This window comes from Pelobates fuscus, chromosome 12, assembly GCF_036172605.1.
Source record: "Pelobates fuscus isolate aPelFus1 chromosome 12, aPelFus1.pri, whole genome shotgun sequence".
In the NCBI taxonomy this organism is placed as follows: domain Eukaryota; kingdom Metazoa; phylum Chordata; class Amphibia; order Anura; family Pelobatidae; genus Pelobates; species Pelobates fuscus.
In genome coordinates, this window is record NC_086328.1 from 88,711,125 (window position 1) to 88,783,213 (window position 72,089).

The 72,089-nt window shown below is 41.9% G+C and overlaps 1 protein-coding gene across 2 annotated transcripts; it reads left to right on the forward strand.

Annotated features, from left to right (window-relative positions):
* The first annotated feature begins 9,731 nt into the window (after window positions 1–9,731).
* On the forward strand, window positions 9,732–41,518 carry SPDYC (speedy/RINGO cell cycle regulator family member C). 2 transcript variants are annotated; one of them, XM_063437449.1, is made up of 7 exons: window positions 9,732–9,807; window positions 12,017–12,265; window positions 13,561–13,619; window positions 15,611–15,696; window positions 38,421–38,592; window positions 40,015–40,306; window positions 41,157–41,518. In XM_063437449.1, the coding sequence occupies exons 1-7, from the start codon at window positions 9,789–9,791 to the stop codon at window positions 41,300–41,302; spliced, it is 1,023 nt and encodes a 340-aa protein (XP_063293519.1). In that variant the 5' UTR covers window positions 9,732–9,788; the 3' UTR covers window positions 41,303–41,518. The 2 variants fall into 2 exon arrangements, with proteins under 2 accessions (XP_063293519.1, XP_063293520.1); XM_063437450.1 differs by having other exon boundaries at window positions 41,170–41,518.
* The last annotated feature ends 30,571 nt before the right edge of the window (window positions 41,519–72,089 follow it).

Consider the following 72,089-nt stretch of genomic DNA (forward strand, 5'->3'; position numbering starts at 1 on the left):
GAGCCTTCTCCTCCTCTCTACGGACGCGGAGAAGGCCTTCGACAGGGTGGCGTGGGACTACCTGTTCTCGGTACTGGAGCATGTTGGCATGGGGACCCACATGCGCCAGTGGATAGAGGCCCTCTACTCGTCCCCCACGGCCAGGATGTGCATAAATGGGGTCTATACAGACGCATTCCTGGTCAGGAATGGCACCAGGCAGGGCTGCCCTCTGTCGCCGCTTTTGTTCATCCTGGCCTTGGAGCCCTTCCTACAAGCGGTAAGGGACAACCCAGATATCTCGGGGGTGGCGGTGGAGGCAGACCACCACAAAATCGCAGCATATGCGGACGATATGCTATTTTTTATAACAAACCCAGAAATCTCCCTCCCAAACCTCATGGCAGAGTTTAAGACATACGGCCACATCGCCAACCTCAAGATCAATTACGCTAAATCCTCTATTCTTAACATTTGCTTCCCCCAGAAGAGGGCAGACCAAATCCGACGAAATTTCCCCTTCCAATGGCAGGACACCGCTATTAAATACCTCCACATGCGGAGCCCGGGGCGGCCTGCAGCCCCGCTAGCGAGGGGGGTGGAAGTGCGCCAGTTTTGTGAGCTATAGAGCTAATGAGTTTGGAAGGAGTCGTAGGATACCCCTTAGGTTATCCCCATCAGCACAACCTACACCGCTGGGCAGAACCGAACCATACTAAGGTAGGGGGCCAACACCCCACAACACTGCCATCCAGGACCATAGACACAGGGTCACTGGAGGGTTGCACGTCCTGAAGGGACCCTATACAACAGATGGCCACATGCCTCACTACTGCCTAGAGGCTACAGGGTGGGCAGGGGGAATAGACAAACAAAACACAACAGTGGGGCATGCAAAACCACCCAACGTAGAAATGGTGCATATTGAATATAACAGAGTACGAAACACCACCGGGTAACACCGGACCTGCGAGTCCATAATACACATGCTATTTACTCAAGAAAGCGACCTGCGAGTCGCCCAGACACGTACGTCATGACATGCCTTACAATGTATAAGCTTCTGTGAATGACCAGAGGGACCTGCGAGTCCACGTTTCTCTCTTACATGTTGCAAGTCCAACAAAAACGAAAGGTTTAATAAAAATATATTTACAAAAAAAAAAAAAAGAATTCAACCTACCCTCCAACTACACATTCGCATACCTTCAGATCAAGGCGCTAGTCCATGACATCGTGATCAACAATATCAAACAAACCCTACAATCCTCACTCACGAAGTTTGAAATACAATGCCTTTCGACAAAACCACAGAAGAAAATGGTGTCCTTATGTTACAACACTCTAGCCAACCCCGAGGAGGAGACAAAGTGGAAATTCATGACACAATGGCAAGACGACCTGCAAACCACTTTCTCCCCGACAGAATGGGACAAGATCTTCACTGCCCATGAGGGGATGTCCACCTGTGCAGCACACTTCGAAACATCCAGAAAACTCTTATATAGGTGGTACATGGTCCCAACTCACCTACACTCCATGTATGCAACCACATCGGATCTATGCTGGCACTGTCTCACAAATAGAGGAACTATGCTTCATATATGGTGGACGTGTGCGGAGGTGAACTCCCTGTGGAAAAAGACCATAACATTGATCACGAAGGTCACAAACTTCCAACTGGCGCATGACCCAGCTACAATACTACTCAGACTGCTACCAGACAACACACCTAAACCGATCCGGAAGATGATTTACCTGATATTGAGTACAGTATCCACACTGATAGCCAGGTGTTGGAAAACCCCCAAACTGCCCGTGCTCAGGGAAATTGAATCTGCAATAACCACGACTATTGAATACGAACTCACAATGTGGTACCGGATGAAGATCGGCAAACTAAGCCCCCACACTAACACGATGTGGCAGACATACCTTCAACTTGCTAGCGGGACACATACACAGACCTCAGACACACAAGTAGATGAACAAAATCAGGAGGCCCACGGCCCAGATACCTGCCAGTCTGAGGAGCACAACACTCCCGAACCTCCTCCCCACCTAGCAGGACACAGCAATACAATTACAAACCACCCAGGCACGAACACAGAAACAGACGAGAGACAAGGCACGGGACGGACACCTGCCCACGCTGACCTCTCCTCCCCCCCCACCGACCCCGCAGCCACGAGACCTAGCTGAAATCCCCTGACACACCAAAACCAGACGCGGACAGCGAAAATTGCATGACCCGACAACCATTCCTTATGATATCAGGGAGAAAGACTACCGATCCACTCTTAGAGCAAAATCCACCCCTCTAGAGACAAGAGTCAATACAGCCCTCACCCTGTGAAGCATCCCCAACCTTTTGCCCCAACGTAACGGCCAAAGGGCAACACTGGACCATCTGATGGCAAAGGGCCCCCACTCTAGTTAAGCCTCAGACAGGGAGAACCAGATTGGGTTACCAGTAGGCACCAAGTAATAAATTAAAAGTCGGAATTAAAACTGCATGCATGTAAAAGCAACCTTCAATTATGTATACAACAACCATCTGCATGTCATGTAACACAATGTATACACTGAAATTTTACCGCAAGCAATGTGCCTCAACATCCCCAAACACACAGTTGAAAGGTTAAAAGAGAAACACAGATATGACTGGAGAGAAGACCACCTGGTATACTTGGGTAAAAAAATTACACACAAAGACAAAGAACTCTTTAGCGCCAACTATACGAGACTATTGAAGGAAATCGACACCCTCCTGCAATCCTGGAAAAACATGTTCCTGTCGTGGGTGGGAAGAATAGCGGCATTGAAGATAACAATCCTACCCAAAATTCTCTACCTATTCCGATCCCTTCAAATCAAGCTACCCCAGAGCTACATAATGAAACAGACGAGACACTACAAAACATACACTACATACACACACACACACACTCTCTGTATCCATTATACACATGTATACAAAGCATTCACTATACACACTGTATACATTACACACACTGCATCTCCTGGATGTGCACAAGGTTGAAGGGGGGGGAGGCAGCATTTCATCCTTCGCCCCAGGCAGCACAATGTCTTGGGCCGGCCCTGAATCCAATGCCTTCTCATTGGAAAGCATTGGGAGGCTAATATGCATGTCTCAGAAACATCACCATATATGTTTTTATACTACCTTTCATTCTGATCTATACGTGATGTGCAGGAGCCTTGTGAATTACTCCGGCTATGCTCACTTGAACGTGAAATACAATCTGCTGATGGTTTACAATTGCTAAGGGTATCCGCATAAATGCAATATGAAGGAGACATGATGCCGGTGTGTGTGCTCACTTGCATGTCAAGATGGGAACTCTGGCATAGATGTAGAAACATGATTTCTCGAGTTTCTATGCCCAAGAAGAACTTCTTAATGTCCAACTTGAGATATGCAGGTGATGAATAACATTAATTTTGTATTTGTAGTGTGGGGAGTTTTATTGTGTTTAGCCTCATCACAATCTTTTTGGTCCCTGGTTACATGACATCTTCCTAGCTAGATGTCAGCTGTCACTCCAGAACATGCCCAACGCTAATGAGACCAACAAGGTCATAATTGCAGTCTGTGAATAGTTTCTGGTCACTGATACTTTTGTATCGCAGCCAATTCGTAGTGTAAAACAGTGTCCAATGCTAGGGGTACCTGAACAAATGCACTACGAAGTCTGAAACGGTCTGTCTCTGCTCACTTACATGTCAAGATGAGAACTCGGGGATAGTTGTGGAAACTTCCCCCCCCCCCCCCCCAAGTTTAAATGCCCATGAAGGACTTCTCCACTTAAAACAATCATGTAATTCTTAACAGTAATTGTTGACAGTCAACAAGAAGTTTGAAGACTGTATTCATGTAAATACGACATTGCAGAATTTAAGCAGAACATACATACACTCATATTGCACTCTCTTTTTACAAAACGTATAGCACATAATTTGCAGAAGGAGTCAAACCGGCAGACAGCGGAAGACAAATAGCCAAAAGAAAAACACACAGAAAAGAGTTATTCTCTCAACCACCTGCAGGTGGCTATCTTCTATTTCTAAAGTCACAAAAGAAAACATACAGATTCCGCCATTAACTTCATCATACACCCAGAGTCCATACTTTCTATTAGGGATGGAAAGAGCTTTGAACATTAGTTATAAGTTTGTCCATAAGGCAGGTGGATTTAAGATCACAAAGTAGAAAAGAAAGGGTGGGGATTCAAAGTGATGCCAGGTTTCCATGAGCACTCTGAAAGTTTACAGGTCAATGATGTAATTTTCATGGGTAGTGAAAATATATAAAAAGAATGTCATGGTTCATTTGTGTATGGTGCACCGCAGCCAGCAGGTTCTTTATGTGATGCGCTTGTATAACATACGCTGAATTATTTATATTTATTTATGTGTTCATTTCACAATCTGTTTATTTATCTGATCACATACTGACTGCATATTGAAACACTTATGCAAAATGTTCTTATTGATCTAAGCTCTTAAATGACCACTCAGCTCAATGAAGTGGTCTGGGTGCCAGGTTTTTACCCCTGCAGCTGCAGAGAAACTGCTATGTTTACACTGCAGATTTAATCCAGCCTCTGGTGGCTGTCTCCCTGACAACCACTAAAGGCGCGTCCGTGATTTACACTGAGTAAATCGCATTTATTTGAAAAAGATCCCCATAGGAAAGCATTAAGTAATGCTTTCCTATGGGAGGGTTTGAATGCGCGTGCCTTTGGCCGCGCATGCGCTTTCGGCTCCACTTGAGAGCTGACATTGATGGAGGAGAGGTGACCACTGCCGAGGGAGCCCGGCGCTGGATTAAGGTAAGCAAGAAATGGTTAATTAACCATTTAATCGCCGCGGAATGGGGCTCTAGTTACCGTTTAGGTAACTAGGGCTCTATAGCGTTAGGAATACATATTTGTATTCCTAACGCTATAGTGTTCATTTAACACATTTTTGGTTATTCATATTAAGTTCTTTACTTTGGTCCAGAAAGGAGTTACCACCGGATATCTCCAGAACATGAATTAAAATAAGCCTCTCTCCATGCAGACCCTCCAACAGAAGTTGGAAGGTGATTTGACTATGTGACATAACCTAACTGGGGTAACATATCACCTCAGTAACAGTTCATAGCATTGCTCCTGTAGAACTACATGTGCTGAAACAAAGGTTGCCTCTCATATATCTCCCTTCCATCCCCTCTCTAGTGTTCCTCAATCCTCATATTAGACAGAAATATATGACAAAGGTAATTCCCCAGAGGAAGAATGGCTCTGGTACAGAATAGAGAGCAAAACTCTAATGCTGTGTGTGTGCAACATTAAAGGAACCCTTCAAGTACTTACACTGGGAGGTTGCCAGAGACTAATAAAGTGAGCTGTAGTAGGCATGGTGTCCCCCCAGTGCACGTAGTCAAACCATTTTCTAACAGTTTGGCTTCTTATCAGGGGTCCACAGGATACCAGTCCCTGCTTCTCTCCTGTTTGAAAGTTGGTCTTAGCCGAGGCAGACAGCTTTCAGGATGCATGGAGACAGGGAGCGTGCCCGGTGGACTTACACTGGGGGTTGCCAGGGCACTCCTGAAACACTAAATTCTACAGCGTTCTGTAGTGGTTATAGTGCTTGGAGTATTTTTTCAAAACTATAAAAATGAATTCAGTGCATTTCATATATAACTATATCTATTTTGAAGAATTCTTTGTCTACATTATTATTATTATTATTATTATTTATGAGTTGCATAGAAATGATCATATTCAAAACTATGAGAAAATTTAATTTCCATATGTTTTTCTGTTTTTTGTTTTTTTATACTTATTCTTATTTAATGTATGTATCCAGGGTATCAACGCTTCCTACAAACCATGTGCATGGGGAAAAAATGTGGTTCATTTTTAGTTTAGTTTTCGGTAATTCAGAAAAAATTGCAGGGAAATTTGTTTGTTAACCCAAAAAGCGTCCAAAAATGTTGCCGTCTGTTATTGCCTATAGGATACTGTTTAGTTGAAAGCTTCCCTGATGTGGGATTGCCCTACTAATGATGGTCCTGTTTAGTAGCTGCCCTAATCGGGTACCATGGTGTGGGATTTTTCTTTTCAAATAGTTTTTGATTCTGTTGTGCAGGACTTGAAAAGTCGTTAAAAAACACTATTGGCATGGCAGCATAACAGGATAAAAATAAATATATATATATATACTTATGGGTATCCTAAGTAGGGGCATCCCACATCAGGGTACCAAATTAGAGGAGCTATCCACTAAATAGCTGAAAGAGCAAAAATAAGAAATAACCTTTTTTTATGTTCTCTTTCAGTTGCTGAGAAGATAAGTAACTCATTTGATACCCTTTATTAATCGCAAGCCTACATAACTATACCAAATTAGCTAGCTATCTACTAAAAAGCTAAAAAAAAAATCAAAATTACGTTAAAAAAAGTCCTTTCCTTAATCTTGCTGTTTCAGTTGCAGAATAGAAAAGTACTGAATTTGCTGTCCCTATAAAAATTAATGGATGATGCTGATTTCGGAATCTTTCGAACGACGAAATTCTGACCAAATTTGATTCAGCCCAAAACGAATACAAGTTTACTTTCTGCAAAAAATAAATAAATAAGGGTGTCTAAAATAAATAGAAGGTAGTCTATGGCGAAGAATTGATTGACAAGTGGGAGGAAAACCAACATTTTAATAGTTTTTTTCTCCATATATATATATTTGTTAGTAAATCTGCTAACATAAAGTATAGATACAGGTACCCTTTCATGAGAAAGCATTAGAACTGTTGTCGAACAAATGGATATACAAAATGCAAATAATGCTTAGATAATTAAAAATGTATTAATAACAGTGGAATTTTACTGAGGGCACAATAAAAAAATCATACTCAAGTTGTATTAAAGGAACACTATAGTCACCTAAATTACTTTAGCTAAATAAAGCAGTTTTAGTGAATAGATCATTCCCCTGCAATTTCACTGCTCAATTCACTGTCATTTAGGAGTTAAATCACTTTGTTTCTATTTATGCAGCCCTAGCCACACCTCCCCTGGCTATGCTTGACAGAGCCTGCATGGAAAAAAAAATGGTTTCACTTTCAAACAGATGTAATTTACCTTAAATAATTGTATCTTAATATCTAAATTGAACTTTAATCACATACAGGAGGCTCTTGCAGGGTCTAGCAAGCTATTAACATAGCAGGGGGATAATAAAATCTTAATTAAACAGAACTTGCAATAAAGAAAGCCTAAATAGGGCTCTTTTTACAGGAAGTGTTTATGGAAGGCTGGGCAAGTCACATGCAGGGAGGTGTGACTAGGGTTCATAAACAAAGGGATTTAACTGCTAAATGGCAGAGGATTGAGCAGTGAGGCTGCAGGGGCATGTTCTATACACCAAAACTGCTTCATTAAGCTAAAGTTGTTCAGGTGCCTATAATGTCCCTTTAAGTAAAATGTCAATCAAACACTGAAGTATAAATTTATTTTGTGTAACTTTTAAAGGAATGTTCCAAGCAGCACAATGCATTACAATTATTACATTTAGTTTCACTTCTTGTATAATTACATTGTGTCCTTCCAGTATTCATTCATGTTAGCAAGAAATCTACATGAAGCAAGAAAGTATTCTTCCTGTTCCCGAGAAAGGGGAACATGTTAAATGTCCATGAAAACATGATAGATCAAAATTGCTACTGAGGTATTTCAGAATTGCTTTGATAAACATTAGCCACACACCTTTTAATCGTGGGCACTTAGAAACTAAAAATCCTGTTTAGGGCTGTGTTTGGAAACATATATCCTGAAGCATTCCGTCTACAGTCTACCGGATGCATAATCAATGAGCTTTATTCTACTACTCTAATAAAATAGTTGATTTGGAGGAATTCTCAACTCAAGTTTAGTAGCTTCGCTATTTGTACTTTACCATTTTGGAATGCCTGCCTCTGATTCAATTAGCAATTTGGCCTATATGTATAGACTAAAACTAATTAATTTAATCTATACTGGAGCATGGCTATTTAAGTCAGTGGCAAATAAAAAAATATTTATTTTTAAAGCTGTCAGGGTTATTCTCTAAACAGGTAATTGTGAATTCACCAGGGAATTACATATTTCAGGCAAACTTGTTGATATAAAAAAATTGTTGAGTTGGCAAATTTGTCCATATTTGATCATTTCATCCTCCAACTTGCAATTCCCACCCAGAACCAAGGCTCATTCAGCTATTTAAGCAGGTTTTTGTTGTTAATATGATTATTGATTAAAGGGTTACTCCAAGGACCATAACCACTTAAGTGAATTGACTGAATAAAGCATCAAAGCCCAGCGGGGACCCAGAATAGGGGGCGAACTGTTGGTAAAGAGAGCTAGACTAGGGTACGCCTGGTATCATAAGCACTTCAGCGAGCTGTAGTGGTTATGATGTTTGGAATAACCATTTAGAATTTACAAGTTAATTGCATATTGTAGACGTATATACGAATAGCTGAGTTGGATCCATAACCAAGCTGATTTCCCCCAAAATTCACTGCTTAGCAAATAACCCCGAAAAAACAAATTGTTGTGAACCGAACACAGGAAAGGTTATTCGTATACTTTCAGGGTTAATCACCAAAGGAAGAATTGACATGAATTCAAAGTAAATTTTGAAATTGTATTCCTTTTTTTTCACATTCCCCTTTGTTATAATTAGTGAAGCCAGTGAGGTTGACACACCTCCCAACATTTCAAATAGACAATGAGGTGAAAATATAAATTTTAGGTGGCTTACTAATAACAAATTATACATATACAATGTAATTTAGAACAATGTAGCATTTACACTGAATAATTTCTCAACACATTTATTGTGTTCTAAATACAAATTACTGTAATAGTGCTGTGGAGCTCTGCTAATCATTCAGACATACCAACAATAAGATAGAAACAAGGAACAGAGGGATTTAGATTCAAAATAGGGACTGCCCTCCTAAATAGGGACACATGTGAGGTATGGGTTTATTCACTAAAGTGTGACACAACAAGAATTCTAAGTGAATTAAAAATGACTTTCATATGTGTTCACCATTTATATGAAAGTCATTTTTAATTCACTTTGAATTCTTGTTGTGTCACACTTTAGTGAATAAACCCATACCTCCCATGTGTCCCTATTTAGGAGGGCAGTCCCTATTTTGGATCCAGACATATGTTTATCACTTGTTTAAATTTGTAAAATTTATAATAAAAATTAATGTAAAAAAAAAAAAGAAATGTACTTTCAGATTTTAGGCCAAAATGTAAACCATGGCTGAACTTGAGATTTTTTTCCTAATTCATCAAACTCCATTTTAGTGAATAGCTCCTTCCCCTGTGAGCCATTGTTGTTGCTTAGTGAATCAGCCCCAGTAAATCACATTGTAATTGCCACACATCCTTCCCAGTCTCCACCCCCAAGCTCCCACTGGCTGCCGTATTGACATGTCTATAAAACCACCGTTAGGGGGCGCTGCTCTGTCAGACATATCATCGTTATCCTTTCCATTCGCTGGCCGCCAGGTCACGTGGGGTCCGTATCCGCCTACTCTGGCTGCTTCCTCTGCTCAGGTCGGTGTGCAGCTTGCGCGGGAAGGCTGGCCCACCATGGAGACTGAGCACTAGCTTGGAGCTGTGTGCTGGCAGCCGCCCTCTGATCAGTCCATGTGGTAGGCCTGTGAGATAACAGCTGCGACCCACTGCCGTCGGCTTACTTTGGAAAGCGCATAGGGCTTTGAAACTACTTATCCCGTCATGCTCAGCTGTTCAACAGGTTAGCTGAGCATCATGGGATATGCATCCAAAGTCCGCAGGGGACGACGTTTTTTTTTTTATGTTTTTTTTATTTGTTGACCTGCACGTGCCGTGACGTCACTAGTTAGCGCTGCCGTGGGGAGGATTGCATGAAACGTCTAGCGCGAGTCTTGCTCTCGTGGACACCACGTGTCATGGGCTGACTCGCTCACGCTCTGCGGAGGAGTGTAGAACGCTTGAAGGCGTTCTCCGCCGCCATCTTGCACTTTTTTTTTTTTTTTTTTTTTTTTTTTTTTTTTTTCCCCCCTGTTCCAGCCCGGGTCGCTCACCTCACACGAGGCTGTTGTGTAGGCAGGCTGATTGTTACTTAATATTCATAATGGCGTGTTTCCCCCCTACCTTAATCGGTAGAGGTGCCAGGGCTGCTGCAGGCTTTGAACGCTTTAGTTTCCATGCTGTATAATCTTTATAGTGCATTCACTGACCGAAATGTCTTCCTGCTCTGCATGTACTCTCCCCTTCCTTAAAGGAACACTCCAAGCACTATAACCACTACCGCACGTATTTACACACACTGCATCTACTAATCAAACACTCACTGCACCCACTACACACATATAAATATTCTTGAAACATAAAATCTAACTGGCATGTATATTTTGTGCATTTACCACTTAATTAAAAATAATTTGCAAAAAAAATACGGTAAATGTACAGAAAACTGGTAAGCTGTCGGCCTGAAAGTTCAGATTATCTGTATCGGCTCTTAAAATGTTTTTAAAAATCGGTCGATCCCTACATGTGAGCGTCATATGCTCAAACAGTATTACTGCTGTGGAATTGTGCCACTGGCCCTGTTGTCACATCTAGCAAAACGTGTGCTGTAGTTATGGAGCATGAACTTTTCCCTTTACCCCCTTAAGGACACATGACATGTGTGACATGTCATGATTCACTTTTATTCCAGAAGTTTGGTCCTTAAGGGGTTAAAGGGACACTATAGTCACCCAGACCCCTTCAGCTCAATGAAGTGGTCTGGGTGCCAGGTCCCTCAGGTTTTAACCCTTTACATGTAAACATGGCAGTTTTCAGATAAACTATGTTTATATTGGGGGGTTAAGCCAACCTCTGGTGGCTGTCTTCCTGACATCCGCTAGAAGCGCATCTGCAACGCTGGATGCCAATTGCGCAGAGCGTCCATAGGAAAGCATTAAGAAATGGCCTGCAGGGCCAGGCTGTAGACACTTTAATTACACTTTTTTATTTAGATGTCGCCAGCAAGTTCCGTATCGCTGTACAATAGGAAACCTGTAGTTCTGGTGACTATACTATTTAATCTCAACTAGTCTGGGTGCCGTGCCGCCACACCCGCAATCCCCCCCTTATTTAAGACCGTGTTTTCATTGCAGGGTTTAAATGCCTTTAGTGGTGGTCAGTTACTGTAGCAACTTTTGGAGGGAATGGCAGAGTAAGATATCTCTATCAATGGTCTTAGAAATCATATTGGTGATGCCCGTGCACACCAGCCTACCTATGCTTCCTACCGGACAGCGTTGAAATGGCTTAGATCTCTCAGCCAAGTAAGTGGGGGGCTAGCAGCCAGAGACTGGTGCAGCAAGAACAAAAAGGTAAGTAAAATTACTTGCCTACTGCATGTGGGGCTGGGAAACTAGTTAGAAATACTTACCGTATATACTCGAGTATAAGCAGAGTTTTTCAGCATTTTTTGTGCTGAAAAACCCAACTCTGCTTATACTCGAGTCAATAGTCTGTATTATGGCAATTTGCATTGGGTAAGGGGGTATTATACAATTGTTTGAATACTCTAATTGACTAGACAAATGCCAATGTTGAAATGGAAGGGTTACATACACCTCTAGTGTAGCGGTCTTCCCAACAGGCAATTAGTCCTGGAATCAAATGCAGAGTGCATGCCTATTTCCAATCCAGTGCTTCTTTGTGAGAAGCATTTTATTGTATGAGGTCATGGAAGGAGTCCTCAGGCAGCAAGATAAGTAATTGGCTTATTTTTTTTCTATTTTTTTTACTAGCAAAGGGGGTCGACTGAAGGGAATCTACAGTCATGAAGAAAACAAATTAGGCACTATAGCCTCCCTTTAAGTTGCTGTTGAAAGGAAATATCTATAAAGTTAAACATTTGCCTGATCCAGTCAGTAGAGCCAACTTTATCGCATTTTGTACAAATTTGTTTGGGTTTTTTTTTTCAGATCAACCTGGGAGCCTGTGTCCCCTATCCTGCGTCATGAGACACGTGCAGACTTCTTCCAGGGCTGTATCAACTTCTGCCAGTGGATTGAAGCCAAGCATTTCCAAGGGTCACATGCACACCCGGGTTGTTGGAGCGCGCAAAGTGCGAATCCCTGAGAGAGAGGTCCCTGCAGCTAGATCAAAAATGGCATGTACCCCCCACTTCAACCTGCAACCCCAGGAACGCCAGGCATTTTACAGACTGCTGGGTAAATTTTTAGCTATAGGAGAAGCACATACTTAAAGAAATACTACAGTGTCTGGAAATATGTATTCCTGTCATAGTGCTGGACTACTGATCTAGTTGTCTGCTCCATTCCAGAATGGAATCAGTGACAGCCTATTTTTCTGAAACTGCAGCGTTTACATTACTAAGCCTGCAAGTACAGACTATAGGCACCAGAACCACCATCAAAACATGGACAAATTTGAGATGCCTCATCTGTAAGGCTAACTTTAGCGATTTCTGAAGAGGCGCCAGATAGCATGTTCCCAGGGGAGCCAGATAAGTCACCATTACAAAAGTTTGACTCCTAAACATTGGTGACTTGACGTGGACATAGTGCTTGGAATCTATGCAGCATTTCAATATGAAAAGGCTGTAATACAGATATTGCCCAGTGCTGTAAATACCTCTAGCAGTGTCACCAGCCAGGAACTGCCATGTCAAACGCTGGCTAATGATGCTGCTGGAGGTGGTGTGCACCTACAGCAGGTTCATTAAATCTCTGCAGCGTTTTCATATTTAAACTCTGCTCCTAAACTGAGCGCCATGACTATTTGCAATCCCTGTGGTCGTGGTGATTTGAGTAATCCTCTAAACAAAGTGTATATATTTTACTGAAGTTGGGATACATCCTCCACCACAGTCTGGCTGAAATATGAAGCCTTTGCTTGAAGGTTTGAAATTTTTTGTAGTCTTAAAATAAACATAGCTGAGCATCCTCTGGCAATGTTGAAATAGCAATATACTGGGTATCATGGGAAGTGTCTAAACCTCTGTTGCTCAAAATGTATTTGTGCCCTGTGAGGTGTAACTATTTAAACACTGTAACCACTATACCACAGTAGTGATCATGGTGCGAAGAGAACACTGCTGCTCCCTCCCAATGTAAGTTAATTTACTAATGATTTTACAATATACCGAGGCTAGTCACCAGACCAGTCGCCACAATCAGTGAGGGCTGGAACCTCCTTAACAAACTTGCCATTGGATCTCCTGAGCTAAGCCTGGAGTCGGCTAACTGTTCTCGGCCAATGAGCCAAGCCCTGCACTGTAAGGCCATCTCAACATTGCTTCCAGGTCTCAATGTAAGTTGCTGGCACCTGACAGATCCCCCCCCCCCCTATCTGTAGCTTGACTTCTCAGAATGGTATAGAGCACTTCTGGCATCATACATTACATACAGCTAGCTATAGTGGTTACAGTGCTTGGCATGCTCCCTTATATTTATTTTTAGGTTCTTATGTTTTCAAGAATATTTTTATTTTATTTTCTGTGCAGAGAGTGATCTCATACAAGAGTTCCTTTCCATGGATGGCTGTCTGCGGATATCTGACAAGGTTAGCATGTAATGCAATCAGTTTTGCCTTAACAAGTCAGTTAATCTCGTGAAGAAATATGCATGACTTTAGTTGCTTAGTGTTAAATGCCAGGCACTTATGCACACAATGTTCAAAATATTGGCCATATGTGTAGTGTTTTTTTTTTTTGGGGGGGGGGGGGGGGGGGTCTTAGTCCTTGTGTTAGCAATATTTTATGTTAAAATGTGGACTTTCATACAATACGAAGATTATTTTTGGTTTAAATGAAGAACCATTCAATTTACCTTAGGGGCTTGGTGTTCTAGTAAGATCACCCTTAATATTTGCACTTACAATCCTTAATCCCTTGTGCTCGGTTTAAAACCTTTTTTATGGACTTACTTGAGAACAATTCTTCCATTCTGCCATGTCAGTACTCGAACACACTGCAAGTCATCCTCCTTCACTTGTTGGATCAGAACGGTCAGTATCCCCCCCCTCAGCAAGTTAACGATTTAAAGTGATCTTTCAACCACTAACCAATACTGTAGTGGTTATGGTGACCGTTTTTTTTAATGGGGTGACCACCTTTCTTGGTCCTGCATGCTGCGTCTTTCAGTTTCTTCTTGCAGGAGAAGGAAGAACTGGTCATCATGCTTAGTGCCTTTTTTTTAAAGAGGAATAGTCACTTCCCCGGATTTTTAATGTATACATATCCCCAACATCACCTAGAAATGCGTATTTATGAGGCATGAAAAAAACTTCAAACTCTGAAATAAGCAGCTTCTATCCTGTGGCGGAGTACTTGCATCTTGTCTACTACATCTACTCTATGCAATGCATGTCCTTGATGTGCTGGAATGAACAAGATTGTTCCAAGTCTTTAAAGATCAAAATTAAGTTATGGTGTGAGGAGGTCCTAGCGTACCTTAAAGGACCACTATAAGCACCCAGACCACTTCAGCTTAACGAGGTGGTCTGGGTGCCAGGTCCATCTAGGATTAACCCTTTTTTCTATAAACATAGCAGTTTCAGAGAAACTATGTTTATAAATGGGTTAATCCAGCCTCTAGTGGCTGTCTCATTTACAGCCGCTAGAGGGCTTCCGCGCTTCTCACTGTGAAAATCAGTGAGAAGACGCCAGCGTCCATAGGAAAGCATTGTGAATGCTTTCCTATGGACTGGCTGAATGCGTGCGCGGCTCCTGCCACGCATGCGCGTTCAGCCAGGGAGGAGGAGAGCTCCACACCCGGCGCTGGAGAAAGAGGAAAGTTTAACCCCTTCCTCACCCTAGAGCCTGGCGGGAGGGGGGCCCTGAGGGTTGGGGCACTACAGTGCCAGGAAAACTAGTGTTTTCCTGGCACTATAGTGGTCCTTTAAGGGTTGTTAACCAATGGTTTAAACCTAGAATGCTGAAACCAGCCCTCTGATCACTGTCACCATCCTTCCAGTTGAGTTCAAGACCTGAATCAGGAAGCCTTTGAAAGGTGTGCTGCTTAGTGTCAGCTGATGTTCTCAGCCTATCAGCTTTCTGTTTCAAGCCTCTGACTGCAGCAGGTAGATGGTTGGTTCAAACAAGGCTGTGTTTCAGTACTTTCTGGTTAAACAATTTGGTAATGGCTTAAAGTAAGCCAGGTACCTGATTGCACTATAACTTCAATGATAAAAGCATATCATAGTGTAACATTCAGTAAACTGTTTCTATGGGGGGAGTCTCCTAAAGCCACTGATTCACTAAAATGTACGCATTAGTGTGCAGTTGTGGTATTTTTAAATGAGAAATTCCACATCTCATTAAATATCTAATCATTCCTTATGTATGTGGTAGCTATGTCATTGTGTAGGCTACATTTTGTGTGCATTTTTGGTATTAGGCAAACTATTTGTTTCACATGCACTACATTTAACAGTTGGTATCTTAATAAATTACTGTCAGTGGTGTAATCAGTTGTAAGGCAGCTTATGCTATGAACAAAATGTTTCAGTATGTTGCACTATACCTGTTTAACTGCTTATTTTTTATTATGCAGTATCTGATTGCCATGGTGCTAGTGTATTTTAAGAGAGCAGGCCTGTACACCAGTGAATATACCACAATGAACTTCTTTGTTGCCCTGTGAGTAAATTGTTTTTCCTACTCGCGTAACTTTAACCTAGCACTTGTACGTCTGCTTTTTTTTTTTTTTTTTTGAACATCAGATAATGGTATTTGATACATATCGTTTTGTTATGGTGAGATGCTTAATATCAGATACCCTATCATCATTTGTTAAACCATTTTATATTTTCATTCTTTTTATTATAAATTATATAATTATACGTGGTGACGTAGCAGCAATTCACCTCAAATAAACTTACAATCATTCATCACATTCATCCATTCTTGAGCGATATCGGGGGGAGGGGGGACCGCCTTCTAGACCGCCCCTGAGTCATCCAAAGCCGTCTCCCAGGGATTCCATATTCTATGATAATCCTGTTTTTTTCCCCATGTTAACATACACAGCTTTTTCCATTGTTTTTTGGAAATTTATCTGTACTTGTATCTCCTTCCATAATGGAATTATACTTGTTTTCCATCTCCTAGCTAAACATATTTTTGATGCCATTAAAATGTGTATGTCAATCTATGAGAATAGATATTGCTATCTGGTAGCTCCAAATGAAATAGAAATGAGTGAAAAGTTAGTCTGATATTCGTTGCATAGATTCTACCTAATACTAAGTCCAGTTTATTTTTCACTAATTGAAGCTTTGGGCAATCCCACCAGATGTGTGTACCCGTGGTCGTATTACATCGCCAGCATATATCACTTGAGCCTGTTTGAAATTTAAAGAGTTTTGCTGGTACCATGTACCACCGGTGTAAAATCTTAATATAATTCTCATAAATAATAATGTTGTGTATTGTTTTTTTGGTTAAAATAAATGCCTTTGCCCAGTCTACTTCACTAAACTCTTTATTTATTTCTTGTTCCCATTTACTGATTTTATTCAGTTTATTCCTGGGTGTATATTCATATAGTATTTTATTTATTTTTGATATTGACTTGTCTTTCCCTTTTATTGATACAATTTTATCAAAGATCTTCTTCAATTTGTTTATTTTTCAAGATGTTTCTTATTTTCTGGTAAGTTAGAAACTCGGATTTTAAGAGGAAATTTACTTCATGAATTTCTTGAAAAGTCTTTGTTATTATCCATAAAAAAATCTCCTATAACTTTCGTACGTCTGCTTTTTATACAAGTAAAAATTTATAAAATGTTGAAAAAGGTTCATCATAAAATACAATAACATTTGTGATAATAAATTGTATAGTCTAGAGTCTAAACACAACTCCCAGTGTTTCCCTAATGCATTAACTTCAGGGTCAGTACATCTCCAGTGTCTATAACTCTAATGTTGGTTCTTTTTTTTTTTCCCTCAAACTTCATTTTTCCCTCAGTGTTTAAATTTATTGGTATTGCAAAATTACGCATTTAACTTGGGCCATTTTGTGTCCTGGCACATGATTTCGGTTAGGAATAAAACACTGGCCATATTAAAAAAAAAAAATAAAAAAAAAATCATGCATGTATTCATATCTAACTGTACATTCCCCTGCCCTCATCCCCTCCACCCCCACCCCCCCACTGGGGGTATCTAATAACTTGCTTGTCTGTAGCACTTGGAATTCCTCCCCTTATAAAACTAAATTTGTGACTGTCCAATCAGACTACCCGGTGACAAGTCTTTGCAAGTCAGGTGCTCACTAGGCTTCTCCTTCTCTTGCAGGATTAGATTAAGCATCAGCTCTTCCTCCACCTGTTTGCCATAAAAAAAATCCCTCTATTTCCCCAGAAAGTACACAAGCAAAACTAATGCAAAAAATATTTTATTAACTATGGGAGGGAAATAGAAGTGTATTGCCTCTAATCTTTCTAAGGAAAAGAATACATATGTCAGATGGAAACCCAAGGAATTGATAAGCTAGGTAACTTTTTTTTTTTTTAAATTTGGATTGTCTGAGCCATTGAGGCAAATTTCTTCACTTTTCTCTTTCTTGAGGCCATAAGATCTACTTCTGGTTTGGCAAATCGATGGACTTCCTGAAATTTCTGAGGGGAGTCACCAGTCTTCCTGATTCAAATGATTCCTGTTTAGTGCATCTGCCAGGATGACAACCTTCCCATTAACATGAACTGTCATCAGAGATTGAATATGGAACTCTGACCCTAGCAATATCTTTGTACAGAGATTCTCCAGAGAAGATGATCCAGTTCCTTCTTGTTGTTGATATAGGCCACTGTATTTACATTGTGGGAATATCTCCACTTTTCATGGAGAATGAAGTGTTTTGAAACTTCAGAGAGCCATCCATGCTGCTTTTGGTTCCCTAAAGGTTGTGGAGAAGAGTTGTTCACTGGCCTTTTGCAGACCGGTTTCCCCATGTTTTCTTTAACCACCAGCTAAGCATAGAAACATAGAAACATAGAATGTGACGGCAGATAAGAACCATTCGGCCCATCTAGTCTGCCCAGTTTTCTAAATACTTTCATTATTAGTCCCTGGCCTTATCTTATAGTTAGGATAGCCTTATGCCTATCCCACGCATGCTTAAACTCCTTTACTGTGTTAACCTCTACCACTTCAGCTGGAAGGCTATTCCATGCATCCACTACCCTCTCAGTAAAGTAATACTTCCTGATATTATTTTTAAACCTTGGTCCCTCTAATTTAAGACTGTCCTCTTGTTGTGGTAGTTTTTCTTCTTTTAAATATAGTCTCCTCCTTTACTGTGTTGATTCCCTTTAGTAACAAAGATGTTTTCTATTAACCTGAAAGGAGTCTTGATCTAGAATCCAGACATGGTTTTTCGCCAGCTTTGCAACAACGCTGGATTACCAACAATCTTCAACTGCCCAGGTATGGGACAATGTTAACACCTTTTCTTAGAGCTACAGCAATAACTACTAGACCTCTTTCGAAAACTCGGAGCAGAGCAAACTCCAAAAGTGGAGACTTCTGAACTTTTAATGAACAAGTTTGCCTTTACCATTATACAAAATCTTCAATTTTCTGCTTTCCTTTGCCATGGTAATATGGTAGGCACTCTTGAGATCCAAAGGCACTTCTAAATGGAGAAGTCTTGACACAATGGGACATTGAAATGTCAAACAAAGGAAACCCACTTTGAGGACAGTCTAATTGTATTTTTTTTTTACACATATGGTTGCCGTACGTTTGGGTTGTGCTTCCTAATTGGGACATGCATCTGAAAGATCGGAATTAAGAAAAGGGCTTCCCAGAAAACCCACCTCCGTTCTTCGTTGTCCGAGCACGGGACAGATCAGGCATCTGTTGGAGGTGAGGTACACAGGTTGATGCCTGGGGGGTGCGGCACGATAGCTGTCCGGGTGGCAGGCTGAGTGGCCAGGCTCCTTCCGTGGAGGTAGAGCTTAAACACCAGGATCTTTGTATGATGAGTAAGTATTGTGTTGGAAAGAAAGCATGGCCTCCAGACGAAGTGAGTACGTGGCAGGCCTTGAGCCTGCGCACAGTGGTGGAACCCACGTCTGGGTGATGTTGCGTTCCAGTTATGCTATTGCACATGCGCAAACCAAAACTTTCTGGAAACTGCCAAATACAGATCGCTGTGCAGTTCCCTCTGGCAGCAGGATGCTTGTCTGAAGGGTTCCCAGTGTCACTTTCGTGTTGAAATAACAGGGAAACAGGTATAGCATATTGTGGTGACTCGCAGGTCGACTCGCAGGTCACGTCGTAACACAGGTAGTAATTGCGTGTTGGACTCGCAGGTCCCGTGGAGTATAAACAGTAGGTAGTATTTTCACATGGTACATTTAAATGACTGAGGACACGCAGGTCCCATTACGCCTAAGGTTATTGCCCGTGGTATGCAAGTCCCTGATATATTATGGCGTCTATCTATTAGTATTCAAATAAAGCCACGTCATTATGTGGGCGTTTGCGCCCCAGGCTTCTGTGGTCTCGCAAGCCCCTTATCTGGCATAATGTTAGTATTTGTATTTCAGTGCGTAGAACAGTGAGACCTGCCGGCCCCTTGGAGCCTATAGCTTATAACAATTGAAAACCATATGTCAATAGCCCATTCAGATGAGTTCGCAAGTCCGTGGTCTCGTCGGACTCCTAAGTCCCTCATGCTTCTCCTGGTAGAGAATGTTTGTGTCATTACTTTTGTTGTGAGAGTGTGTCAAGGAAGGTCCCGCGGCAGCCGAGGCCCTGAGATCCTCTTAGTGGGGCAGTTAGGTCGTACCGCCCTCGTATCGTGTAGTAGTTCGAATCACCGATTTCTCTGTATCTTGGGGTCTCGTTTGGGCCGGTGGGTGGGTTTGTGGTTACTTCGTCTCATCCCCTCTGTTCCCGTGGGGGGTTGTCCATGTGCCTCTCTTGTTCCTATCCCCCAGCTGTTCGCCTGTCAGATCGTATGGTCTGTATTATGAACCTTGGAATGCCTCTTCCATAAACATGCTTTTCTTGTGGTATCTGTGCTACTCTCCTCCTTCTTGATTGTACTAGGGTAAATAATTGTAACAAAGGTTCTGCAAAATTTAAGCAATGACTATGCATCATTCCTAGCCTGATGTCAAGATTAGCAAGCCCTATCTTGGGATTCCTAGGGAGAATCAAATGGTTTGTCAGCTGCTGTGCCTGAGACAGTCCAAAGAGGCAGGTAGAAGAGAAGGCTATCGGCTACATCTAATGTAGCTTCTGGCGGATGTTTGTATACTTCTTATTGAGACATATCTGGTTCATCATATTGTGTGGAGTTGGTTCCCTGCTGATGTACTAAGAAGGTTCATTGGAATCCGTCATGGGGCAGGATAAAATGCTGCGCTTCTATGAGTGTTCTCTGTTCCTCAGACCCCATGTCTTGTATGCAGAAAATGGAAGAACTCTGTAACGAGCGTTTAATATGTTTACTCTCAAATGTGGTAAAAGTTCAATCCCCAAGATACACTGGGAAACCAGAAATTTCTGCATGTCTCTTCCCTAATACCATAGGTGGAATAGCTGCTTTAAAGACCCTGTGGTCAAGAAGGCAGAGTCCTCTTACAGACCATCATCCAGGCTGTTGGTTTACAGTATATGGCTTTGCTGGCAGGTGCAGTGGTGCGCAGAACTTATAACTTAGTTTACTATTGTTAATGGAAGTCTCTAGATAGCAGCTTTTAAGTTTAATGCTGTATTTGTGATTGCAACATACTTTTGTGATGGACATGACTAATACATTTTGAAATTGACAACCTAAATCAGGGGTTCACCTTGTGGCTTAGGCTTAGACTGCGGATCGGGGTCCCTTTCGGTCCTCTGGTTAGTCCCATTAAGAAAACTGGTATCTTATAACCTATGTCAAAAACAAAAAAACTGTCTCTACTAGTTTATTACCTGGTGGTAGAACTAGGTCCGACATGGGTAGATGTTTCTGATGTCAAGAAGGTTGGAGGCCGAATCCTGCATTTCTATACGAAGTGTAGATGGCTCAGTGGGCTAATGCTTGGTTCAATTCCCCAACAGGGTTGACTCAGCCCTTCATCCCTTTTGATGTACATGAATTGAATGATTAAATGGAGTCACTTATCATTCCCAGGATGCATTTGGGAACCAGTAAATATCTGAATGTCTATTCCCTGGATTTTAAGAGAATCTACTTGCAATATCTGGTTTCTTTATCTAGTACAGAGGGCACTGCTTGCTCTTTACGAGTCTGCCAAATCCAGAATTCCTTTTTTAATTTATAATTCTTCCGAACATCTGGTACTCTATTTACTGAAACGGTGTCCCTATTATGGTTCTAGTGAACCACGAAGCTCATTAAGATCCAGAATCTCCTGGATATCAAAGCAGGATCGCTCCTCTTAGACCTGTTTTGCATTTAAAATATTTGGTTCATAATCAAAACTGATGCTTCAGTAACTGATACTGCAGAAAGGAGATATATACCCACGTATCCTTATTGCGGTCCACATGACATTTTCAGAAGATGCGCCATAAGTTGATTGAAACTTCATTGCAGTTCACACTCCCTTTTGGATGGTCTTCTGCCCAGGAATAGTTTATAGGTTCTTGCTCCCATAACTCTAATCGGTACGGTTGCTCTTTAAGCATGTTCAGATAGCTAGCAGAACACTACAGGAATGGGGTTGGATACGGAGACTATAAAAGTAATTTCTTCTTCCACACAGGTTTTCTGGTGTTCAAGTTCACCCTAATATGTTATATCTGCATCTGACCACACTAAAAAGGAAAGGTCCAATTTCAAATTAAGTGAAATTTACTTCAACTGGACATAATCTCTGGGTCAAAAGTGTGAAGGTCTTGTATTTGTATCTCCTAGACTTTATTTTATTTTCTCATGGAAGATTTAACTGGTGGATGTAAAGTTTTCTGACCTTTTAGCCTATAGAATGGGTAGTTCTCCCTACATAAGGCATCGATCAGACTGGAGCGCTCCTTTAAATTCGCTAATGTGCCAGCATTCTTGGTCCAAAGAAAATTAGTCCACTAATTTCAGAGCTCGTAAGGCAGTTCTTCACTCCCCTCGCCGACTTCATGGTTAATGGAGACTTATTAGGATGCAGTCAGACCACAACAGTTTCTCTCACGTCGACTGGGTGGTGCCAGTGGCAGTCTGTTTCAACTGTGTACTTGGCTCAGGATCTGAGGTCCTCGCTCCATACAACTTATGAGGTATCTACAATGTCATCACCTACAACCCCAGCATGAGGGAGTGGGATCGAGAGAATGTCTATAGATCTTCTGATTACTATTCCAAAGAGATTTGGAGGGCCCAGATAGACCTTATGGCAAGGAGGGAGAACATGATTCCCAGATTTGCCTCCCTATACAGGACTTGCGTTTTTTGTTTTTTCTTGCAAGACTTCAAAAGACATGAACATAGCAGTGGTTCTGTTAATCTAAACAGAAAAAAGTAAGGGAAAAGGGAAGCTGAAAGAACACTCTTTACGGGGTTAACCCATAGACCAAAGTGAATAAACAAGAAATGAGTGTCCTAACAATAAAACTTAACTTTTAATGATTCTATTAAAATTATTTTTGGTAGCTCAATAAGGATAAAATATCCAATATATAGGTGGATATTCAAAATGAGTAATAATAAAAATATATATACCAATGTGCTGTTACTGACTGTTAGGTATCAGTAGATCTCATATACATTGTTTTAGAATCTTTTCACATAGGTCGAGAAAGTACATCGAAAGTACACTTATTCTTAGAACTCTGAACTTCCTTGTACAAAGAATTAACCATTAAACAGAAAAAAATATAATTATCTTAAACTAGTGAATTAAATAGCCATAGATTCACCTTGAAAATGAAATATACAGATATTAGATGTCAGATGCTCCAAGTCCCTGCGTGTCAGGGGCACTGACATCTAATATCTGTATATTTCATTTGAACGCAGCTCGAGCCCTGAGTATACATTTCTCTTTATTGCTATTACAATTTTGGAGGATTAGGGCTTTTTTTTCTAGATTATGACTGCCCATTTTTGCCATTGTCAATATGCACCTCTAATAGAAACCCCCTTTTCTCGGTTCCCACAGCAATAAGTCTGTTTTTTGTTTTTTATCCACAGAGGAAATATAATAGAACCTCTAGGTGGATAATTCATAGTGCACTTGGAAACATTTTTTTTTTTTTTTATACATCGAAAATAGATACAATTACGAACGGATGCTAACTTTTCAGTGCACTTTGATACTATTCATTACATTTCTATTTGGATATAAGAAATAAGATATAATTATCATTTAGAAGATAAATTAAGTTTTTTTTTTGTTTAGATTTATTAATGTGTGAGTGCAAGAGTGGAGACTATCCAAAATGAACCATTTAGTAGTTAACACCTTATAATTTGATAACTGCAAGAATAGTCTCTCTGCTTTGATCTACTAAATGTGTAAGAGTGCAAAAATTGTGACTATACCAAAATGAACTCTCTCATAATTTGGTAACGATGGATAGCAAATTATATTTTGCTCCAATAACCTGGGAAGTAGGTTTCTGAAAACTTCTGAACAGAACCTTTCCCCCCCTTTTTTTCTTACTAATCCTTTTTGTTGTTTTTCATATTTTTAGATCGAATTTATGATTATTTAACTCACTAATTTAAGAAAATTCTATTTTATCTAGTGCTTAATTTATTGCACAAGGTGAATCTATGGCTATTTAATTCACTAGTTTAAGAGAATTATATTTTTTTCTGTTTAATGGTTAATTCTTTGTACAAGGAAGTTCAGAGTTCTAAGAATAAATTCTATGTACTTTCTCGACCTATTTGACAAGATTCTAAAACAATGTATGAGATCTACTGATACTTAACAGTCAGTAACAGCACATTAGTATATATATATATATATATTTTTATTACTCATTATTTTGAATATCCACCTATATATATTGGATATTTTATCTTTATTGAGCTACCAAAAATAACTTTAATAGAATCATTAAAAGTTAAGTTTTATTGTTAGGACACTCATTTCTTGTTGGTTCTGTTAATCTTTCCATACTGGCAACACTATCTGTTTTTTGGCCTTGATGGAGATTTCCAGGTTTTGGGATCTCCCTATTTCAAACACTCTTAGACAGGTTGGTCATATTTACGGTAGGGCAACTGCATGGTGGATCCTTCATCTTCGAAGTCTTCATAAGGCAGAATCCAATTGTTTCTAATCTACTAGTTCCGCCTCTAACATAAGAAGTTGGGTAGAGTTTCTACATTACTGTAAGGAACATCATTGTATTCTAGTTTATTTGTCCGTTTGGTTCAGATTTACACTTCCTTAATGAGATTTCAACATTAAGACCAAATTGTATTTCCGAAGTCTTTCTGAGAAATGATCTTTTTATATGCTTGTTGGAAGTTTCTTTAACACAATAGGCTTCTTGGGCCACCCAAGAAGTTTTCCTCCTGGGATCGATCTTCAATCTTTCAGGTCCCCTTGGACTTTGGAGGTGGTTCCTTTGTCAGACTATAAAGCTGCAACCGCATTCTTGGTGGCCATTACCTCTGCCAAGAGCTTTGGGCTTTATCTTCAGTAGAATTTATTATATTCAGTCAGGGTAAAGTAATTTCATCATACACATTCAATTCAAGAGTTATCATTTAGAGCAGTTTATCAGCTCCTCTTTCTAACATCCTACAACTATGCCACCTCTCCGCTGAAACAAAGATGGCTATACTAGAGGTTAAACAGGGCATTACAGGTCTAGCTATCAAGATCAGCCGAATACAGTAAACCAGATCACCCTTTTGTCATTTTCTAAGGAAAATTTAATGAGAATGAAGCCTTTCATAATTCTATTTCTCGTTTGTCTGGCCTATATCAAAATGGCTTGCGCTTCAGTAGTTTTGCTTCTCTCAGCAAAAGTAATGGCCACATCATGGGCAGAGAACTCTTGCTTCACCCAAAAAAATCAACAAGGCTGCTTCTTGGTCATCTTTTTAGCACTTTTGTCAGGCATTTCAGGCTAGAGGTACGCTCTTCCTCTAAAACTGCATTGGGGCATAATGTACTACAAGCTGAGACATAAGGCCCATCAGATTGGGATCTTGCTATATTCCATATGTACTGCCACCATATGTATTTTTTTTTTCTTACTCCCTGTAAAAAATTCTTAAGATGGTGGCAGTACAAATTTTGCTTGCAGTATAGGGCGTTGGTGTTTTGTTCTTGCTACAACTGAGGTGGGTTTGCCGGGGGAAGCACTTTATAGGGTAAAGGGGGAGGGACTTTTCTTCCTATCTTGCAGATGCTTGTCCCAATTAGAAAGCCCAACCCATATGTACTGCCACCATATTAAGAAAAAAACTACGGTGGGTAAAAAAATCTGTTTTTACAACTTCACATCCTTACTAAACAGGCCCACATCTCTCATCCAACTCTAAATGCTTGAATGCAAAACAGACAAGCAGCAAAAATGTGGACATTCCCTAGTTCTGTTTATGCACTCTTTCTAGTGATCTTAATTCTCACGATTCTAACAAGTGCGGGACTCTCTGGCCAAACTAAAACAGCTGTAGGGAATACTTGCCTCTATATGCAAAATGAGAACCTCTGGAATGAGCCATCTTGTCGAGCAGTCAAAGATAATGTCAACTATTTGAAAATTCTCAAGGTACTCACGCCTTTCCAATATATTGCCACATCATGATGCTTGGGTGCAGTCCATATATTCTGGCTCTTGCTCTGCTTGGCAAAATTACATATAACCTGAACACTTGTTATGGTACTGTGGGGAAATTATATCCATATCGGGCACATATAGACAAACGTGTATTCCTAACACTATACTGCTGGAGTACCTGTTTAGTACTTTGGAACATAATGGAGTAAAAAGGTTTCTAACTTTCTCCATTGCTTTGGCTGGCTACAGCTCCATGGCTGAGATAATGAATCTTGAAAATGTCTCCCAATCCTTTCCCAATATGAATGCATGTGGAAGGCTTTTGCAAAATGATGCATCAATCAACAAACACCAAAATTGTTTCATTAAAGCGGCACTGTCATGCCGAACTTACCTTTCTTTAATCAATTCCTCTTCTCTCCCTGTCGGATCTGTTCATTTCTTCCTGTCTGCTCTAGTTTTCTTTAAAACATGACAAAGTAGAGTATGTCTTATGAACGTTTCCTATGCCTGACCATCTCTGATCAGCGGAGGAGCAAAGTGTGCTTCACTTCCAGTGGTCAGAAATTTTCTCACAATTCTAAGCTTTCCTTTGTTTTTCGCGATGCTTCCTGTCAGTATTCCCGAACATCCTGTCACTCAGAACGCTGGCAAAACCACCCTACTATGGGGTGGGGGCCAGGAAAGGACAATAGGGCCCCCCGTTATCCTTTAGGACTGCCACTCAGGGTTTTAACTGTGAGCAGCCACAGGTTGCTCACTCTTTAGTAGACATGACCCTACTCGCAGTATCGCAAGTAGGGGCATTCTGGAGATTGCAATCTCCCTTAGACTAGTATGGGAGTCATGTTGACCCCATAGAGTGAGGGAGGACATGGGGGGCTTAGAAGCGGCAGGGAGCAGTGCTCCACACCACTTCCTATCTTTACATTTTACAAAAAGGAGCTGCGCGCCGGTAGCTCCCTCCTTGTAATAAACTGAACAAACACTGGTGTTTGTTCGTCTGACACTTCTATTCATTAATTCGTCTTTCTGACATATGGATGAAATTCCCGTTTGCAGGCCCAAGTGTTTACTGGGCATGCGTGGGTATTTCAGTGCTATCTAGTGTGGGCAGATGACGTCTCACAGGGACTTCATCTACCCAAACAAAGATGGCGGCGCCTAGGTCCAGACAGAAAAGATAAAAATCAATTGGATGTAGTGGAGTCGGGAGGGGGGGGTTTAAAAAAAAAAAAAAAATGGTAGTTTTTGGTTGCTATAGTATCCCTTTACACTTATGTATTCTTTTTTTTTTTTTCCCTTCATTACCGTAGAGGTGACGTTTAAAAATATCCGCATAACCGACATCTCTCCAGGTGCAATAAGGGTAGGCGGAGATATCGTATTCTCCGGATGCCTTTTTCCTGACGGGACCCTTATAGGATAGAGGGTAATTGACCGAGTCTTATACACCACTTCAAACTAGAGTTAGTTGACCGTGTCGACCTGTATAGGGAAGCTCGGGGTGGTTTAGCTATTGTTATTAGGCGACCTCTTTTATCACCACTGTTGGTCACTGCTAACCGGACACGTTACCTTGTGTTCCTGGTCCTCTAATCGAATAGAAATCGGAAGACAATAGCCAAAACGTATAGCATATTACCAAATCCCTGAAGGGGATCAGGCGCTACTGAAACTAGGGACAAGCGTGTCTGGGAGACGGTTGTCAATTATGATTGTTTTCCTCAGATCGACCTCTTCCACTGAGACTTCTAAGCAGGACACACGATAGTACCGCTCTAGTTATGATACCTTCGGGCAAAAGTGAGGAATATTGTTGCTGTATAAACAATATAAAACCCTCGATGGGGGGGCAAGTTGTATAGAATTTCTAAGGTGGCTTGTACTATGTTACATTTACAAAACTGTTCGTGTGTATTTCGACTTCTGCGCAAGCCTTCAAGTTATGATTCTTGCCTTAACCATCGTGTGCAAAAATAAAGAATTAAAAAAAAAAAAAAAAATCCGCAAAAGGATTGTTCAAAAGAACCAGCTACCCTTGCCAAATACTTATTTTGTAAATTCCAACAGTCAGCCTCTACATCCTGTAAAAGAGACTTTAAAAGAATGCAACCAGAAAACGTTTTTCTGAAGGAATTAGAATACCTATTAAACAATGGTGCTCTCCCTGTCTGGGTATATTTGTACAGCTGAAAAGCTTCCTCCTATAGAATCCATTGTTTTTGGATATTTATATCTTACCTGGCTAAACCACTCAATATATCAAACATTCTGATATGCTTAAAGTATAGATTTTATTTTTTCTAAATGCTGAAAGCCTGCTGCATAAACGCTGCTCCTCTTCACCTAATATTGTTGAAGATGCCAAAAGGCTTGCAGCGAGTTAATAAAAGTGCATAAAATTGAGGCTCTTCTCTGTGGAAATACTCTGTAAAAGTGACAATCCATTCTTTCCCAACTTTATACACGTGTAGTTAAAGAAACACTATAGGGTCAGGACTCAGGAACACAAACCCTGTATTCCTGATCCTACTGTTACAACCACAATTTAGGTGGCTTGCCCCTTAAAAGGGGTTAAAACTCTCCTTATTTCCAGCACCGTTCTGGCCCAGCCTGATATGCCTCCTTGGTGACATCAGAATTTATGATTTTTAGGCAATTAAATGCTTTTCCATAAAGCATTAGATTGGCTGCAAGGAAACACCATTTTGGCCAGTCAGCACCTCCTCGTAGAGTGTCAGGATCGGGACAGGGATCCAACACGCAGAGTACAAAGTGTAGTAGGTACGTATACCGGACTTCAGAATGGCCGGACTTAACGTAAGGAGTAAGTAGAGAATGGTCAGAGGCAAGCCGAGGTCGAGGGAACGAGAAGACAGGTAAGCGAGAGACAAGCCGGGTCAAAGGATAACAGAGATAAGCAGAGTAATACAAACAAGCCGGGTCAGAACCAAAGAGACAATAGACATACAAGAGCACTGAGTGACTAGACTGGCTAGAACCACGACAGGGCAATGAGCAAATGCGGCAAGCTCTATTAAATACCCCGGTTCTAGGAGGTAATCACACCCCCGACGAGTCCTGGTTCGTGTTCAGGGTTTGAGTGACAGGTCGAGCCGGCTTGGCGTCATGACGTCGGCTACTGAGCGTCACGTCATAAAAGGGCGTGGATCCCTCGCGGCCGGTGTGTAACCGACCGGAGGGACCGCGAGGAACGGAGGAAACAGCCCTTCTGAACGGGAAAACGTCTAAGTCTCTCCTCTTATCAGAGGTAGAGACTACAGGTACCCTGACAGTACCCCCTCAGAAACGCCCACTGGGCGGAAGCGTCCAGGACGAGATGGAAAGCGGGAGTGAAAAGCCCTGCGGAGGCGAGGAGCATGAACATCCTCCTGAGGTACCCAAGTCCTCTCCTCAGGACCATATCCCTTCCAGTCGACAAGATACTGTAACCTCCCTCGAGAAATTCGAGAATCGATGATGGAGTTGATCTCGTACTCCTCCTGGCCCTCAACCTGAACAGGACGGGGAGAGGAAACAGTGGATGAAAATCTGTTGCAAATTAACGGTTTCAGCAAGGAAACATGAAGAGTTAGGGATGCGTAAGGCAGATGGAAGTACTAGACGATACGCAACCGGGTTAATACGAGCCAGGACCCTGTAAGGGCCAATGTAACGAGGCGCGAACTTCATAGAAGGAACCTTTAAACGAATGTTTTTTGTACTCAACCATACGCTATCACCAGGAACAAAAACAGGAGCCGCCCTTCTGCGTTTATCAGCGTGTTTCTTGAACATGGAATTATGTAGGAGAATTTGTCGATCCCACAACTTCCTCAGATTGGCAACATGAACATCAACCGACGGTACCCCTTGGGAAGGAGAGACGGAGGGAAGAATGGAAGGATGAAAGCCATAATTCATGAAAAAGGGGCTAGAACGAGTGGAATCACAAACAAGATTATTGTGTGCGAACTCTGCCCAAGGAATCAAACCGACCCAATCATCCTGATGTTCGGAGACAAACAACGCAAATATTGTTCAATTTTTTGATTGGTACGTTCAGCAGCTCCGTTAGACTGAGAGTGATAAGCAGAAGAAAAACTCAATTTGATGCCCAATTGAGAACAGAAAGATCTCCAGAAACGTGAAACAAACTGGGAACCTCTATCAGAAATAATTTCGGACGGTATCCCATGTAAACGAAAAATTTCTTTAGCGAATATTTCCGCCAATTCAGGAGAAGTCGGAAGTTTAGGTAAAGGCACAAAATGAGCCATCTTAGTAAACCTATCGACTACAGTGAGAATAACAGTCTGTTTTTTAGAAATAGGCAAATCAACAATAAAGTCCATGGCCAAACAGGACCATGGTTTTTCTGGAATGCCCAAGGGCTGTAATAGACCACATGGAAGAATATGAGGTTGCTTAGTCTTAGTACAGATCTCACACACTGCAATGAAATCCTTAATATCCTTTCGTAAAGAAGGCCACCAGAAATCTTTAGAGATTAAGGAATATGTCTTGCGAATACCAGGATGCCCCGCCACCTTACTCTCGTGGAAACACTGTAAGAGCTCCCTTTGGAGTTCAGGGGGAACGAAGTGTCTTGCCACAGGAGTCTGCCTAGGTGCCAGATGTTGCAACTTCATGATACGGTCAAGCAGTGGAGAATGAATTTTAAGACTTGTGTTGGCGATAATATTGCACTTGGGGACTATAGAGGACAACACTGGCTCAGACACAGTAGAAGGTTCATATTGGCGAGACAAAGCATCGGCTTTAGAATTCTTAGAACCAGGTCTGTAAGTGAGTACGTAATTGAAATGGGTGAGAAATAAAGACCAACGAGCTTGCCTGGAGGACAATCGCTTGGCCTCCCCAATATAGGACAAGTTCTTGTGGTCCGTCAAAATAGTAACAGGATGTAAGGTCCCTTCCAATAAATGTCTCCATTCCTTTAAAGCCATGATAACTGCTAGTAGTTCCCTGTCACCAATGTCATATCTGCTCTCCGGGCCAGATAGCTTTTTGGAAAAAAAAACACATGGATGTAATGGTTTATCCACACCTAACCTTTGGGACAGGATAGCGCCTACACCTGTCTCTGAGGCGTCTACTTCGAGTAGGAAAGGCAAAGTAGTATCAGGGTGAACTAAAATTGGTGCGGAAGCAAAAAGTTCTTTGAGGGTTTTGAAAGCAAGAAGTGCTTCAGTAGACCAATTCTTAGTGTCAGCCCCCTGTCTGGTCATATTGGTGATAGGAGCAATAATTGACGAGTAACCCTTAATGAAGCGCCTATAATAATTGGAGAATCCAATAAACCTCTGAATGGCCTTGAGACCCTTAGGTAAGGGCCAGTCTAAAATGGACTGGAGTTTATCCGGATCCATCTTAAACCCTTCCCCAGAAATCACATAACCAAGAAAGTTTGTCTGGGACTGATCAAAACTACATTTCTCCAGTTTGCAGTACAAGCCATGTTGAAGAAGTTTGCGCAAAACCCTTCTGACTTGTCTGTGGTGAGTCTCAATGTCCCTAGAATGTATAAGCATATCATCCAGGTATACAATAACGCAGTCCTGTTGAAACTCCCTAAGAACTTCATTGATCAAGTCCTGAAATACTGCCGGCGCATTGCAGAGACCAAAAGGCATTACGGTATACTCGTAGTGCCCATATCGAGTGTTGAACGCCGTCATCCACTCGTGACCCTGCTGAATCCTCACCAAGTTATATGCCCCTCTGAGATCTAACTTGGTGAAAATCTTGGAACCCTTTAAACGATCAAAGAGCTCGGTAATCAAAGGAATCGGGTAGGCATTTCTAATGGTTATCTTGTTCAAACCTCGGTAGTCAATGCAAGGTCTCAGTGTACCATCCTTCTTTTTAACAAAAAAAAAACAGCCCCGGCAGGGGAGGAAGATCTCCTAATAAATCCTTTGTCTAGATTTTCACGAATATACTCCTCTAGGACTAAGTTCTCTTTAGTAGACAAAGGGTATACATTGCCCCTGGGAGGCATGGTACCAGGGAGTAGATTAATCTTACAATCAAAGGACCTGTGTGGGGGTAAAGTATCGGCCTTCTTTTTGTCAAATACCGCCTTTAAGTCCAGATACAGTGGAGGTATTTGTATTTCTGTAGGGTCGGTACACTGAGTGGATGCATTAACTATGCAAAGCGGTGAGACTTTCTGTAAACACTTCTCCTGACAATTCTGACCCCATGAGATTATCTCCCCTAATTCCCAATCAATAATAGGGTTATGTCTCTTTAACCAAGAATACCCCAGGACTATGGGAACAGAAGGAGATGAAATGAGTAACAGAGATATGTCTTCCTCGTGTAAAATACCAACAGTTAAGTTAACGGGTATGGTTTCACGAAAAATCACAGGCTCAAGTAAAGGTCTACCATCTATGGCCTCAACGGCCAAGGGCGTCTCCCTTAACTGAGATGGAATAGTGTGTTTAGTGACAAAAACTTGGTCGATAAAGCTCTCAGCAGCTCCGGAATCAATCAATGCCACAGTCTCTACTACTCCCCTCTCCCAAGTTAAGGAAACGGGTAGCACAAGCCTATGATCTTTATAATTATGAGTAGAGGACAAAATAGAAACACCCAAGGCCTGTCCTCTAGAGAAACTTAGGTGCGAGCGTTTCCCGATCGATTAGGACAATTTAGGCGTAAGTGACCTCTGACTCCACAGTACATACACAGCCCCTCCCTTCTCCTGTACTGTCTCTCCTCTTCTGAGAAATGAGTATTGCCTATCTGCATAGGTTCTGGAAAAGGTAAGGTTTTGATCTCAGGACTTAGAAATGAGGGAGCTAGTTTGAAGGAAGGTCTACAGGTTCTATCTCGAGTGTTCTGTCTCTCTCTTAAACGCTCATCAATACGAGATATGAACAAAATTAAATCCTCCAAATTCTCAGGAAGCTCTCTAGTAGCAACCTCATCAAGTATTACATCTGATAATCCGTTTAAAAATACGTCTATATAAGCCTGTTCATTCCACTTAACTTCTGCCGCCAAGGACCTGAACTCTAGTGCATACTCCACAAGAGTTTGGTTATCTTGTCTAAGGCGCAACAGTAATCTGGCTGCACTGACCTTTCTACCAGGAGGGTCAAAAGTTCTTCTAAAAGCAGCTACAAAGGCATTATAATTATATACTAACGGATTATCGTTCTCCCACAACGGATTGGCCCATCTCAGAGCTTTCTCAACGAGTAAGGTGATAATAAATCCGACCTTCGCCCTATCTGTAGGATAGGAACGGGGTTGTAATTCGAAGTGGATACTGATTTGGTTTAAAAAACCTTGACACTTCTCAGGAGAACCACCATAACGTACAGGTGGGGTAATACGAGAGGAGGCACCTACAGTGGCTACCTCTAAACCTGAACTTACAGGGGGGATAGAATTATTACGCATCTCTTCTGGTGGGTTATTAGGACGAGATAATAACGCCTGTAGTGCTAAGGCCATCTGATCCATTCTATGTTCCATGGCGTCAAACCTAGGATCGGAAGGACCAAGCTGACTACTTGTACCTGCAGGATCCATTGGCCCTGTCGTAATGTCAGGATCGGGACAGGGATCCAACACGCAGAGTACAAAGTGTAGTAGGTACGTATACCGGTCCTTAGAATGGCCGGACTTAACGTAAGGAGTAAGTAGAGAATGGTCAGAGGCAAGCCGAGGTCGAGGGAACGAGAAGACAGGTAAGCGAGAGACAAGCCGGGTCAAAGGATAACCGAGATAAGCAGAGTAATACAAACAAGCCGGGTCAGAACCAAAGAGACAATAGACATACAAGAGCACTGAGTGACTAGACTGGCTAGAACCACGACAGGGCAATGAGCAAATGCGGCAAGCTCTATTAAATACCCCGGTTCTAGGAGGTAATCACACCCCCGACGAGTCCTGGTTCGTGTTCAGGGTTTGAGTGACAGGTCGAGCCGGCTTGGCGTCATGACGTCGGCTACTGAGCGTCACGTCATAAAAGGGCGTGGATCCCTCGCGGCCGGCGTGTAACCGACCGGAGGGACCGCGAGGAACGGAGGAAACAGCCCTTCTGAACGGGAAAACGTCTAAGTCTCTCCTCTTATCAGAGGTAGAGACTACAGGTACCCTGACATAGAGAGACACTGAATCGGTCCATCTCTGAGGGAAAATTCTGCATCTCCATGCAGAGTTGCCGACTGTGCACTTTTTAACAGTACTCATTAAAGCCTTTTCTGGCACTGCCACTCCCACTACCCAAAACCTGAGCTGGACACCTTAACCAGCTCAAAAGTGAACTCCTTTCTAATTCTAGCTAACTGAGCAGAATTGTACTCATACTTGCCACCAGTAGTACCAGCTGTGATTTGCACCTTACTTTCCTCAAGGACTGGCATCCCTTCAAGGTGAAAACTTCTCACCCAAGCATATATTTATATATATATATATATATATATATATATATATATATATATATATATATATATATATATATATATATATATATATATATATATATATATATTTTTTTTTTTCCTTCTAGCCAGGCCCTCTAGTTTACCCTGTCCCTGGATTGCAATAGGGGAGGAAGGCAGGCTTTTAAGTCCTTTCCAGGCTCTGCCCCTTTAAATCCAGAGTAAGTGGACTGCAGCACAAGGTGAATCCCCTGCACTAAAACAAAGTACCTCCTCAAACAGGACTGTAACGGACCGTTTCAGCAGACAAGGGGTTAAAAATCCATTTAGGCGATAATCCCCTTTCTGAGGCACAGCTACTGCAGAACACCAAACTCCCAAACTGGTTACAAAATAGCACTCCACCTCCCGAACTGGAACCTCACAAATAGCTGCTAGCAGATGAACAAGAAAAGCAGATAATCAGCTTACACTCCTGGCAATCAGTCTCTAACAGCATACAGTGAATCCCCCCCCAAGAACGAGACAGAGCTCCGTGTTGAGGGTCAAGCAGTGGTCTCAGGTGCTGGCACACCCAGCCTGGTTTTTATCAGTTGTTGCAAATACAGAACCGCCCACAGGGAGGTATAAAACAACCAATCATATCAGTTACATCACACAGATTCCCTCCCCTTATCCTGAGTGGAAACTCAATTACACATACAGTTAAAACATACTTTTAACTCAACTTTCGTAACTCTAAAACCATACATCACATTCACATAAAAATTATATATTCACGAACAACATATCAAAATGGCATGAATCAGACCAGGGGTTCAGACGTTAGTAAAATATCTTTTGGGGCCTGGCTGGCACATGGCTATCTGGCTCAAACCGGTTTTACAGAGCCCTCTATCCTGGAGACAATGGGAAAATAATCAAATTATATCCAGGGATAGAGGCAGACTCCATTGAGCACATGGTTGCAAAAAGACATAAAATTACACAATGTTACAATTACTACATGCAACATATCCCCAGATAGCTTAGGTCTGAGCGCACATTATTGAATGGTGCTCAGACCACACACATACAGTTCAATTGCCATGGAGCTAAAGTCTTTCCCATAGTCTTTCATTATATGAATGGGCTCCATGGCATAGCTATCTGGGGTATCACCGCTCACACAGGGCAAGTACCGAATGACCCCACTGTATTTAAAGGGCCAGAATGAGTGACATACACTCTAGTATGGACGAATACTGTTTTTAAAGGGCCAAATCTCCCAGGGCCATAGTCCAAAGGCAGCAGGCGAGCAACCAGGCTTCTCCAATGCAATGTGGCGAGATTGCTCTTGTCACAAGGACTTTGCCAGCCTCCGCATGAGAACTTCTGATGCCCTCTTTAGTCCACACAGTGGTGAGTGGGTCTGTCTGACCATCCTAGCTATTGTGATATGCTGGCTGGATTTGGTTTGTGCTACTGTTATATTCCCACACATCCTGTGCTCTTGCAGCTAGTTACCTGCACCAAATTCCAAGCCAGCAACACTGGTGTCACTACTTATGCCCACATCCCTATAGCCAACCTGAACAGTAAATTTTATCAGTTTTGGGTGTTGCGTTTGCCAATTACCTGTCTAAATACAAATGCACAAGTCTAAACTATTTCAGGCTTGGTAATTATTTACAACTTGGCTTAAGAGTGGCCATAAAATCAATGGCTTTAGGGGGCGGAGCTTAGCTGCAAACCAGAACGGCCACACTTTTCCCGAGCTCTGCAATAAGTTGCCCTAAAAGGCTGTTTTAGGGGGACTGTCTGGCACACAACGGCTACAAACCTTCCCCAACGCACCTTAACCGATATGGGTCGGAAAAATAAGAAACCCAGGGCGGACAAAGACATACCTAGCCAGGACATCGGTGAGATGCTCCGCAGTACACAAGGCCGCATGGGACAAGATGGTGTCCCTCGAGGAGGGATCTACATACTCTTCCGACGATTTTTTTCGCTGAGCCAGAGGAGGGTGCTGCCCTCAGATTACACACGGGTTCCAGGCCACGTAAGCTGGAAGACAGGGAGCCGGTCACCACCGCTCAGCTCAAAGCAATGCTAGCGGAGCTCCGCACCAATATAGCAGGAGATATGGCCCACTTTAAAAAAAAAAACATGGAGGGCACAACAACGAAAATTGCCCAGCTGGAGGTGGCACACAGCACCCACGACTCTAGGCTATCCACGGTGGAGAAGAGGGTCGCATAACTAGAGCAGCTCCACCTCAACACCACAAGCAGGCTTGATGCCATGGAGGATATGCGGAGACGGTATAACAAAGTTTAGGGGTGTACCTGAGGCACTGGGGATATCGGACTTACCTCATTTCCTGCAGCGATTTCTAGCAGCGTATATGCCACACAAACGGGCAAAGGCAATAAACCTCGACTGTGTGTTCCGCATACGAAAACCTGTGGGCACACCGCCATCCGCAACACCGGATCTCATTGTCAGATTCCAATCAATGCAGGACAAGGCCCTACTCCTCTCAGCAGTAAGAGGGAAGACTCTGATATCGTTTGAAGGAGCCACACTGCAGATATTTACGGATCTCACCAGGAACACGCTGGCCTGGTGCCGCTCTCTGCGCGTACGTCTGCAGCGCATGCGAGCGAACGACATCCCTTATCGTTGGGGGGGGGGCTCCCAAGAACACCTCGGTTCCAGGTACAGGGGAACTCTAAGACCAACTGAGCAAGCTGGGACTCCTCAACCCGAGCGCAACTAATATTTCAGGACTAGCTCGCATAGACCCGGCTAAGATCCTGGAATTCACACCCCGTTCGGCTCAAGTCCCATCAGCATCCAGAGACTTAACTTGACTCCCAAGGCCGTGACCGATTGGCAGGAAGACACCCTAGCCGCGACAGCCTCCCATCATACCGGGACTTATATAGTAACACCACCGAACTGTACCTATTATCTACTGATGTTTTCCTTTGATTGTTCGGTTCTTTGCTTCCTTATTTCTCAAATGTGTTTAATTTTTACTTTTTGTTAGCTTTTATTTTTATTTCCGTTCTTTCCTCTTTTCTGACCTGGTAAATCACAGTTGTGCCAAACTCCGTTGTACAACAGTCACATACCAGGGGTAACTCTTACACCACCACGTTACAGCATGCAGATAGCTTGGAGACCTGACCAGAAAGTTCCCTCATGCTTTGCTCATCGCCATAGGCGACCTACCCCTCCAACCCCTTCCAGTTAGACCCTACCGGGCTCACGGTCCACTTCTCTTTATACTACTACACATGGGAGGCGTTGCTCCCGTAAGTGGTGGACACTCGCCAAGACTTCATAACTGTCACTAGCCCACTATAAGGGGTAACACTATATATGATCTCTTAGAAGTTCACCTTCCTTTATATATTAACCCTCATCCCACACTTCCACGCATGTCACAAACTTACCTCTCAGTCTTTACCATTGTCAATTAAGCTTAATATTGCCAACGATACTATGTTTATCCCTTTTTATCTCTCCTTTGTGACCTGTGGCTTATACTTTCTTGAACAAGTAATGTGTGGCATGAGAAAAATAAAGAATTAAAAAAAATCAATGGCTTTAAACAGGGGCAAACAGATTTGAGGAAGGGCTGATGGTCTGGTGTTTAAGCCTGCCAGAGCTCTAATTTAAAATCCAGTTGGTTCAACTAGAAGTAGTAGCCCTTGTGGCTAGCAGTTTGCTGTTAGATATTTCTAAATTAAGAAAATGATGCAAACTTTATTTGGCTTTCCTGTTAAAGTCAAAATGTATTCCTTGCCATGTGCCTGCTTTTCAAAATGTTGATTACATAAACAATCCTTTAAGGAGTTAGGTTTCTGAAACTTCTTTTCAGATGTTAAGCAGCTTTTGTCACCTTTCTTGAAACCGGAAGCAACTTGTAAGCATTTTTGTTAACAATCTTTACATAAACCTAGTCTAACTCCTCTCTGTGTGGTGCACAATTCTTGACTTCATCTTCAGTATGTTGAAAGGATTCCTGAATGGATGGCAGTAAGCCTCTAAGATGTAAAGTATGTTCCCTTGTTTATAACACTCATGTTGGCTATTGAAACTGCCAATAAATTGAATAAACAAGCTTCAGAATACCAAAGACTTGTGTTTTTTGTTTTTGTTTTTTAATGTAGATTTGTTTCCTATAAACATCCATATGTAAAGTCTGTTGTGTGCCAACTGCACTTTTTATATACACAGGTACCTGGCAAATGACATGGAGGAAGATGAAGAAGACTACAAGTACGAGATTTTTCCCTGGGCTTTGGGTAGCTCATGGCGTGAGCTGTTCCCAAAGTTTCTGAGACTGCGGGACAACTTCTGGGCTAGAATGAACTATCGAGCAGTTGTGAGTCGGAGGTGCTGTATTGAGGTGTGTAGCATTAACTGATCACTCTTACAAGGCCTAGCTCTAGGGTAGACTACCTTTTTAATACCTACCACCCACTTATGTATCTTTCCTTTTTTTAAAAAACATTTTCTTATCACCTATGGTACTTTTTATTTCTACTGTATGCATGTTTATACATAATTTTAAATGTAATGAACTTCCGCATCTCAATTGATGCAGCGCCTACTAGCGCAGGAACTGCTAAACTTGAAGGAAAAAAGTTAAATGTGAAAGTTTATAGAAACTGCCTTTAGCTGATCCTTTTAGCAAACAAAGCATTCACACATGCGTGTTGGGTGTTTTCTTTATGGCTGCAGGGAGGACTGCGCATGTGGTTGAGTGGAGAACCAAGGGTCGCAGATAAAACCCACTTTAATCACCCACTAGTGGTCAGTAGGGACCAGGTTGATTACCACTGGGTCTAGCTTAATAGTAGGCTGCAAAAAGTAACTGAAAATTCTTGGTGTATAATTCAAAAATACACTAAGCACAAACAACTTTAGCTTAATGGAGCAGTTTTGGTGTATAGATCATATCTGCAGTCTCATTGCTCAGTTCTGTAATTCAAGAGTTGAGTCATTTTGATTCAGCTGTAGTCTCGCCTCCCTACACGTGACTTGTCTCTTTACAGTAAGTGCTTAGCAAGGCTGAACATCTAATGTTTGAAACTAAACAGAATGTGCAACAAAGGTAGTGTAAATGGCCTATCTCATGCTCTGTTAATGGCTTGCGAGACTGGTTTGCCTATGGTGATGGCTATATAGAATTTTTTTTTTTTTTTTTTGGAGGGGCACATATATTCGAAAACCCTAAGAACTTGCCATTACTTGATACTAGTTCCAGTGCTTGCCTTAGTGTTCAGGATTCTCATAGAACAATGGATAATCTCCATTTAAAAACTTAAGACTGGTGACCTTATTAAGACTTGGGTATTTAAAACAATGTTTTTTGCATTGTGTGTTCATGAAACTGGTTACTGGCTATATATTAACCACCCACTGGTTGAGACTGATGGCATTGCCAACATAAGCGGTTTAGCATGTGGTTGCCTCGCTATCACAGTACATCCTATATAGATTAGCTCTCACCAGCATCAGTCTGAATCATTCTGCATGTTTGGAGTTTTGGGCAGTATGAGATGTTTTGATCTCCTCTAGACAGGGTGGAAAGACACCTCCCTGATATCTGGCTCTAGAGGTGCTCCACGACAACTGAAAAGGGCCTCTCTGACCTGACTTGTCTGGATGAAGTACAGATCAGTGATGAAATACAGTATAAACTAAAGGCTGCATTGACAAATGCCTTCCACCATAATCAATTTACTGAGGTGGAGTGGTTATGGTGCTTGGAGACATTTAACTTGAAATATCTTGCAAATCCTTTTAACACTAAACAACCTTGCAGGTGATGTCAAAAGATCCATCTCACTGGGCATGGCTCCGGGAGCGTCCTATTCACCACAGTGGAGCCATTCGTGGCTATCTCAGGAACGAGGACTTGTTCCCCCGTGGTCCTGGCTTCACACCCACCAGCTGCAGTCTATGCCAGGGAGCCAGCCCATGCAATTCTGATGAAGCTGCTGCCCCCAGCCCATCACCAGAGCAAAACTCCTTTTCATTAACAAATGAAGAGTGGTCACAGCATTTCATCCTTCCACCAGAACTGCAGGATCTTCAGGCATCATATGATATTCACAGTAAGTATTACATATAATCTCCATTAAAGATGGGGTATCTACACTCCTGATTGAAATGGTTTCAATTGTGTATTGGCCTTTGTACAGCACTATAGAATTTGCTGGCACTATATAAATACAATTATTCAGATATGGGTGCTACTATCTGACAGACTACAATATACGTAATCTGTGCAGTGACTCTTCCTTGAGTGTTCCTTATCCTTGTAAAATTTATACTAAGGAGCACTGTTGCTACTATGGCTTTTTCTTTTTTTTTTTTTTTTAAATCTTGAATATTTAAAGCAAATTTTGAGGTTTCCAGATTCTTGTCTCTACAAGTTAACAGTATCTTTGTATTATGGTGTAGTATAAAGTCATCCTGAGGCAGAATATTCACAAGATCACATGAATGGCACACTGTGAAATTGAGCCATATTGCACACCCCCTGCTCAAAAGGCCCTGCTCCAACTAAACAGCCCATGGTGTGAAATAAAAAAAAAAAAAATAACAATCCTACTGGTGTCTTAACCCCTTAAGGACACATGACATGTGTGACATGTCATGATTCTCTTTTATTCCAGAAGTTTGGTCTTAAAGCCACTAATCTTGTCTGTATAACTATAGTATAATCTGAGAAGTACAACTTTATCTTTAAAAATGGAAACCTTTCTTAAAAGGCAATACAAATCTACAAAGAATGCATTCCTTTAAGTTGTAGTTTTTTTTTCAGTAAGCAGGTATAATAGAAGGAAAAACATGGTTCTGCAATACTAAAGGGTCATGTACAAAGCTGTTAAACTTTTGTTGTACACTTTCACTGTATATTATATGAAACTATGCAAATATTGGAGATATAGCTTGTAAAAGTTATCATTTTTAGTACTCCAGGAACCACTGGTTGGATCGGAACCTGGAGGAACAGCTCTCGATTGGCAACTCTAGCAGGAAGAGAACCACTGGTCCTTTGCCTGTCTGACGCATTGAGTGGACAAGTTATCTCAGGGCTGCCATGAAGTGTGACTGGGATAAAGGGAAAGCTTTCTCTGCATAAAGCACTTTCAAGTCTACTTAAATTGTTTCTGTAAATAAGATGTCAATATATTTGCACACAGTGGTCTGGTTACAAAGATCACCAGGTATGCACACACTGCCATTATAAATGTAGTTATTTAAATCCAGCTCACAATTTCATATCAAATTGTAAACATGTAAACTAAACGGCTGTTTAAACCTGTGGTTTAAACGAAAAACTGGTATGAATGAAATCTGTAAATGTAAGCTTGGAAAAGTAAAAATCACTACAATATGGCTCTTGAGTGTTCTAGATCCTCTTTTTTTTTTTTTTTATTTAAAAATTTTTTATGGCCATGGTTTTTGCGGTCTTATTTTGAACAGCTTCTATACAATGACTGCAAAGACACTCTTTCAGCATAATTTGCCTATTTTCAATTGCTCTAAATTGTGCAGCCTAAATGTTGAATGTGTGTCTTCTGACGTAGGAATAACATACAAAGAAATTTTGAAATAACAGCACAGCTGTAGTCAATTCTTGATTTGCAAACCATAACTCATGCACTATTCTGGATTTTCTAAAAGAAGTTACTACTGATGGGTTGCAAAACTATCCGGTGACAACAGGTAAAGGGCTGAGGAGTGAATCCACAAACCATTAGTCAAAATCCCCCTTGTAAAATAGAATTCTAAAGGGGTAAACTAAGGAAGGTACTCACGCAATCCAGAACTTGAACTGTGCATACAATGTCTCTTGTACCAGTCCATGAAGCCTTTTGAATGTGGCATTTAAAGGAACACTCTAGGCCCCATAACTTCATGTTAATGGTGCAAGCCATTAATCTGGTTAAAACGCAAGTTTGAACTAATATTTTAACCTCACATTTGTCCAGATGGTGCCCATCCTCCAAGTAAGTCTAATCTGATTCCAGCTTCAATATGCAGTAGGTGGTGCTGATAGGCTGACACTCATCTGATCACTGGTGCCTACAGTGGCACTGAAGACACTGACCTGGAGGGTGGGCACCCTGCTTGGGCACAAAGTTTTGGAATGTGCTGCCTCATACATCGAAAACTGGAGTACTCCGTGTTATGCTAGTGCTTCACAAACAAACACGAAAACCATTGAAGATGTGAATACAAGCAGCTAAACACATGTGGATCCATTACCCTCAACCAGTACAATTAAAATAAAGTGTATAGAAGTGAAAAACCTTGTATAACAAAGTGGAGCGCTAAAACTATATTGTGTATATGGGGAAATTAGCGTTCCCTGTTTATGTTGATACATATGACTTTCAAACGTCCAGGCCTAAAGAGAAAATCTCAAGATATGAGATTCATACATAACCTTAAAGGGTAAGCTAATTGCCCCATATACAAAATTACATTACAGGAACACTATAGGGTCAGGAACCAGGGTGTTCCTCACCATATAGTGTTAAAACCACGATTTAGGTGTCTTACCATGGCATAGTCCCTTTAAAGGAACTAAAACTTGCTTTATTTCCAGTGCGGTGCTGGCCCCGATCCATCTCCTTGGTGACATCAGAATTGCAGATTAATTATTTTGTGCCAATCCAATGATTTCCCATAGAGAAATCATTGAACTGGCTAAAATCAGCAAGGAGGCAAGATGGGGGCAGGGCCAAACACTGTTTTGGTCCATCAGCACCTCCTAGAAATGCATTGAATCAATGCATCTGAGGAAAATCCAGTCTCCGTGCAGTGTGGAGACTCTGAACAGCAGAATTGCCCACTGTACTGCACATGCAGAGAGGTGTGACTAAGGCTGTATAAACAGTGATTTAACGCCTAAATGGCAGACACTAGGCTACTGACTTGCCTCACGAGTACAATGAGGTTTTGATGTAGTGGACCATTTGAGAGAGGTAGGTTAGTCTGGTATGCCTAATGCAACACACAGGGATGAGGGAGTCTGACTTGTAAATGGAGATGCTCAAAACTGGATATAGGCAGAGATTTCACCAAAACTCTGTCTAAAAACGTAAAATAATGTCAACACTGTGAGACCAGTGTGATGAATCCAGGAGCTGGTCTATTAAAAAGGCTTAGGTTAAATTTTTGGCATATATTTCAAAAGATCTAGGATGGATGACAACGCTTGTATATATGGTGTGTATACCTTTAAATCTGCTATAGACAGAATCAATCTGATACACGCCAAATGTTATACTTTATAAAGAAAAGAGATTAACCATTTCATGTGTAGGAAAACAGTATGAGGAACTGTTTCCTAGATTATACTGAGATTAAGTGTAAAAATTAGTGTATAATAACACAATAGTGTGTGGTGTATACGCCTTTAAATCCGTAGAGACAGAGTAAGTGGAGTATATACCAAATAGTTTACTTTGTAATCCAAAGATATAGATCTTATAAGGTAGAGATACAGTACAAATAACTGTATTCTATAATGTAGTGCAATCAATAGAATCCAATATATTAAAATAGAATCCAATATTTAATATATTGGATTCTATTGATTGCACTACATTATAGAATAGTTATTTGTACTGTATCTCTACCTTATAAGATCTATATCTTTGGATTACAAAGTAAACTATTTGGTATATACTCCACTTACTGTCTCTTCGGATTTAAAGGCGTATACACCACACACTATTGTGTTATTATACACTAATTTTTACACTTAATCTCAGTATAATCTAGGAAACCGTTCCTCATACTGTTTTCCTACACATGAAATGGTTAATATCTTTTCTTTATAAAGTATAACATTTGGCGTGTATCAGATCGCTTCTGTCTATAGCAGATTTAAAGGTATACACACTATATATACAAGCGTTGTCATCCATCCTTTTGAAATATTTGCCCAAAATTTAACCTAAGCCTTTTTAATTGACCAGCTCCTGGATTCATCACACTGATCTCACGGTGTTAACTACATTATTTTACATTTGAGAGAGGTGTCTATTAGACTGCCTTAAATGGTTTGGGAATAAGGCTGGAGTTCTAGACTTGCCTAATTTACTAAAATATGTTTATATTTTGTCTGGATGCAGGGAGAGATCGAGAATACTCTGGGCCTCCAGGCAAAATTAGGTCTTGAACCTCCTTGATCAATGTACTTGTGGCGAAACCAACCTCGCCACTGGGCATTGGAGAAGTCTGTTTGCCCACCTGCTGACTATGGCCCCTGGGGGATTTGGGCATATTGTATTTTATTATGCTGCTGCTGGCCCTTTAAGAACCATCTGGGGACATACTGTGGAGTTACTGGTTGACCACCATTTCATGTATCAGAGGCACATGGTGAGAACAATGGATGGCGGCCATTTTAACTCACAGACACTGTTTGGACTTTTCTACACTGTACCATCTCGCCGGTATTTGGTGCACAAAGACATTGTGCAGTAGTTTTAAACTATACAACAGGGGACACATTATACAGTAATTATTTTTCATATATGTGCAAACAGAAACAAAGTACACTAAAGATCTATAAAACGTATAGCTGGAAGTAATCCCAGGTGTACTTCACAACCACCTATAGAAATATACAACCAAACAAAAAAGTGGAAAACACCCAGAATACGTTAAATATGTATAGAAGACAACCTGAATTCAGGTGCAATATCCGTGGATATGGTAAACTAACGTAAAATCAGGCTCTTCACCCTCTCAGGGGTAGTGTGATGAATATGAGCTTGTATGTCTTCCAGTAAGATATATGAAAATAAAGGAAATCGAATATGGTGAAGTTTGTTATAAAATTACAAAATCACATTTATTGGTTGCACTTACACATAGAAGAATTAAAAGAAGCATGTCTCCATATAAACATGGAACTCCTGGCTGATGTTGTCAAACATCCACAATGGAAATCCAGGGGTAGTAGTATAGAGGCAGCCAAATCCAAATAATAAATGCAAATAAAATCAAAGTACACAAGGTATGAATCCAACGCGTTTCGTCCGATTTTTGTTTGATTATTTTTCATATAGCCTTTTCATATAATCTGCATTAAACTGTATCTTTCAAACTACTGAACGGATTTTTATGGGGTTATTGCATGTTTTGGGGTCCCTGTGATATGTTTTATAAAACTGGAGTTCTCTGCCTGTGATAATTATATTACTCATTGTGTTCAGTAATCATATCACAGGCAGAGGGGAGGATTTTGTGTGTGTGTGTATTGTACAGATTGATTGGTTGTATTTCAAAACCCTGTGGGCAGTACTATGTTTGTGGATTGTGAATAAAAGAGGCTGTATGTGCCAGTACAGTCAGTTCTGCTTGACCTCAAAACGAAGTGTCGTCTCGTTATTGGGGGAATTGGATTGTATGCTGATTGCCAGGAGTGTAAGCTGATTGTATGCTTTTCCTGTTCAGCTGTTTACAGCATTCATGTGCTTGAGCATTTGTATGCTTCTCTGGTTTGGTGGTTGTGGTGTCTGCTGCAGTGCTTGGAGTCCTCAGGAAGCGCTAGGAGCATCCTTCAACGGAGGTACCTAGTCGTGGTGCCCGTCGATCCGTTACAGTACTCTTAGTCTATCTTTAAACTATCCCTGCTTTAAATTTGACACAAATGACTAGTGAATACATTCCCAAATATCACTGACTCTCTTGGTTTACCAGATATCCTATATGTAGTTATCTTCCCTAGAGATTCTATAAGAAATGGGATTTGGCAGCCATAACACAGTGCCTTGGCGCCCAAACATTGTAAGAAGTTAAACCATTTTAGAACAGTTTGACTTCTTTCTGGAGTCTTCCAGGTACCACTCTTGACCTTATTTTTGCAATCGTCTTTTTATTGAACATTTTCTTAATTAGGGTACAGAAAAAGAAAAGGGGAGGGGGACTGGTCCGCATGCGGTTTGTTACATTAAGTTTTCGTACACTTTCCCCAGAACATGGGGTTACAATTTTAAATGTGCATTTTGTTCAGTACATCCTAAGTGGATTAGGTGGAGTAGGTACCACATCTCTGACAAAGGTGCCACCCACATCTCTGATCTCGATCTCTTAGTTTGTGGGTTTTGGCGTTGCCGCCCTGTCAATGGTGTGGCTCAGTTCAACTCTTCCTTCAGTACTGGTGTAGGTTCTTGTGCGGATTGTCCTAACTATTAACATACAATTCCTAGTCTACATAACTATATACACATATTAATATACATACTAGTGCCAATTGAGCCCTTAGTGTCTGTCTTTCTTGTCTGTTTGCTGCCCACTCTACAGTGCCTTATGTCTGTCCTGTAGTTGTTATCTATAATTCGACCGAATCACCACCTCCACTCCTCTCTTGTTCCTACACTGTCTGCTTTTACATATTTGCATTTATCCTGCTCCTTCATTTGCCTCCTTCTGTGTATTATCCCACCATTCTTTGGCTTTTAGTACGTGCTGGGATGCCCCATATATTGCATTGAGTTTCGTTTCATATATCAGGTTGGTGGAAATTTGTGTTAGTAGGTCATCTAGGTCAGGTCGAGTGGTTTGTTTCCATGCCCTAGCTATCAGCGTGTTCGCTGCTATGAGAATGTGGAACAATAGTGCCGCTTGCGGCTTTCTGTAGGATTCTAGTGTCATGAACAGTAATCCACACTCAGGTTGCAATGATATGTCAGAGCAGAGGGATTTTCTGATTATCCCCTCAACCTCTTGCCAGTATGGTTTTATTTTGTTGCATGTCCACCATGTGTGAAGCATTGTGCCCCTTTCTAGTCCGCATCTCCAGCACACACCTGAAGCTTGCGGGTATATCGCAGCTAACTTGGCTGGCACCATGTACCACCTATATTGTAGTTTTCTCATAAGCTCTAGGTGTGTTGTGCATCTTGATCTTCCCTTATGTGCTGTGAATGCTTTCAGCCATTGTGCGTCAGTGAACTGTGTTTGTAAGTCGGCATGCCATTGTTCTTTGAACTTGTCCGCTTTGTTCGTCATGGGGTGGACGAGTAGTAATGCGTACGTGAATGATATCGTCTTGTCTGGTATGTTTCCTGATTCACATATTTCGTGTACACACTTCAGGGGTGTCGGGGTGTTAACATTCGTGTTTTTCGCTAGCAATGATTTAATTTGGAGGTAGGAGAATATTGTGTTGCTAGGTAGTTGATATTTGCGACTTAAAACAGGGTATTGTTCTAGATTGCCCTCATGATAAAGATGTTTTATTAAAGTGCACCCTGCTCGTATCCATGGGCGGAGATCTAGTGTGGGGTTTGCTACGTGTAGGCTGAGTAGTGGGGTGGACATACCCCATTGTGTGTTTTGGCCTAGCATGTCCATCGAGGAAACCCACGTTTTTAATAGAAGTGAGGTAGTTGGGAGCATTTTGTCGGGGTTGGGTCTCAGTACGTGGGGTGTCCAGAACATATATTTTAAGTTGCCCTGCCCTATTTCTGTAGCTTCCAATTCTGCCCATTGAGGTTTATCTTTGCTTGTGTGTAGTAGGAGGCAAGTTGACATGAGTGTTGCCCTGTAATACATTTTCACATCTGGCATGCTTAATCCTCCTTTGCTTAAGGGTCTGCTCAGTATTGTCGAGGCTACTCGAATCTTTTTATGTGCCCACACAAAGTGCGTGAACGTGCGTTGTAATTTGTTTAGGTATGTGTTGGGAAGGAAGATTTGTAGCGTCCTTATCAGGTATAGAAACTTGGGTAGTAGTACCATCTTTAGGGCTGTCAGTCTGCCCACCCACGACAAGTATTTGGTTTCCCATGATTTTAACGTGTCGCCTGTCTCTTTCAGTAACTTGCCATAGTTCAATTCTAGGAGTTTGCCTGGATGTTTTGGGATGCGTAACCCTAAGAATGTTAGGTAATCGACTCTCCAGTCGAATTGGAATGTTTCTTTTAAAGTGGTTACCATGGCTTGTGACATCCCTATTCCCATGGCCTGCGTTTTAGTAACGTTAAGTCTATAATACGATTGGTCCCCAAACTCCCTAATTTCCCCTAGGAGGTTCGGCAGGGAGACACTCTTGACCTTATTTAAGCAGCCAAGAGAGCTGGAGAACACTGCTTAAGAGCTTCCATTGGCTCTCCAGAGCTAACCTGCACGTCAGCAGATCAGGATTTGGTCAGACAATGTCAATCCAGCTCTCTGAATGCAGTGTGTAGTCAAGGAGCAGAACCCACGTAAGAAGGTGAACCATTCTAAACTGGTTTGACTAGTTACATTGGGAGGCAACCAAGGCACTTCAGGCACCATAATAATTTCAGCACACTGTACTGGTTACAGGGATTGGAATTTTCATTTAACGATTGCTAAGATAATGGTTTACAAATTGTCCCTGTTTGGCATTAAAGAAGGGGAAAAAACTAAGTTGCATAAAAAAAAGGAAATGAATAACAAAGAGAAATAAAATTGAAAATCCTGCCAAGTGACAGTGCTGCTTTAACCAGAATCTTGATTTATACAGCAACAAAAGGTAGTGGGAAGTCAGCTGGTGGAAGCTGTAAGGTAACTGATATCTGTACAACTTAAAATACATCAGGCTCTCAAAGTTAGTTCCATGTATTCAGCACAAGAAGTCTTATCTTTATCTGGCAGTTTTTTTAGGCTGATGATGCAAATCACAAAAGTGAAAGGTCATTGAAGAGGCATTCATTACAAGGCATTTAAAGCATTACTCTTGAACCATGACCACTTCAGTGATTTGCAGTGGTCATTGTGCCTGGAGACTGTATGAAACACTGTGCATAGGGAGTTTAACCACTTTGCTGCCAGAGTTATACCTCCACCTCTGGCAGCGTCATTTGGAGTTAGCCAGCCCAGATCAAGAGTTCTGGGCTGACATTACGTCTATGCAAATGTTATGTACAATATGCCATCAATTGCATTAGAGCAATCAGCTGCCACTTTCATCCAATTAATGAGAGGCACAAACACCTGGAGAGGAGCCCAGTGGGGACTTATTATGGGGGTACTGAACCTCTATACTGGCATCATAGCCACAACAGTGGGTTGTAGTGTTTATGACGCTTGGACTTACCATTTAAGAAGATGTACAAAGCTAATAAAGAGGCAATGGCAAACAAGTATATTAAATATTCTAACGGTGGGTGTTGCAAGGGGGGAAGAAATCAGAAAGACTCATGAATATGAAGTTCAAGGAACCCTCCAAGCACCATAAGCACTACAACTCTTTGACTAACCTGGCACCCGCACCATTTTGAGCTGGAAGCCTTTCTGAGTCAAGCCCTGTAGTGGAGGCAGAGAGCAGCGCCTTGCAGACCCCAGGTAAGTAGTCAAACCGTTAAAAAAAAAAGTTTGACTACTGGTGAGAGCACCTGTGCAGTAAGATGAGGTGGTTATGGTGCTTTGAGTATTCATTTAAAAAAAGAGATTGTAGAGGCAGTAAAAGGGAGAGAAAGAAGATAAAGAAATTAAGGGAAACGGACAAAATGTAGGTTCTAATTCCACAGGAATGTCTCGAACCACTAAGTCATATTTTGTCAAATAAGGGTCATGGTCTGTTAAGAAGAGCAGATTAAAGCAGCACTGTCACGCAGAACTTACCTTTTCCCAATCACTTCCTTATCTCTTCCTCTTTCAGAATATTTTCTTCTTTTCTTTCTTTCTGATTTAGTTGTCTTTAAAACAGTCGACAGTTGGCCATTTGTGTTTGGATGAAATTCAGTAATATTTTTGGTTTGGAATTTCATTTGGAAAATTGAATTCTGATCTCTGTCGCAACTGCATCTTGCAGCCGTTTTGTAAATAGCCCTCTAAATCCCACACATATTTAGGTGCTATCTACTAAAAAGCTGAAAAGCTAAAATTGGTCTTTCAGTCAAATTTACTAATACTATGTAAAAATGAGTAAATAAGCATGGTTAAACGTCCCCTCCTGCCCCTACTCGATTTGCTGCAAATAGGGAATGTCTACAAAACAGTGAGCAGCCAGTGGCTGCTCACTGCTCTAATAAAAAATGCCACACAATCCAATAAAGGCCAGATCCCTCTTTATTTGACTCAGAGCTGACTCAGACCACTCAAATGTTTAAGATTTACCTGTCAAATTGCTCGTTGTAGCTTTATTAGTCTTTGCCCACCCTGCAAAGCTCTGTCTGAGCTGACCCCTAGCCGGGTGGAGATGCACTATTTCCCATCCTTGTTAATTATTTAAATAAGTACCTCACCATAGGGGCATTAAAAGGACCAGTGCTAGATCCAGCACTGTATTTAGTGCGAGGTTGACCAGGCATTTGCCTTGGGCGGCACTTTCAGGGGGGCAGCAAATAAAGCCGCCTCCCAAACACCCCAGCAGATGCCTGGTCAGCCTCTTGTCCTGGGGTCCCAAGAGCTGGTCAGCTGGCCATCTTGGGCCCACCAAGGCTGGCATCTGTTCTGTTTGTGGGCTGCTGGCGAGGGAGCACTCTCCCCTGAGCTCTTCCTGTTCAGCTCCCTCACATGCCCCGCAGTGATGCCGGAGCCGGAATATGACGTCACTGCGGCTCTAGGCATCACTAAGAGGTGCACGAGGGAGCTGACCAGGACGATTAAATATCCCTCAATGCCCACTCCACCATTCGCCCACCCATGCCTGCTGAGCTGCAGCAAGCCCCACTGGACCTCCGGGAACAATCAACTCCAGCACTCCCAAAGGTAGGGGGGCTGGATTGATTGAACGTAAAAAAGTTTTTTTTCAAATTGTGCTAGTTTGTGTGTCTGTTAGTGAGAGTGTGTGTCTGTCAAAGAGTGTGTATGTCTGTCACACAGAGTGTATATGTGTTTGTCAGTGAGAGTGTATGTGTGTCTGTCAGTGTGTGTGTCAGTGAGAATGTGTGTCTGTCAGTGTGTTTATGCGTGTCTGTCAGTGTGTGTGTCTGTCAGTTAATGCGTGTCTGTCAGTTAGGGTATATGTGTAAAATAAAAAACTATAACAAGTAAAATATGGTGCTATAATATTTATCACAAAATTATTATTATTATAAAAAGCTGCCAACCCAAACAAAAACACTTTCAATGTTAAAAATTTAAAAATAAAGGTGCACTGTATCTTTAAGACTCAAAATTAAAAAGAAAATTCTTGTCCAAAGAGTGCAAATTGCCTTATTAAAGTGCAAAAAACTTAAATAGCACTATTGAAGTGCCTGTGCAAAAAGTGCATATGGTGAACATTCAAATACAGGTGCTCCACAGGTGTTCAGGAATTCTGCCGCGGGATGCTTCTTATGCTTAATCCCCGAATACCTGTAAAGCAGTTTTAGGCAGGCAGCTCCTCACGTGGGCCCCGTGAAATCACGCTACCCATGTACGCAAGTTTGCAAACCCGCCTCCCAGAAGGAACTGTCCGCAATTGGAACTCCAGACCTAGTGTTGTGGCCAAAACCAAAGGGACTGGGGGTAGAGCCTTACCGGAGGGATACAAAAGAGGGTCCTGACTTGCCAGCTGATTTTGAAAAGTTGTTAATAAAGGCTATTTTTGCATCTACATAGCCTGACCTCTGCACTTCATTTTGGAGCTGTTACAGTTAGAGCAGACTCATCTGCTCTATATTTGTGAGTGGAAACTTTTATCACCATAGCACTAGTATTGTATGTAACAATATCACACTATATATTCTCTTTTTTTCCCCTTGTATGTTCTCCTCATTTTGATACTACATTGAGAGATAAGATAAAGATGGTATCATGTAAGTTGCAATAGAGTAATACCAAAAAAGGACAATCCTGCATGTAATTGAACGTTCACTGTTTTCACTTTTTGCACCGGCACTTTAATAGTGCTATTTAAATTTGTTTGCACTTTAATAAGGCAATTCGTACTCTTTGCACAATATTTTCTTTTTAATTTTGAATCTTAGAGACACAGCGCACCTTTATTTTTTATTTTTCTGTGTGTATGTGTGTCTGTCTGTTAATGTGTGTATCTGTAGGGGAATGTGAGTGTGTGTAACTGAATGAGTGTGAATGTGTGTGTTGGCTAAACAGTATGTGTGACAATGACTGTGTATCTGCTTGATAAAGATCCCTGAAGGGATCGAAACGTTTCTGTATCTGTCATGTTTTTCCTATAAATCTTCTTATATATGAAGATCTTGAGTGTCTGGACTACTTTGCTGTTACTAATGACTGTGTATCTGCCAGTGAGTGTATGTCTGTGCATGCATCAGTGAGGGCGTGCGTCTGTCAGAAAGAGAATTTGCAAGGGGTCATATTGACCTTCATAGAGTGAGGAGGGTAATGGGGGGATTTAGGAAGTGGCAGGGAGCCGAGCACAGCTCCCTGCCGTTTCTATTTTTACATATTACAAGGAAGGAGCCGCAAGCTGGTAGCTCCCTCCTTGTGAAAAGCGAACAAACGAAGACCAAATAGCAATTTGGTCTTCGTTCTTTCTTTGTAAATTCTATTCATTAATTTGTCTTTCTGATAATGAACGAATAGCCAGCATTCCTGTCCAAAATTTGGACTATAGTGAATGCCCAAGTCTGCAACTGGGAACACTAAATGGCGTCACCTAGGACATAGATCTGGAGTAGAAATAAAGAGGCAACAAAGGTGCAATGGGGGACCTAGAGGTGTTTGGGGGTGATTAGGGGGACAATAAAATGTAGTGGAGTCAGGAGGAGGCTTAAAAAAATACAGATGCGACCATGACAGTGCCGCTTTAAGGACTAGTGTCTACATTGATTTAATAAGTGGGCACATCAACTGCAGATCGGTGCTATTAGCCCGCATCCTCAGAAACATGCGTCTTGCTTTAGATACATCCATAACGTTACCTTAAGTTCTTGCAGGATCTCCTTAACTACTTTCAATTGTGTCATGGTGTCCTTTTTTCTATTTTTCCCATCATTATACAGTGGTGATCAGGGCCGGATTAAGAGCACACTGGGCAAGCGTCATGTATCTGATGTAGATGGTGCTGGAGGGAAACTCATAGGATGCAGCTATAATAAAACACATACTCTATTCTAATCTCTCTCTAATTTATGCTTTCATCTTTCAAGTAAATCCATAACCCCTAACAGCAGTGTCCAGTGAAGCAGGAAGTCAATGGGCGGGGTAAAGGGTGGGCCACTGGTGCGAATCACGTGACCAGACCTGCCAAAAGGGAGAACATGCCCAAAAAGGATGCATGTCTATCCAAAGAATTTGAAGGACAGCCTGGCATGAATGCATGTCAGGCTGCCCGCCAATCCTGCAGGCTGTCCAACTAAGGGCATACTATGCAGGCAGCACCCTGAGCTTGACATAAATGCATCTAATGACACGCTCACTCCATGCTTTCCAAGGACTGTCCCCTAGCACTCGCTGGTCCACTTGGCTCCTTACCTTCTTACTAGCAGGCAGACGTTCCTGGTATATAGTCTGAGACAGAGAAAAGGTGTATGTAGTGAGTGTAGAAGAAAGGGGACATGCCACAGTGTTAGAGAGACCAACGTCTGCATTACCTAAACTAATTTTATTGTCAGCCAGTCCACGCAAGTTTTGTTCCCATCCATCCCTCTTAAGCTTCCAAACTTAAAGGGACACTATAGTCACCAGAACAACTACAGCTTGTTGTATTTGTTCTGGTAAGTAGAATCATTCCATTCAGGCCTTTTGCAGTAAACACTGTCTTTTCAGAGAAAATAACTCCACTGGCCACTCCTTAGATGGCTGCTAGAGGTGCTTCCTGGGGCAGTACTGCCTAGTGTGCAGCACTGCCATTCAGTGTCTCCACCCTCTGCATGCAGACACTGAACATTCCTCATAGAGATGCATTGATTCAATGTATCTTTATGAGGAGATGCTGATTGGCCAGGGCTATGTTGGACTTGTGCTGGCTCTGCCCCTGATCTGCCTAGTTGACAGTCTCAGCCAATCCTATGGGGAAGTATTGTAATTTGCTCAGACCACCACTTCTGATGATATCAGCAGACAGTCAGTTCAGAGGCAGAGCCAGCAGCTGCAGACTTGAATACAAATTATATTTTACTATACTTAGGGAGGCAAGAAGGGGCTAGGGTGGTGGTTTTAACATAATAGGGTCAAAAATACATGATTGTGTCCCTGACCCTATAGTGCTCTTTTAAGCAAGAGTATGTGAAGAGTAGTTAGGGTTGCCACCTTTCTTGGAAAAAAATACCAGCCTTAATAATTTGTATAATCAAAAGGAGTGAATCAGAGAAAATTCTGTAAAAACACCAACAAACTACTCACAGTTTGATTCTGCTGTATAGATGGATTGCTCCCAGTGTCTCAGTCTCGCAAGTCACCCAATGTCTCAGTGTACCTATGTATCACAGTGTCAGTGTCCCCATGTCACCCAGTCCCCTAGTCTCCCAGTGTCCCCATTTCTCCCAGTGTCCCAATGTCTCAGTGTGTCCCTGAGAGACCCGGGGACACTGAGAGACATGGGGACACTGAGACATTTAGGGAAACTGGGAGACATGGGGACCCTGAAACATTTGGGGACACTAAGACACTAGGGACACAGAGACATGGGAACACAGACACTGGGAGACTAGGGGACACTGGGAGACTTGGGGACACTGGAAGACTAGGGGACACTGGCTGGGAGACAGACACTTGGGGACACTGGTAGACATGGGGACAGTTGTGGACATAGACACGGGGAAACTGGGACATATAGGGACACATGGAGACACTAGGCACACTGAGAGACATGGGACACAGACACTGGGAGACTTGGGGACACTGAGACCCTAGCAACACTGGATGGGGGACATGGGGACACTGGGAGAAATGGGGACATAGTGTCTCCGTGTCCCAATGTCTCAGTGTCTCCCAATGTCCCTATGTCTCACAGCATCCCCATGTGTCTCAGCATCCCCATGTGTCCCAGTGTCCCTAATGTCTCAGTGTCCCCATGTTTTCCAGTGTCCCCAAGTGTCTCAGTGTCCCCATGTTTTCCTATGTCCCCAAGTGTCTCAGTGTTTCCAGTGTCTGTGTCCCCTAGTGTCTGTGTTCCCATGTGTCCCCTAGTGTATGTGTCCCCAAGTGTCTGTGTCCCCATATGTCCCCTAGTGTCTCAGTGTCCCAATGTGTCTCAGTGTCCACATGTGTCCCCTAGTGTCTCAGTGTCCCCATGTGTCCCTGCTGCCTTTCCCCCCCATCCCTCACTTACCTGAGCTGTAGAGCTGCTGTCTGGACTCTCTGTGCTGTGTAGCTGCTCCCCCACAGATCACTGAGTAGTAGAGAGAGGCAAGGATATTCTGTAACTTCCTATCCCTGCCTCTCTCCACACACAGTGACCCCTACTGGCCGGTGCTGGTATTGCAGAGTAATCTCCATTTATTCTGAGAAAACTACCTGCATTTGTATTGCCGGTATTACTGCAATACCGGCATGGCCAGGCAATCTCAAATACCGGCTGTGCCAGTAAAATACCAGTCAGGTGGCAAACCTAAGAGTAGTGTGTAAAAAAAAAAAAAAAAATGGGCCTATTCCATGGGCCTGGGCCTGGAGCTGCAGCTCCATCAGCCCTTATGTTAATCCGGCCCTGGTGGTGATGCATACATTTTTGTCTTCTTAATTGATGCCAATCCATGACATTATAAGTGTAGATTTATTTTATACCAACGTTAATTGCTATAGCATTATAGCTGCAAAACGTTAATACGGTTTCCTATATAAAGTTGTAACTACAGATATAAACCAGTTTTTTTCTGTGCTTACGGCAAGAAAATGAATGTTCTGACTAAGCTGAGTATTGCTCAGAAGTCAGCTTACAATCCATGTTAGTAAATATCATGGACATTTAACATCCGAGCAATGGTTGTGTTACTGTATTTTAAGCAATCTAACTGATAATCTTAAAATAAATATTTGAAATTCTTCCAGTGTATTCTTCTCTAATTTACATTTTTATTGCATAGAAGAAATATACACATATCCATTGCAGCATGAAAAACAGTATTATACTTAAGAGATAAGAACATAAAAAGACATCTGCAGAAGAGAAGGGCATATCATTAAAGGGACACTCTAGACACAATAGCAATTTCATCTCATCGAATTGGTTATAGTGCCTGGTGCCCCTGGCACTGTCCCTCATTTCCGTGCTTAAATATTTCCAAGCTGTTTAACATTGAATGAGGATTCCTGGCTGTGACAGAGCTCCCGTATTCCGACTGATTACCTCCGCCCACTCTGCTTCCTAGCTGTGATCAGGAACTCTGGGACACTTCAGCCCTAGTCTCCGAAGCTTGACTAGGGTCGCTGAGAACATCTTCCAACTGACCAGGCTGACCAGGCTGCAGGTCTCTTTTTACAGGCAGGAATCGTCCCCTCTGCCTTTGCTTCTTCCAAGCAGGTATCAACACCTCTGTCTACACTGTGATCTGCTACCGCCTTTACAAAGGCACTTGTTGCTCTCATGCCTAGCTCTTTTGATTTGTCCCGGAATCTACGGACCAAGCAGCCAGTCAATAGGTCAGAAGACTCTGTTACTGGTATCCCTGAATAAAGTAACCAGGAAACACAGTTCCAAGAGGAACTAATACACTGCTTTATTTTTTCTCAGGACTAACCCATATGTACATTACATGAAAGGAACACTATAAGGTCTGGAACACAAACATGTATTCCTGACCCTATAGTGTTACCACCACTATCTAGCCCCCCTGGGCCCCTCTTGCCTTCCTAAGTATAGTAAAATCTTACTTGGTTTCAAGTCTGCAGCAGCTGTGTATCCTGCTCTGCCAGGGGATTAGCGACTCAAGTACCAGAGTCCTAGTGCTCAGGGTAGAAGTTCACCAGACGAGCTAGCGAACACAGGCGATACAAAGTCCGAACTGTTACTCTGTAACAGAGATGCCCGGACTGTATCGCTTCCCACTGAATAGCCAGCGAGGAGAGACGCTGCATTTGCTGGCGGGAAATTTACAGTCTGATGCAAAGAATCCCATGGGTGATACTAGGCTTGAACTTGTCCAGAGATGCCAAGGCCATATCAACATACATGTAATTGAGTATGAATTGGTAAACTGTGCTACTAAGAATGCACTGACAGGATGGAAAGGTTAAAGAGGGCCTCAGGGTGCCTCCCACATAATCAAGGAAGAGCAGAAAGATGTTTCATCTATCTCAGATTCCTTTCTCCAAGCAAGGATCAAGTATCTCAGGACTCCAGGTAAGTTTTAAAAATGTATTTATTTAAAATAAAAAAGTTATAAATAAAAAATAAAATAATACAAAGGTCCAACATGTTTCTTCCAAAATACAGACTTTGTCAGTGGATAAATAATACATAATATCAATAAAAACATATATATAAAACTCCTTACATATGCTGCCTCATATCCTCCAACCTAAGTCCTCTTTTATAAGGCTAATCCCGCAATCACACTGATGCTTTGGTGGGCGTGATGTTAAGTTTCTCCTCCATTGGTTAAGTTCCTTCCAATCCTTCGTCTCAGCTTGCAATGTGCCTTCCTCACCTCTTTTGAGTGGCTCTGTGCATGTGGTGTTCAGCGTTGCTGTTTGCGTTCCATTTGTCCTCCATTTATGATTTATTGTGCACTTCCACTCTACTGTCAATTGTGTTCCAACTATGGTTCTTCATCCGTTCCACTTCGTGTATCATATGGCTATAAATTCTAGCCACAACAACTCGTTCTGCTTAATATCCCAATCGAGAAATTAATACAAAACATCTTATCAATAAAAAAAATCCAGTGTGTATTATTGATATAATTAATTTAGTATTTAATTAAATTCATTATCAAAAAAATATGATATTGTGATTGTGGAAGAACATTGGCATTGTGGCAGGCGTATGCAATGTATGATCGTACACTGTAACTAATATCTAAATCTATATTATGGCCTTTTGGCTCCAGTGAATTTAATTAGTGAATCGATTGGACTTCCAGCTGTAATAATCTTTTATCCCTATCTTCCCCTCTCCAGTGAGCTTTAACATGTTCAATACCTATGAAACTTGAAGGAACAAACATGTATTCCTGACCCTATAGTGTTAAAAACACTATCTAGGGGGGCGGGGCCTGAACGCAGTGCTGTGAGGACGCAAACCTCAGCAGCTCCAACCATCAGGGGCAGAAAAAGCCAAATCTCACGGCTATAAAGGCAATTATACGACACCTAAAGGCCACCAGGGGAGAGGTGACATCAAGGGGCATAGAATGACACCACCCAAGCGACACCCACAGCAACATGCACCCGGAACCATGGTGAGGCCTGCTAACCAAATAGGCGCAGGAGGGAAGGCCACTTTCCTACCGCCGCAACTTGCCGACAACCAGCACGTGAACCCCCGTTCCCCCCCCTTTGGACCGGTGGGGGTCATCCCGGTCTTCCCCCACATGGCTCCCCTACCCAGCTATGACCAAGCGACGCCAAAGCAAAACCCCCGACAAGCTCCATACGTGGCACACAAAATGGCCGACAGCTTCTCCACCTCTGACATGGACAGAGCGAAGATTGAGACTGAGCTGCGGCTAAATAAAATTTTCCGAGCCTTCTGGCAGAAACTAGAGTCTCACATGAACCCCTCACAGCCAGAGAATATACCCACTGACCCATCACACTACCTACCTCGTAAAGCCAAGAGAGAAGTCACAAAAACCCACATGAAGATGGCGAACAGAGTGGAAGCACATCCACAAGGGGCCACCTCTGAGGGAAAACACTCCCGTACCCGGCCAAGCAGAAAGCGCCACAGATCTCCTCACCTAAGAGCCTTGCAGCGGTGGAAATCCCGGAGGAGTGCGGCTGGATCAGGCTGGCTGCAGGGTCGGATAGGCACTAGACCCGGGCGGGGGATGGAGCATGGCAGACCCTCCGGGAACCTTGGCAGACCACAGCCGTGCCACAAGGTACGCCCAGCACGAGAACCCACGAAGAAGCCCTCTGGCTTCCCACAGAGCTCACCTCCCCTCGGCACAGATACGCGAGCAGCATCAAGGTCTGCAAAGAGCCTACAAGGGAGAACCTTGCAGTCACCACGGATCCTGCTGAACTCTCTCCGCTTGCCTGGCAGTCTTTGCCCTACTGAGCCCTCGGGCCAGATAACAAGACTTCCACGGATGGACTCTGAGCCACCTCAGCGGGGTATTGGCTAACCTTCCGTGACCAGCATCATGCCACTACTCCAACTGTTACTGTGGGGTGAACATTTATGTTTTATATTTATGTTTCTATCTGTTTATATATTCTCTCATGTGGGGTATGTTTTTAGCTTACCAGGGGGCCCCCTGGGGGCTCTATCACACTTAAAGTCACTGTATGAGCCAGCGACTTCTCATTTACAGTATACATCCTGCTTGAAAACCTATAGTGATTAACCTTAAGCATTGCTAGCGAAGGCTTCGCGTTTTTCAGGGGAACATAGGATAGATGTCAACTTGCCGACCCAGGTTGATGGTGCGACCAGCGCCATGCATTCCTATTGCTCCACCACTAACGAAACGCAGACAAACACATCACACTAGACACAAGGCACACATACAGTAACTATCTTGGCACAGAACCACAAAAGGGGTTAACTGATTGTGCCATGACATGGTCTTACTCCCTATGTTTCAACTAAGAGAGCCTACTCCGTCAGGATGCTGCAAGCAAATTAGTTAACAGTTTATTATAGTTCAGACATATCGGCCTAGCTTATCCTTATGTTTTTTCATAACAAAAATGTGCAAATTCTCTATGCCACTGTTTCACCTATCTATGTTCAGTTATTAATGCACGCTGTTGTGGCGTATGAATATGCTATGTACCCACCTGCACAACAAAAATAAAGAATAATAAAAAAAAAAACCACTATCTAGACCCCATGGACCCCCTAAATATAGTAAAATCTTACCTTTATTTCAGTCTGTTGCTGCTGGCCCTGTCCATGATATGGCTCCTTGGCTGACATAATCAGAAGTGATGATCAAGTACCAGATTTTACTAATTTCATGACATAAAGTCATGATTTTATAAAGGACACGGAGGTGAGTATTATGCTTAATCTCTTTCTTTATTCCTCAGCAGCAAAAGAAAGGATATTGTAGATATTCAACAAAAAAATTGACCCTAAGGGTTAATCACATATAACATATGTAACGGAGCTCCCCGTACTCCGACCGAGTACCCTCCGTTGATGGACGCTTCCTAGCTAGCGCCGAGGACCACAAGCACCGCACCAGACACCACAGCCACCGCAGACTCCACAACCGCCGTAGCTTAACTGGAGCCTCGCCGTCTTCCATCCACCCTGGATCGGCTTCTGTCCTCCAGGACCGTGTGGGGAAGACCTCTCCTCCAGGAGAGCGTATCCAGAACAAGCTCCTAAAAGAGCTGAGTGATTAAAGCCCAAGGGAGTATGTAGAACATAGCAATCCCCAGTGTGATATAGCAGTTCCCTCCAATAACGAGACAAGGCTATGTATTGAGGGTCAAAAGAGCTCTGACTGTACTGGCACATACAGTCTCTTTTATTCCCAATCCACAAACATTGTACAGCCCACAGGGTTTTACAGAACAACCAATCAATCCGTACAATACACACAGACACTCCCACACAAAATCCTCCCCTCTGCCTGTAATATGATTACTGAACACAATGGGTATTCTCATTATCACAGGCAGAGGAATATAGTTTTATAAAACACATCACAGGGACCCCAACAGAACCTTCCGCAGAACATACAGATTAAATAAAAAATAATTACTGTATAATGTGTCCCCTGTTGTATAGTTTCAAACTACTGCACGATGTCTTTGTGCACCAAATACCGGCGAGATGGCACCGTGTAGAAAAGTCACAACAGTGTCTGTGAGTTAAAATGGCCGCCATCCATTGTTCTCACCATGTGCTTCATCCATTGTTCTCACCATGTGCCTCTGATACATGAAATGGTGGCCACCCAGTAACTCCACAGTATGTCCCCAGATGGTTCTTAAAGGGCCAGTAGCAGCATTATACAATACAACATGCCCGACTATTGCATAACAAAAGTACAAATTTACCAGGTCAGCAGGTAGGAGGCGGGCAATCAGTCCTCTCCAATGCCCAGTGGCAAATGGCAGTTTGTCACAACATATTATCCAATGAGAGTGTTCCCAGCACAATAATGCCCCATGTGACCCTAAGCCACTCCTCTTTCTTGATGTTGCCGATGGACACTCCCACAGATAGAAGAACATAATCCAATAGAACAGCGACTCCAGGAAAAATACGGCAAACGGAACTCCGAAGAAACTGGCAATCCTCTGCTTGAACTTTGTATTGACTGACATGGACCAGCGTGAAACCCAATTAGGAGGCTGTAAACTCAATGGTAAAATAATTAATAGTACAACAGCAGTGGAAGGACCAAGCTGATCAATCCACTGGAGTTGTTAGTGGTTGAAGGGAATTAGGGCATAACCCAAAAATAGACAATAACAAAAGAAGAAACTGAAATGGGTAAACTAGAACAGTGCACCCATAATCAGAGTCTAAACCCTAAATGAATCTGCTCCGCTAATATATTGCAAAAAAGTGGCCAGTAATGGAGCATAGAACGAACTATATACAGTACATATAAATCTTTATTGATCCCTCTTAGGGGAAATAAGGTGAAAAGAATGTGTATACACAGTGCCGAGATTTAAAAATAGGGTCATTAATGATCTAACCACACAGTAACATTCTCGCAATATAAATAGTTGTACATAGCCATTAGAACCTTAGAATATAGGAAGACCTTATAGTGGGAAGCTTCCCAATGCTAATTGGCCCATAGACAACTAGATAAGCTTGAGAGTGTGAGCTAAGCTCACAGTAGTTGCATATTAAGTAATGGGTGTTAAATGTTTGGAAACTGTTATGAAACAGCTCATAAACGAACACAGTAGCTGTGAGTCATGCACAGTGTGTGATTAAAAGAAAAAATAATAAATAGAAAGGTATACCCTGCAGGATAGAGACTGTACGCATAAACTTCAGAAGAGCAGTATGTTAACAACTGCACATATATCGTTGTTATAGTGATCTATAAATGGATACAGTCCCAAGTAACATCAGGAGTGTAGGGGATATTATTAGCGTTTAGGGCAATACATTGTAAAGGACGTAAAGGAATATGAAGGGAGCAGTGTAAATTGAACTAATAAAGTAGTCGGTAAATAACACTGTCTCCCTAGTTCTAATATTCCGGGTGGTCCCCAAATACAATAGAGAACTTGAGGGGAAAGTAGAGAGTGAACGGCAGATAAGATCGCATAAATAATGCGATCAGAGTGTAAGCCTATAAACCTCTTAACACCCTCGTTCTCTAAAACACGATCCTAATGCCCAGGTTGAAAAACGTATATTAGGTGAATAACACTGGTCCGGTCAGACAGAGCTCCACATTACTCAAAAGATCGCTAAATATAAATAGATAACCTTTAAAAGAGTAGAGTATCAGGAGTGCTCTAAGTTAAATCACCATTAAATATACGTATCAATAGATTACTAGGAGGACTAAAAACTTGTCAAATATGAGTAGTCGTTGAAATATGGCATATTAGGGATAGTAGTGAAATACTCCCTCCAAACCCAGAAAAAAACGAGCGGCTAAACGTCTAGATGAGGAATATAGAACAAGCCTCAGAAACTCCCAAAGAGTAATAGATCCCCAGACCTAACTATTGATCCTATTGCGGTCTCAGCAACGCTATGATAAGCTAGATAATGGTCCTAAGTAGGACAGTATAAAATATTTGGATATCGGTAACGCTCAAGTAGGAGAGTATATGAGTACACTGATATCGATATTGCTCATAGGTATTAGCAACGCTAAGTCCTTGGTAGACTAAATAATGATCCTCAGTAGGACAGTCTAAAGTAAATTGGTGTCGGTAATGCTTAGCTTGTTCCGTGCCACCTTGTCAAGTGGTTTCCTAATGCGAACAGCGATATATTTTGCTACGTGCTCTAGGGGGAACCACTCCGAGGATCTCGAGTGTTGTAAGGTGTCGGGGTCAAAAAGCGGCTCGCCCACAGGGTCAACCAGGGCAGAGTCGTCAACTCCATCTTTGGGGTCTTCTCCAGATACTGTCAAGGAGCTGTGCTCCGGAAAATAAGCACTGGAGGCATAAGTGTCCTCCTCATCGGACTCGCTCTTTGCCTCCTCTTGTTCCGATTCAGATTCAGAAGATTCAGTCAGGGCTTTTGCCCTCTTCCAGTTCCTCACCGATTTTGCCCGGTGGGGGGCTCTTAGTTGTGGTGCAACCACATGCTCTGTGCTCTGTCTGTCTGTAAGGTTTTGGAGGCATCCTCGTCCAAATGGCGAGACTTTTTTGCGGATTTACGCCCACTAGGGCCACCGATTTACTCTCTGGGGGGTTAGCAGTGATAGCTGGTGTTAGCTGAGTGGACGGGTGCATGGGTGATCGAATGGGAGATATTATCTGACATGGCCCCCATAGCGGTAATTACTCGACGCGGTAATTACTCGACGCGGTAATTACCCCATAGCGTCACAGACTTCGCCATAGCAACGTCTAGGAGGGAATGCAACTCCTCAGAGTCCATTTGCTCCTGTGACGCTTAATTTAATGTGGGTGGTTTGGACACTGTTAGGGGTGTCTGGGTTATGGTGGCACTAGTGGAAGAGCTGGAAGTTTCCATCCCTTTACCAGACTACATGGCTCAGAAGTTAATTTCTACAAGTGTGAAAGGCAGAAAAATTATTCTTAGGAGGGCCAGGCACTTATAAGGACTGCAGAGTAGAGAGATTCTACCCAGTAACAGAATGTGAAATTGCAGTGGGAAAGTAAGGATATCAGGCACAGGTTAACTATATAGGTTAACTCAATAGGCTAACTCAATAACTCAATAGGCACAGTAGTACAAATAAAGCAAGCTCACAGAGTGTTCCCTCAGGAATAAGCTCCTGGGGAGCACCGGTAAACTGCCTAGCAACTCAGCCGTCCCACTGGCTTAATCCTGCCCCCAAACGAGCAGTATTGGGCGCGCAAGAAAAAGCACGGCAAAACCGCCAACCCCAAGATGGCCGCCGCGATGCGCACTCGCGATGTGTGCATGCGTGCGTGGCACTAGCCGCGGCCAAAGCCGCGATCCGCCAGGACCGCGGGAAAGAACGGTACCCAGTGTGAGGAGGGAGCCTCAGGTCTGAGGCTCTCAAATAAACAAAGGACAAACGGTCGGAAGATAATCAAACCAACCAGGTGACTGAGGGAAAAGGGGGGGGGGGGAGGGAAGGGAAGAGCAACAGTATTTCTTTAAAGGACAATTAAAACGGGGAAATAAGGCAAATTTAAGGTAAATTAGGCAAAATTAATTAACCCAAAGCATACAGAAATAAATAAACAATTTCCCAAATCATGACAGAGGTTTAAAAATTGTACTTAGCTGAGGAGGCAGCAGCAAAAGAAAAGGGAGTGGCTTAGGGTCACATGGGGCATTATTGTGCTAGGAACACTCTCATTGGATAATATGTTATATGTGGTTAACCCTTAGGGTAAATGATGTTTGTTATTGTTTTTTTCGTTGAATATCTACAATATCCTTTCTTTTGCTGCTGATTAAGAGATTAAGCATAATAGGAGCCTCCGTGTCATTTAATAAAATCACAATGCTTTCCCATAGGAGATTGTCAATTCTTTAGACCTCAGCCAAGAAGTCGGGGCAGGGGGGCAGAGCCAAACACCACCCTGGCCAATCAGTATCTCCTCATAAAGATGCATTGAATCAATGCATCACTATAAGGACAGTTCAGTGTCTCCATGCAGAGGTGGAGACACTGAATATCAGTGCTGAACACTGTGCAGGACTGACTCAGGAAGCACCTCTACTAACCATATGAGGAGTGGCCAGTGGCGGTGTTCCTAGGCTGTAATGTAAACACTACCTTTTCTCTGAAAAGACAGTGTTTAAAGCAAAAAGCCTGCAGGGCCTGACTATACTCACCCGAACAACTACCCTTAGCTGTAGTAGTTCTGGTAACTATAGCGTCCCTGTAAGTCCCTGTTTCAGACTAAACACAGGACAGGTTCTGCAATGTACTATAACAGTATGGGACCTAGAGCCTTATTAACATTTCCTTGAACTGCAAGCCTGGAAGGTCCCTGGCATTATTCTATCTGTTTCCCCAGAAGAGTGTTTTAAAAAAATAATTACTTACCTCAGTTTCACAGAATTGATATTAGTCAGCCCGGAAGCTGAAACACTACACATTCAGACTCCTACCACCATGATCACTTCAAAAAGCAGAAGTGGTCATGGTGGTTGTAGTAACCCTTTAGTATAAGGCAAAATGAATATACCAAATATTTCCAAGTTAATACCTCTAGGGGGTGCTGTAGACAAACATGTTCCATTCCTAGAGTACAGGAATATATAACAATAGATGGATGGCGTAAATTTAGATTAGCATAATTACAGTAATACAAGCAAAAATAATCTGAATACTTAAAAGTTTACGCTACTCGAGAACCTAAACAACTGCTAATTTGTTACTTTAACTAAAAATGTGCCTGACTCTCATTTACCACAACCTGTAATGCAAATGCTCAATACTGTACCCTGATGGCGCACCAAAGCTTGTGATTACTCTTGTGCACAACAAAAATAAAGAATTTTTTAAAAAATTATTTTTTTTTAAATCTGAAAAAAAAACTTTTCCAGTCAGTAAATAGGACAGTAAAGTGGTATTAAACATGAAGTTAGTATCTAAATTTATTACAATATATTGTATAGCACTTAATCACAGCTACTGAATGCACAATGCATGCATAGGATTATTCTGTGTGCTGAAGCCTGAAGTGTTGCTCACTAATATACAGGTAAGTAGTTGACTAGATTTAGACATGAAGAAAGGCATTTTCGCTTACAGCAGAGAAAATGGTTCTTTACAGTAAGAACAATATAGTTGTGCAATACTTTACTTAACCCCTTAAGGACCAAACTTCTGGAATAAAAGGGAATCATGACATGTCACACATGTCATGTGTCCTTAAGGGGTTAAAGAGGCTGTCATATCAGATTCTATAGATATATATATTTTTAAAAAGACCTGGATGTTTTTAGTGGAAAAACAGAATATTCAAAGATATAATTATATGAAATTATATGAAAGATTCTGAAAGTTGGGAACCATGTATAAGTCCTAAGTGATTGAGTGGTTTTTCACAGTCATACCAAGTGACCTCACTGCCAGCGACCCGGTATCTTCATATCCCTGTTACGACCTCCCACCAGGAACTGGGAACTGACATCGGCCATGTGAAACTGTTCAGCCGTCGGCTGGCTAAACTTTCAACCTGGTGGCGATTGGACACCAGGTGGACTAACACAGTGCTATTTAGGGAGGATTTTTGGGAGGTTAGGAGGCATCTGAGGATGCTCAGGATGTTAGGGCAGTCCTCTCCCCAGGGCTCCAGGAATCCCTTTTTACGAGACGGTGACCAAACAGCAGCACACATGGAAGTGCAAGATCGGAAAGTGGCTGCAACCTGGTCAACCTGCTGTTGCTCAGGCTGGGTGTGTCCAGTCTGGGTGTGTTTTACACAATGCATTGGTAAGGTTGCACCTATCTGGGGATAAATGGTGTTTGGAAGTTACACATTGTTAGAAGGAGGTAAACTAGCAGAGGTACCTACCTGAGTACCTGGTCTACACTACACCACTGAACAAGAGTTAGCCAGGAGATGCGCTAAAAAATTAATACACAAAAATGCCACATATAATTTTATATCTTTAATCTCCATAAATAAATCTTGGATTAAACCCATATGGCAATTGCAAAAACTTTAATTAAGAACTCACCCCTTTTTCACAAATCGCCTGAATACTAAAAGGTATGGTGGAAGTTTTATTGGCTACACACCCTCTTATCTACTTACCTGACTTAACTCCGTATGTCTCTCTTACCACTTTGCAATTATAGTGTATATTAAATCCCTTTTGTGTCACTTTTGCCCGTTTTGTGTATTGTATCTCCTTGTTGGCCCTCTTATGCCCCTTTTTGTACATCTTATCTCCCTTTTGTGGTCTCTTACTGTCTTATTTTTCTTTTACCCCCTATTGTGTCTCTCCCCTTGAATGTCTTAGCCTCCTTTTGTGTATCTTACCCACCTCCGCCCTTTGGTGTTGACGCAACACCGCCACTAAGTACTTCCAACCAGGGAGATGTTTTGAGAAAAGGAGAAGCTGCAATTTTTGTTATTTATTCTATCATGGATATGAGGCTCCAAAAATCAAATGCACTTTAGTGTTATCAGTGTTACTCTGAAAGCTCTACAAGCTTTATAAATAAGCCTCTGGTACTGTGAATGTGCACGAGGAGATAGATGACGTATGATGCACAACTGTTGCATGGAAACATAGGGACTTTATTCACATATCATGATGGAAATTCTGTTTTTAACGGAACCTTCCAATCTCATTTGCTGGGACTGAAGCGTACCGGTCATCAAAGTGTGCAGGGCTGCACCTCAAAGGGTAAAGACCAGTCAGGCAAAGGTTATCAATAGTCCACCCATCAAAGCAGCTGGGTCCACATATAGAGAGGGTGGCCAGGCTTACAGACTCTGGTAGACCATGCATGGAGCACTGCAGAATCGCTCTATGCATGGTCTTAGAGTCCAGTCAAATTTTAAAATGAGGGACAGGACCCCACTTGGATTGATATTAAGAAACTGAAATTTCTAAGATGAGCCGTGGTCTTTGGTACTGAGGAGTTGGCGCCAAGATTTTTATTAAAACTCTTTTACACAAAACAGTTTACACAAAACAGTGGGACTTTACTATCTCTTTCTATTGGTCATACATGGCGTAACATAGTGAACAACATGCACACAACAGAATCAGGAGGAGAGTTGGCTATATCCACTACTAGTTTTTGCTTGTGTTTCACTGAAAAACTTAACACATTATAGATTCTCAAGAGACTAGAAGTGCACCTAACATACCTTCCCTGTTTCCCTTTTTAGAAGGGACAGTCCCTATTTTGGACTCAATAAACGATTTTAAGTAATAATTAAACCTATGTTCAAATTTATAGTATTTATTGAAAAGCTTATAAGGATAATTCACAAAGTTAATGGTATTTCATCAAAGTAACACATAATTCATCTTATATACACCAACTATGTACAAATGTCTATCTAGACACAGTATCCTCCTATGTGTAATGAACAGTTCAATAAAAAATGAAAATAATGTAACGAAATGGGAAAAAAGGAGAAAAAATGCAAAAATATATATATGAAAAAATATATAGAGAATCTATATTGAAAAAATGAAAAAAAGGAGAAAAAAGAAAAAAGAAAAAATGAAAAAATGAAAAAATATATGAAAAAAATACAAAAATAGAGAGAAATGGAAAAAATGGAAAATATACAGAATGCTAAAGTCCTGAAAAGTACAAGTCCAGTATATAGTGCACTATATGTTTTGCCCACTATCTGTGGGTTGGTCTCACCAGTGTCGTCCACTTCTTTATGTAGTATACAGTAGGAAGATGCTGAAGTCTGTGAGGGATGGTCTGCATGGAAGGGATGGAGCGAATTCCTGGTAGTAGGAAGAGTGATTGCCACCCTGTATCCGCTGGTGGCTGGTCAAAACCTTATTTATGGAGAATGAAGTTAATCCGCTGCATCAGGCTCTGTTAGAAGCGAAATTGAAGTCACTCTTAGGGCTTTCCTTGTATAATGGGCATGGGCTGCATGGGCTGCGCGCTCGGGACATATGCGTCCCTTCGATGGCCCCAGTATCCGTGCTGGCAAGGAGGAAAGAAACATCTGCGTTTAAATACCCTCAGTATAAGCGGCAGACTCTGCCGTATCCAATTCACGGTCCCACTTCCGCATTCCAACGCATACGTGCGTCATTGCGTCATGCGTCTTTCACCAAACTTTATTGAAAACGGACATTTTGATCGAATTATTAAGCTGGAAAGAGCCTTAGCTTATTAGCTTCACACAGTATATTTACAGAAGCAATTATGTATAAGACTTTGTGTTAGAGGTGAACACAATGCAAAAGGGGGCAAGAATTGTATACTTGACTGTATACCTGTAAATACAATACAATTGTATACTTTTAAACACAATGCAAATGAGGATATGCAATGTATACTTGACAGTGGATAATGTAAAAAAGGACCTAAATTGTATACTTAGCAGTGAATTAACAGTAATACATATGTACTGCATCAATAGATGCATATCTTCTAAACAGTCTTGCATACACTTAAAACACAGAACAGTGTATAGTTAATGCTCACCTGTAACAGGAGATCAAGAGGGAAAATTGTAATCTTGGTGCAAGAAAGCTAGTTGGATAACCAGCTGTGTGAGAAAGAAAGAACAACTATTATATACTCCAAGAGAAAAATATTTTATAGATACGTTTAAAAATTTTTTTTATTATTTTCAAAAAATTAATTTTATCAAAAAACAGGGGGAAATTTATAAAAGGGGGGAGGAGAAAAAAATTTACAGATAACAGATACAATGCAACTGACCTGTCTACTATGACCCCATTGCGTCCCTAGACCCTGTCTGTGAGGGACCCTGTAATAACGACAGGTAGCGGACCCAGAAGAGTCAAATTGTTGGCAGGAGAGAGCCACGGACCACAATTGGTCACGGGGAGCATCTGTAAGGAGCACAAAATCACAGAGCAGACAATGGTGAGGAGACCGAAATATATATGTCATAAAAAGTGTTTGAGATCATAATCCTCATTGAGTCCTAGTGGTGACAGAGTCTCCAAGATACTAATCCATTTAGTTTCTCTCTGGAGTAAGAGTTTCTGTCTGTCTCCCCCCCTTCGTAGGGGTGGGATTCTGTCTAGGATTTGAAACCTCAACTGGTTCACGTTGTGATTATGCATTTTAAAATGTCTAGGTACCGGAGCTTCCACTTTATTGTGTAGTAATGCTGCCCTGATGCTCCTTTTGTGCTCCCCTATCCGCTCTTTCACTGGCCTGATGGTCTCCCCCACATAAAGGAGCCCACAGGGACACTTTAGAGCATACACGACAAAGTCTGAGTTGCATGTGTAATAATCCTTAACAAAAATTTTTTTGCCTGATCTAGGGTGGACAAAGTATTCCCCCTTAATGACACTGTTACAATGTGAACAGTTAAGACAAGGAAAAGTGCCCTTCTTGGGTTCTGAGAAAAACCTAGTTTGTTTCTTAGAGGAACCAATGTCAGACCTCACTACCATGTCCCTCAGATTAGAGGCCCTCTGATAGGCAAAGAGCGGTGGTTGTTGAAATATCGGGGGTAGTTGGGTATCTCCCTGGAAAAGTTGCCAGTGCTTTAATATAATTTGTCTTATGTCCCTATTGAGTGGGGTATATGGTGTGACAAGTGTAAGTCTTTCTACTTTTTCTGTAGTCCTGATGCCCGATAGGGTATCTTGTCGGGAAAGGGTATCAACCCTCTGTCGCTGGTTATCAACCACATGTGCAGGATATCCCCTCTCTATAAATTTTTTGGCCATATAGTCTAAGCCCGTGATCACCTTATCCTCCTGAGAGACTATTCTTTTAACCCTTAGTAATTGGCTATATGGTAGCCCATTTTTTAAATGCGTCGGATGGAAACTGGAATATGTCAGCAGATTATTACGGTCAGTGGGTTTTATATACAAGTCACTCTGTAGGTGGTTGCAAGTCCTCTGGACCTGGACATCCAGGAAGGGAACAGTCGTAATGTCACAATACATGGTGAATTTAATGTTAACGTCCAGTGTATTTAGTGAATCAAAAAATTCTTGTAGGTGGGCCCTCGTGCCGCTCCAACATATGAATACGTCGTCTATATATCTTTTCCAGACTAGACATTTGGAAAATAACGGATGCGGATAGATGCAAGTTTCCTCCATACGATTCATGTAAATATTAGCATATGTTGGAGCGACATTCGAGCCCATAGCAGTCCCTTTAATCTGCTTGTAATACTTGTCACCAAATAAAAAATAGTTCTCTGTTAGAATAAAGGTCAGTAGTTCCCTGATATATTGTCTTGTCTCCCCCTGTTGGGTCAATAGTGGATCTTTGCTTAGTGTCCAGTCTACTGCCTCAATCCCTCTTACATGATCGATGGATGTATACAGAGATTGAACATCCATGGTCACTAACCAGAAGTCACCTGGTGGAATCTCTATATCTGCCAAAAGTGAAAGGAACGTGGTTGTATCCTTGAGGTATGATTTCTGGGATGGGACATATTTGATCAGAAATTTATCCAGTATCTCTGCTGGGTGTTGAAATATGGACCCAGTGCCGCTAACTATAGGTCTACCTGGTGGGTAGAGAGGATTTTTGTGGATTTTGGGCAAGGTATAGAATACTGGAATGCGTGGATATTTTTCATTCATATATTTGTATTCTCCCTGTGAGATGATATGTTTAGAGAGGGCCCATTGGTTAAGTCTTTCTAATATGTGCTTCAGATTATGTGTGGGATCCTGACTTATAGGTAGGTAGTTCGTCTCATCCGCTAATTGTGATTCTATTTCTTTTATATAGTATGTACGGTCCATGATTACCAAAGCTCCCCCCTTGTCCGCCGGTTTGATAATTATCGAGTTATCTTTCTTCAAATTGTTGATGTTAAGCCAATCTTGTTTAGTGAAATTGATATTTTGTCTATGAGAGTTGTGTGTATGTTGAGATTTTTTCCTAAGTTTGTAAATATCTTTTTTAACTAGATTGGTGAATATATCAATTGAAGCATTGGTGTTCTGTGGTGTAAAAGAACTTTTAGGTTTCAAACCTGTGTCTAGGGGAAGGACGGAACATGGACCAAATTCTGAATCAGTATCTCTCATAACCTCCCTGTTTCCTTCCTCATGTCGATGTCCTTGTGTAGTCTGGGTATTGC

Bases quoted from the DNA above. Each gene is read 5' to 3' on its own strand.
- SPDYC (XM_063437449.1), top strand. The intron at 13,620-15,610 runs GTTAGCATGTAA...TTTATTATGCAG, and splicing joins GTCTGCGGATATCTGACAAG to TATCTGATTGCCATGGTGCT. The intron at 40,307-41,156 runs GTAAGTATTACA...AGCTTGTAAAAG, and splicing joins GGCATCATATGATATTCACA to TTATCATTTTTAGTACTCCA.